Source organism: Eleutherodactylus coqui, chromosome 1, assembly GCF_035609145.1.
Source record: "Eleutherodactylus coqui strain aEleCoq1 chromosome 1, aEleCoq1.hap1, whole genome shotgun sequence".
Taxonomy (NCBI): domain Eukaryota; kingdom Metazoa; phylum Chordata; class Amphibia; order Anura; family Eleutherodactylidae; genus Eleutherodactylus; species Eleutherodactylus coqui.
Window position 1 is genome coordinate 96,423,236 of NC_089837.1, and position 72,089 is coordinate 96,495,324.

A 72,089-nucleotide genomic window follows, 5' to 3' on the forward strand; every position below is an offset into this window, starting at 1 on the left:
AAGTGATGGTAGGCTGTTGTGGCATGAAAATGCCCCAGTTTCGGGGAATTCACACGGCGGAGGTATCCACGACCCCATATCACACTCCCCTGTGTGAAATTAGCCTTAAGGTCAGGACACCGACTTCGCCATTTTAAAACTCATTTTTTTAACCATTCTTTGGTGGATTTACTTGAGCATTTTGGTTGATTGTCTTGTTGCATCACTCAACATCTTTCTCACCTCTTTCAGGATTACCAGTTGTACTCAGAGTGAGTTTAACAGGATGTCCACTCCTAGGAAGCATAGTGATAGTCCTGAATTTCTCCATTTGTAGATAATTTATCTGTCCATGGATTGATAAACACCCAGGTCTTTAGCAGTGTTTTTGTAGCCTTTTCTAGCTTCATGCATCTCTATGGGTTAATGCACACAGGGGGAAATTCCACCGCAAGATTTTCCATCCATGCACGCTGCCATAGGATTGCATTGGTTTATGCAATCCTATGCAGACAGCCGTAATTTGACTGCATGAAAACTCGTGCGGTGAACAAATAGCGGCCTGTCCTCCGCTGACGTGCCGGCTCTGCTCCGCCCATGTACGGCTATGCGCCAACCAGCACATTGCAGAGCACAGAGAAGACGCCGAAGGAGGCGAGCAGTGGGTTACGGGTCACATCTCGCTGTGAGAATTCGAATCGCAGTGGGATCCGACCTGGCTGTCTGCATTCACCCTATATAACATGGCCTTCTGAAAGTAGTTTGCATCTAGGACTGGTTCACATTAACCAATCTTTATTATGAGGAACATTGTCTATAACCAATCTTTGTGCACCTTTATTGAATGGGCAAAGCACCTGTCACATTGATATTTCCAATCTCATCTACTTAAGTGAAACTTCATTTGAATATTAGAGTTCATCCCCATAAAGCCAATCATCGGCCATATGTAAAGGGCAATGAACAAGCACCAAATTGACATGCTTTGTCAATCGTTGCTCATTACAGCACACCGATTTTTGACCTGTTTAAATGCTTATTTTTGCTTTCTACACTGAGGAGGATTGCTCAACGTGCTCTACAGAAGACATGAACAATACAACAGAGAATGTGTTATTAGATGGTTATCCATGTTTTTCTACAGCATACACACTGCAACAAAAATGACCTGATAACTTTATTCAGTATGATTACTGTGATACCAAATTTATATAGTTTTTCTTTGCTGTACTACTCTTAGGTTTTTCCGAAAATATTTACTTTTTTTTTCCAATTATTTTCCGCTGCTACCTTCTTAAAGCCATAACTTTTTTATTTTTCCGTTGCCATAGTTGTGTGAGGGCTCATTTTTTGCAGGATGTCCTGTAGTTTCTATTGGTACCATTTTGGAGTACGTACGACTTTTTAAATTGCTATTTCTTGGAGACAAGTTGACCAAAACAAGCCCAATTCTGGCGTTGTTTTAATTTTTCCTGACGACGTTCACAGTGTGGGTTAACTAACGCTTTACTTTGATAGATCGGGCTTTTATGGATGCAGCAATAGCAAGTGTGTTTGGGGGTTTTATGTAGATTTTATTATAAATATGGCAAATTGTTTTTTTTAAACTTATTACATTTTTTAATAAAACTTTCTCAAATTAATTTTTCCTTTTTTTTTTTTAAATACTTACAATGGTTTCATCGCTCCTGCAGTATGATGTAATGCCATAGCATTACATTATAGCACGATCTATTAATCTATCAAGCCACACCACAGGCATGGCCTAATAAGCAATCTGCAATGGCAGCCCTGGGGCCTTTCAGAAGGTCCCCGGCTGCCATGGTAACCCGTGATTTCATCGCAGGGGAACTGTGCAGGACTCCTGAACATCGATCAGAGCTTTTAACATTTTAAATGCCCCGATCAGCGATGCTGCTTATCGGAGCTGTCGTGGGCAGGTGTTGGCTGAAAGAAAAAGCCGGCAACCGCATTGTATGGAGTGGGATCGACCCCACACCCCTACATATAAACTCCTAACCTCCTAACGTAACTGTACATTCTGTAGCATTAAGGGGTTAAAAAGGCCTTGTGCTATTACTATAGAGATAGTCTCGGGAAGAGATAACTTCTTTCAAAATTCGGCCACCAGAACAATCACCTGATCGCACTGGATCCTGTGATGGGCACACCGATGATTTTCACAACCGAAGCAATGGCCAGGTCGGAATTGTTCCCTGCAGTAGTAGGGGGATTACCGTATATACTCGAGTATACGCAGAGTCAATAAGTTTCACCACAAAAAAAAAAAAATGGTAAAACTTTTTGACTCGAGTATAAGCCTAGCTAGACAAGTATATACTAGTTTAAAAAAAACAAAAAAAAACGCAATACTCACCTCCCAGCCGGCGTCTGTGTCCCTGGCGCGATGGACTCCCGGGTGTTGTGGCAAGCTGCTTGAGACTTCTCCCTGCTGTTAGCTCCCTGCTCGGCTTTGAATTCTCCTGCCGTCAGCGCTGTGTAAGTAAGCGCTCTGATTGCATCAAGCGCCAGCCAATAACAGTCGATGCTTGATAAACCAATCACAGCCATTCAATGATGTCATTCACTGAATGGTTATGAATGATCGGGCACCAGCTGTGATTGGCCGGCTCTCGATCCAATCACAGCGCTTACTTACACAGTGAGCGCTTACTTACACAGTGCTAACGGTGGGGGAATTCAAAGCCGAGCAGGGAGAAGTCTCAAGCAGCTTGATGTACCGCCGGGGACACAGACGCCGGCTGGGAGGTGAGTATTGCGGGTTTTTTTTTTTTTACTTCACTCGAGTATAAGCCGCAGGGGGGCTTTTTCAGCACAAAAAAAAGGGGGTGCAAAACTCGGCTTATACAGTAATGGTCATCCATGAGCACAAGAACGCCTCAAGTCTGCCAAAATGGAAGTGGCTCTCCATTCTAGCTTACCCAGGGGGCTCCAAGCAGAAAGCCCTCTCTTTGATTTCCTTATGCTCCAAAAGGATATATAGACAGGCACCATCTACATGAGACAATCACGTTAACAAATCTCAAGTGGACTTCAAAATTCAGTGAGCAGAGGATGCTGAGATCCATGTAAGCAGGTCCAGAATTGATCCTCTCGGATCACTATCTGATCCACCTCAAGCCCCCCATCCTGCCACTGACCTGCACATCTAATATGTTAGCCTGATGCCATACCTCTGTTATCCAACAACTCTGCCTCATGTGGATGCATTATGTAACTACACGCTATGCCTCACACTCATCATCACCATAGCATCTACAGGGTGGGCCACCGAAAAATAGCTGGCAGCACACTTCTAAAAGCGGTCTTAAAAAAAGAGAAAAAAAAATCTGTCTGTTGCTCGTAATAACCAATCAGATCATAGCTCTCATTTCTTATACTGCTGTGGTAAAACGAAAGCTGCACTGTGATTGGTTGCTATGGGTAAAGATTTTCTTTTAGACAGCTTTCATAATAGTAATCCTTATTTATATAGCGCTAACATATTCCGCAGCGCTAAGAGTGGGGTGCTGGCCTACGTTTCTGTAGCCCACCCTGTAGAAGAAACCTCAGTGGAATGTTGTTCACCGGCAAATATTCTAATTAATTAGATGAGCTAAAAATAAAAGAAAAGCCCGTGGAGGCTTCTGAAGAACTCCACCATTGGCTACAAAAGTAGGCCAGTGGGGGGACACGCAAAGGGGACTCCATGCTGGTTTGCCTGAGTATCTCATGCACGCAACGCCTTTGCATTATAACTATTATTCCTAATTCCACGGAATGATTTCCTGGGAGAGGCTTTCTACTAGTGCCGACACAAGGCTGGTGGTATATATACACATTATTACCACAGCCAGTATCTGGTGCGCTGCGGGCACTATAAACTATAACCCGAATTCTATTGATTGCCTTGCAGAGCATCAACACAGACCTGCCATGGCCAAGTGTGTTGTCGGATCCCTCTTGCTCATAAAAGACGTGAACCTGATAATAAATGTATACTGGAGAGCAAATATATTACTCCCCAGTATACTTTTATTATGAGATTCATGTCTTTTAGGAGCAAGAGGGATCCGACAACACACTTGGCCATGGCAGGTCTGTGTTGATGCTCTGCTTCCCCTATAGACACTAACTGTGATTTTGGCATGCTAGAGTCGGCAGGTGTATGATCAGTGTGACATACCTACACAATCCTCCTGCTTGTTCTCAGCTTGGCACCGCAGGCAGGCATCTAGAAAGGACACAAACATACACCACTTAATATAAGACCAGACAGGTTTGTAAACTCCGAGCCCTTTCGCACAGAAGTATGAGTAGCGCCCAAGACTCTCAGGCACAACTCGGACAGCACACGGTCACCCCATCCACGTGCTGTTTGATACACGCAGGAAGTGGACATTGCATGTCCCACTGTAGTCCACGATATGGACCAGGACACCACGGGCTGGGATTTTTTTTTTCCACACAAACCAACCATCTATGTGAAAAACCACCCATGAGTAGCCTAATTGGCTATAATGGGGCCGAGAGCCGTCCATAAAATATACAGATGAATGGCCCTGAAGGACCAAGCATGAATGCTGACGCCCAGGCTGGGGAGGAGATCTTGTTAGGAAGCAATGCTTCTTGCTCTGTTCACACTAGCGGCATGGCTTATGTTTAAGATGGAGCTACGACAACCGCGACAGATCAGCGAACCCTGAAAGAATCCATTGGATTAGTCAATTCCCAGTATTTTTGGCAGGAAGAATAGTGCTAGCCCACATGTGATGCCCAACACAGAGCCTACAGTATGAGTAAGGGTGCTGTCACATCTGCACTGGGGTTCTGCTTTACTGCTCCACGGGGAATCCCAGTGGCTAAATGGTTCTGTCTCAGGACTAAACCGAATAGCACCGGACGGACCCCATTGACTATATTGGGTTCCGTTTGGTTTCCTCTCAGCTACCCGGCTTTTGGATAGAAAAAAAGCGTTGCATGTAATGCTTTTTCTTGCATTATTGGAGCCAGATCTGCACTGGAGCCTTCCACCAGAGGTTCTAGCACAGATGTGAAGCCGGCCTTAGCTGGGCCCCTCATGCCAACCAAGTCATAGAACTTTCTTCAGATCCCCCATAGAAGTCAATGAAGCTGCAGTAGAGGGGCAACAGTCTGGAGGGGTTTCCATAGTTCTGACAGAAGACTGAAAATCTGCAGATTGCAGCAACTCTGAAGGCCAACAGTGCAGACTCAGCCAATCGGAATGCTCTGCTGCACACCGGATCACACTGACGGACCAAATCCATCCCCTATCTGGCAAATTCTTGAGCAGGTGAGGATGGGTTTTTTCCCTGTATTTTACACATTCCTGAGCCCCCTGCTCCTTCTGCCGGACCCAGCGGTATCAGATGCCGCACAGCAGTCATTGGGCATATGCCGCTGACTTTCCTGCATGCAGCACAGACATTGTGTTGCCAACAGAGTCCACTGCGTGCAGGCGAGTAGCAGGCCGGGCCACCATGGTGATGGTGGGGCACACAGAGGGCTGGGGGAGCAACATCTAGTTGGTTTTTTACCGTATACTTTTGTTCTCGTTTCCCCCATAATACAGTATTTAGGTGTTGCAATGGATTAACCCCTTGAGTGGCACGCCCGGAAATTTTCCGGGACGAGCTCCACTGCCCATAGCAATATAGCCCAGAAGATTTCCGGGCTATGTATCACTATGGGAGCTGCAGAGCACAATGCCACAAGCTGTGACAGTGTACTCTGCCTGCACAGACCCACATAGAGCAGTGCAGGACTTTGGGGTTAAAGGGGTTGTACCAGAGCTTCCCGTTATCTCCCATCCACTGCCCCCCCCCCCCCCCCCCCCCCCACAGTGAGGAGGAAATCAACGGAGTGTTGGTCTCACTTCTAATAGGACCGCTGAGATAACCGGCTCGGGGATCTCCATCAGCTACATTGTGAACCGAGCGCTGATCGTGCGTGTGCCCAGCGCTGCGTTCACAGCGACGTCACTGCGAGGGGGAAAAGCGACAGCAGCGGTATCAGGAGAGCCGGACGCGGGAGTCTTGTTGTGGAGATCGGTGAGCCCCCCACTGACCAGCGAGTTATCCCCTATCCTATGGGAGGCACTACACCCGTCCACATGATCAGTGCTGGCCAATCAGAGCAGCAGGTCGTGTCTTAGACTACTGAGGTATATTAATACACAGTGCGCAGCAGGCAGGCAAAGAAGGTGGGCGGCCATCTTGGTCTCTCCGGGGCGGAGGGTCACTTTAAAAGAGACTGTCACCCATTTGTAGCCCTACAAGCTGGGTGAGCCGCTGAGTCCGGGATGTAAGAGAAGGGGGGCGTCCGAACAGGATGGAATGTCTACGTGGACCGTCCACACGGAAACTCTGCGCATTTACAGCAAAGTGGACGTGATTTCATAAATCTCACGGAAATAACCGCACAAAACACGTGCGGAATTCAGTTCTGCAGTTCATCAATTTTATCAATGTTAACATTGTGGAATTCACCCCTTCTCAATGAGGCTGCCTACCCGCGGGCGAGTGCGATACCAGGCCAAGGAATGCCGCCGATGCCGCGCTCACCAATGTGCGTTTTCACATTGATGCAAAGCGTTTTTTTCTGGCAGATAGCCTCCCATCGCTTCCGTGAAGTAGCGATCCTCCGGCGCGGCTCTCCGCCATGTTGGGGGAACAGCAAGCGCTTCCCATTGTCTTCAGGGAATACGAAGAGATAGGACATGCCGCGGGAAAACGGCGTCACGTACAGGATGCCATCCAGAAGAACACATATCACTGGCCGGAGGGGTGAATTCTATCGAGAATACGCAATAAAAACCGCACCAAACAGCGCAAGACTGGAGGCAGACCGCCCGCTGCGAGCCATCCTCCGTGTGGACCCAGCCTTATACTTACCTCCCCCGCTGTCAGCGCGAGGAGCAGTGCATTGGATGGCGCACTAAATGGTTCACCCATTATAACATCAGACCAGGCGGACTACTTAGTGTGCGGCTCGATGCACTGAACCAGGGGAGGTAAGTACAACACTTGCATCCCCGGACTCTGCGGGTCACCTATAAAGTAAGCCTATAGGCTGACAATAGGGATGAGCAGCTGACGGTCTCCCAGCACCGCCCCCGCGGCCAGCTGATCAAGGAGGGGGGGGGGGGGGGGAATCATCTCCCCCTCCCCCCACACCCGCGGCCGTCCCGTTGTTGTGCTCCCCAATGCAGTGCAGCGCACAGGGCATGTGGCGCCTCCTGCTGCAGCCACTAGTAGCACCGGGCACATCAGTACCAGCAGCAGACCTGTAGCCGCAGGCCGGACGCAGCTCACCCCCGGCGGCTCTGCTCACCCATGACCTGCACCCGGCAGATGGCGCACGTGTCGCACTCCACGTCCCAGCTCCACATCGCCACCGCGTTCCATTTCTTCAGAGAAAACATCTTGACACACGGACGGGTGAGCTCCGCCCGCCGATCGGCCATACCGGTAAGAGGAGGGATGGGATCCGCCCTCTCCAACGGCGTGGGCAGAGGCGGCAACCAATCAGCGATGCGGAACGGAAGAGCCGGAAGTCTGGATGGTGAAGGCGACCAATCAGAAGGCAGAAGCGTGCGGCATTGCCTTAAAGGTCCAATGACATTGAGAGCTGCTGACGTCAGTGATCTGGGAAGAGAGTAATTACAGGTGATGACCAGCAGGGGGAGCGCGTCTGAAGATACAAGAGAAGTCTCCAAGCTGTGATTCTTTGTAAAGTCCTGTGTTTAGGGCTTATTCACACGGGCGTATTTGCAAGCGCAATACACAGAGAATAGAACCCATTGATTTCAGTGGGTTCGTTCACATTTCTATATTTAATTGTCACATTTCGGTAGTGCATTAAAAAAATAGAACCTGCGCTACTTTTCAGCACATTAGCGCACTAAAGGTCCCCATAGAAGTCAATGGGGGTAACGTAAATGCACATGCAGTATGCAGGGAAATGTGTAATACGCTGCATAATCGCACTGGAACTTATTAGATATATTAGCCATTTCAAGCCGTGCAACTTTGTTTGCTGCGCGAAAATGAACATGCTCTGTGGGCGCAAAAAAGTACGGTGAAATACGCCAATATGCGCAAAAAAAGCCTCAGAGTGCGCAAAAAAATTGCACTGAGGTGGGCACAAATGTGCATGACACCAGACTTATTCACATGGACGTATTTGCGTGAAGAAATTGCGCACGCAATACACAGGGTATAGAACCCATTTATTCGTTAGTTTACAAGCGCGCACTTTGCATGCGCAATTTCATCACGCAAAGCAATATACCGAGAAATTGAACATACGATACTACTTAGCCATTTCCATGTTAGGTACTGTGGCTGCGGGTGTATTTTTCACACGCAAAAAGTATAATAAAAACACATTTGTGCTCAGAAATACGCAAAGCCCATTCAGAAAAAACAGCGCAAATGTATACACTTGTGTGAATCCATCCTAAACAGACAAGCGTGTGACATAATACGCTCGCTCCTGTGCGATAAACAAATGTATATACTCCTTATGCCTGCGTATATACGGAACATAATCACCCTGCCTTGATTTAAAGGGTTAATTTGAGTAACGAGGTGCCGGTGATGGCGGGTATGCGCTGCGTTTAGTGCACACCCGTGCGGGCAGATGTGCGTGTTTGTGCATCTCCCAATAGACCTCTATGGAGATCTTTGTGCGGAAAACGCAGAAAGATAGATCAGGTCCTATTTTTTTGCGCATGCGAAAACATGTCCGTGTGCTGAACACGGCACATTGACACGCGCCATTCTCATCCAAGAATCGGACAAGATTGGGACCGGCGCGGTAGCAGGGTGTACGGGTCTGAGCGCTGAAACACATTGGTAGGTTTTTCTTTCCCTGTAGAGCCATGATAATCGCGGCCGTATAACGGATCTCTATAGGAGTTCAGGGGTTTTGTTTTCACTGCGAGAATTTGGCCATGAATACTACGGCCTAGAAAAAAGGAGCTGCCGTATGTCCCCCGCACGTAGTGAACACATCGTGTAGGGAAGAGCAGGCAGCCGCTATCTTCCCGCCTCTTTTTTCAAACTCCTGCACTCTGGTGCAAAGTTTAAACTGCCAGCGAGGGAGAGAAAATCTCCCTCATTTTGGAGCAACTACGCTTCCCCCCCCCCCCCCTCCTACCCACCCATCTGTACCTGTACCCATACCTAAACCATGCTGCATACAGCTGCAAAACAAATTTACATACATGATCTAGCCCCTTGGTGTAATCTTTCCAAACATGACTCCTTTTCTGGACTACATGAAAATTAGTTTGTAGTCCCCAAGGGCTCTTTCCCACGAGCGTATATTGGCGGCCCTTTTTAACAGCAGGCCGATATACGCTGTGATCTGATGCATTGGATTCCAATGCATCAGATCACATGGCCGTATTCCCGGCACATAAAAGCGCCCGACCTGGCCAATATAGCGCCTGGCGCTTTCACGTCGGGCCGAAAAGATCGTCCTGGAACGATCTTTCCGGCCAGAATACGTCGGCCGCTGCATGGGCTCTTATGGGAGCCACTGACAGCGGCTGATGAAGAGAGGTGGTAGGGAGTTTAACAGCGTGACTGCTAAACTCCCTCCCTCTTCTGTCCTCCTCTCCCCTCTGGCTGTTTGCAGTGGGAGGGTGTGGGTCAGGGGCTGGCTGCGGACAATGGGTGGGGAGGGCTGGGTATAAGCTGGTATAACCTCCGTCCCACCCACTCCCATTGCAAACAGCCAGAGGGAAGGAGAGAGCAGCTGAGCTGGCAAGGGGGAGGCAACGGCATTGCGGCCTTGGCGTATATGCGCCGGGCCCATGCCGTCTGAACGGGCGCACAAATGTTAGAGTTGTGCACCCGGTCATGCATTTTTACGGCACCGCCGGGCACACAGAAAAACACCTATGGCCATGTGAAAAAGACCTAAGGTTGTGTTTGTTTTTTGTTGCATTTTTAAACCACAATCAAAAACACTGCCTGCTCTATTCAAAGACTACGTGAATTTGTAAGAAACTACATACTTCAAAAACTGCATGTGGATTTAAACAATACAGGGGGTCTTTTTAAAACCACATGCAGGTTTTTGATGCGTTTTTTTAATTGTGTGTAAAGTGTGCATTTATATACAGGAGATACCCAGGTTATACCAGCATGCTCCATATCACTATATACAGGAGATGTATAACTTATACCAGCTGTACATATATAATTATATATAGGAGATACCCAGGTTATACCAGCATGCTCCATATCACTATATACAGGAGATACCCAGTTATACCAGCATGCTCCATATCACTATATACAGGATGTATAACTCATATCAGCTGTACATATATAATTATATACAGGAGATACCCAGGTTAAACTAGCATGCTTCATATCACTATATACAGGAGATGTATTCCTTATACCAGCTGTACATATATAATTATATATAGGAGATACCCAGGTTATACCAGCATGTTCCATATCACCATATACAGGGAGATGTATAACTTATACTAGCTGTACATATATAATTATATGCAGGAGATACCCAGGTTAAAGCAACATGGTCCATATCACTATATACAGGAAGATTTATAACGTATACTAGCTGTACATATATAATTATATACAGGAGATACCCAGGTTATACCAGCATGCTCCATATCACTATATACAGGGAGATGTATAACTTATACCAGCTGTACATATATCATTATATACAGGAGATGCCCAGGTTGTACCAGCATGCTCCATATCACTATATAAAGGAGATGTCTAGCTTATACCAGCAGTACATATATAATTACTGTATATACTCAAGATACTCAGGTTATACCATCATGCTCCATATCACTATATACAGGGAGATGTATAATTCATACGGCTGTACATATATAATTCTATACAGGAGATCCCTAGGTTATACCATCATGCTCCATATCACTATATACAGGGAGATGTATAATTCATACCGGCTGTACATATATAATTATATACAGGAGATCCCTAGGTTATGCCAGCATGCTACATACATGAAGATGTAACCCTGGATATCTCCTGTATATAATTATATATGTACAGCTGGTATAACTTATGCCAGCTATACATATATGAATACATACAGCACTTACTTCGGATAACACCACATGGTCGCCATTCCCCTCTTCCGCTATCAGAAACCGCCGGCCTTACTAATCACGCGCTCGGCAGTGCCGTGACAGATTGCAGTTGTGACGAATCACAACTGCAGTCTCTCAGTGGAAGGGAGAACTGCGCGTCGGTGGAGTCTGCAGCGGAATTGGCTGTCCCGGGTAATGGTCCTCCCCTTTCTGAGCGTCACCCACAGCCGACCTGCGGGCCAAGTCGCAATTACAGGACCTATCATCTTGGGTTTTTTTTTCTACCAGCGCCGTAGTGCAAAATTTAAACGGTTAAAGGAAAAATTCTACCTTGTTCATGCGTAAATGCGCACCGTAGCGGCGAGCATATTTTGCGCATGCGCTCATCTGGGAGGTGAAACTTTAACTTTTTTTTACTTTTACTATTGGAAAACAGTAATCACGTGACCAGGACCCGCGTACCGCGGCCTCCCGTGTAATCTCCAGGCTCTTGGCTATGTTTGGTAGCCAGGAGCAGGGAGATTTTAAATTACCCTGGCAATGCGCGGCTTTTGCACATGCATCCGAGATTTTGGCTGCGGGCAAATGCGCAGAAGCCGGGAGCAAGTCTGCGGATAAATCCAGGGGCCTTAGACATGTAATGTCATCTCCCCTCACGGATATGATCTTGAACTTAAACTTTTTTTTTCTTTTTTTTTACTTTACATGATCGCTGTTATCCATTGGATCGGGAACCGCATAAAGCAGCTCCCGGTAGCATCTTTCTGCTCTCGGCTATACATGTTAGCCGGGATCCAGGGAGATTTTTGAATTTCTCAGGGCACACGCTTGACACATGATGTCTGGCGCGCATGCACATGCGCAGAAGGCGCCGTCGGGACCAGAGGCCAGAACGCGTGTGACATTGTGGAGAACAGCGGTTATTACTTCCAGCTGCCCTGATGGATGCGTATCATCAAGGCAGCTGAATCTTTAAAGGGGTTGTCCCGCGGCAGCAAGTGGGTCTGTACACTTCTGCATGGCCATAATAATGCACTTTGTAATGTACATTGTGCATTAATTATGAGCCATGCAGAAGTTATAAAAAGTTTTATACTTACCTGTTCCGTTGCTGGCGTCCTCGTCTCCATGGTGCCGACTAATTTTCGCCCTCCGATGGCCAAATTAGCCGCGCTTGCGCAGTCCGGGTCTTCTGCAGTCTTCTATGGGGCTCCGTGTAGCTCCGTGTAGCTCCGCCCCGTCACGTGCCGATTCCAGCCAATCAGGAGGCTGGAATCGGCAGTGGACCGCACAGAAGAGCTGCGGTCCACGGAGGAAGAGGCCATCTTCAGCGGTGAGTAGAGAAGTCACCGGAGCGCGGGGATTCAGGTAAGCGCTCCGGTGAGCTTTCTTTACCTCCCTGCATCGGGGTTGTCTCGCGCCGAACGGGGGGGGGGTTGAAAAAAAAAAAAACCCGTTTCGGCGCGGGACAACCCCTTTAACTTTTTTTTACTTTTAATTGACTTTTACACTACCGTTCAAAAGTTTGGGGTCACATTGAAATGTCCTTATTTTTGAAGGAAAAGCACTGTACTTTTCAATGAAGATAACTTTAAACTAGTCCTAACTTTAAACAAATGCACTCTATACATTGCTAATGTGGTAAATGACTATTCTAGCTGCAAATGCCTGGTTTTTTGTGCAATATCTACAAAGGTGAATAGAGGCCCATTTCCAGCAACTATCACTCCAGTGTTCTAATGGTACAATGTGTTTGCTCATTGGCTCAGAAGGCTAATTGATGATTAGAAACCCCTTGTGCAATCATGTTCACACATCTGAAAACAGTCTAGCTCGTTACAGAAGCTACAAAACTGACATTCCTGTGAGCAGATTGAGTTTCTGGAGCATCACATTTGTGGGGTCAATTAAACGCTCAAAATGGCCAGAAAAAGAGAACTTTCATCTGAAACTCGACAGTCTATTCTTGTTCTTAGAAATGAAGGCTTTTCCATGCGAGAAATTGCTAAGAAATTGAAGATTTCCTACAACGGTGTGTACTACTCCCTTCAGAGGACAGCACAAACAGGCTCTAACCAGAGTAGAAAAAGAAGTGGGAGGCCGCGTTGCACAACTAAGCAAGAAGATAAGCACATTAGAGTCTCTAGTTTGAGAAACAGACGCCTCACAGGTACCCAACTGGCATCTTCATTAAATAGTACCCGCAAAACACCAGTGCCAACATCTACAGTGAAGAGGTGGCTGCGGGATTTTGGGCTTCAGGGCAGAGTGGCAAAGAAAAAGCCATATCTGAGACTGGCCAATAAAAGAAAAAGATTAAGATGGGCAAAAGAACACAGACATTGGACAGAGGAAGACTGGAGAAAAGTGTTGTGGACGGATGAATCCAAGTTTGAGGTGTTTGGATCACAAAGAAGAACGTTTGTGAGACGCAGAACAAATGAAAAGATGCTGGAAGAATGCCTGACGCCATCTGTTAAGCATGGTGGAGGTAATGTGATGGTCTGGGGTTGCTTTGGTGCTGGTAAGGTGGGAGATTTGTACAGGGTAAAAGGGATTCTGAATAAGGAAGGCTATCACTCCATTTTGCAACGCCATGCCATACCCAGTGGACAGCGCTTGATTGGAACCAATTTCATCCTACAACAGGACAATGACCCTAAACACACCTCCAAATTGTGCAAGAACTATTTACAGCAGAAGCAGGCAGCTGGTATTCTATCGGTAATGGAGTGGCCAGCGCAGTCACCAGATCTGAACCCCATTGAGCTGTTGTGGGAGTAGCTTGACCGTATGGTACGCCAGAAGTGCCCATCCAACCAATCCAACTTGTGGGAGATGCTTCTAGAAGCGTGGGGTGCAATTTCACAAGCTTACCTCAACAAATTAACAGCTAGAATGTCAAAGGTGTGCAATGCTGTAATTTCTGCAAAAGGAGGATTCTTTGACGAAAGCAAAGTTTGATGTAAAAACAATGTTATTTCAAATACAAATCATTATTTCTAACCTTGTCAATGTCTTGACTCTATTTTCTATTCATTTCACAACGCATGGTGGTGAATAAGTGTGACTTTTCATGGAAAACACAAAATTGTTTGGGTGACCCCAAACTTTTGAACGGTAGTGTATATGATCACGATATTCAGTAAATGCTGGCAATCATGTGACTGGTGGGTGGTCCCGGGATGACAGCTCCAGGTTGCTGGCTACCTCCGGTAACCGACAGCTGTCATGTCCTCAGCTTGCAGGGCTTTAATCCCCGCAGGGAGCATGTTTTTACTTTCCTGGGGATTAAAGCCCAGCAAGCTGGGATGTAAAAAGGCAATGGGCTGGTCACTAAGAGGTTAATATAAAAAGTCTCAGATGTTGTAGAAGAAGAAAATGTTTTGGTTTCTTTTATTAAAGAGCACAGACCACATCCTGGTTGGGCGCATCTGAAGCAACCTTTAAAGGCTGGCTTCACACCATTTTTGCATTATGAACGAAGGTTTTTTGCGTATGTCAGCATATTCTACTGCACTCTTTCTAGCGGAATTCTGCAGTGATTCATGAATATCCTTGAGCATTGCACGTGGATTTGCGCACCCCTCATTGACTTCTATGGGCATCTTTCATGCGCAAATGTGCGAAAAAATAGAGCATACCATGTTTTTTTGTGTAACCGAAATGGGCAAGCAAAATACGATAATTTGAATGAACCCATTGAAATGAATGGGTTCTATTCTCTCTGTATTGGCCACATAAACTTTATGTGCACAAAAACGCTCATGTGAGGTAGCCCTAAAAGTTGTTTCAGATGCCCCCAACCAGGATGTGATCCGTGCTCTTTAGGACTCTTTTACATGGGCGACATCAATATCGCCGCGAGAAAATTGCAGTGATGTCGCATCTGTGTCCTGTGCAATATTGCTGCATTTTCTCATGGCGATATCGTGATTTTGTGTCGCTACAAAGTCACGCGACTTTGTAATGCTCTTTTGCCGGGATTTTCGGGGGGGGGGGGGGTTGAAATATAAGCCCTATTCTGAAAATAAGCCCTGGCTGCATTAAGAAAATATGTAAAAACACAATACATCACCTAACAGGCACTGTCTGCTCAGCCACACTTCTTCTCGCGGGTCCCTGGCACATGTTTGAAGTCTTCAGGCAGCGCTGCCTGGATTGGAGGTTCCAAACCCCACCTCCAGGAAGCGCTGGCTCTGATTGGTTCTCGAGCGTCGCGGCTCAGCCAATCACTGCAGCACTTGATTAACTAATCACAGCCATCACATAGAAATGGCTGTTTTTTTTTGTATTTTTGGACTTTTTTATTTTGCTTTTGTATGCTCACCATTCTCATGGAGGATTCAGGGTGCACAAATCTGCTTTTCAACCATTCTTTAATTGATTAAGGCCGCCTGCACACGGGCATATTTGCACTGCGGGATCTGGAGCGGATGTCGGTCTCCGGATCCTGAAGCAAATACTGCCCATAACATGCTATGTAAAACCGCTTTTTCCTGCCCACGAGCGGAAATGAACTGCGATTTTCCGCTTGTGGGGGAAAATCGCAGCATGTTCTATTTTGGTGCCGGCCTCGCACGGACGGCTTCCATTGATGTGAATGGAAGCTGTCCGTCCCGCGGTCCTTCCGCAGTGAGCAGTGCAGACGGGCCGCTGGATCCGCTTCATCACCTAGCGACGGGGCATCACACTCTGTGCTGCGCCTATGCGCCAGTCAGCACATCCACAGTAAGAAGCTGCCTGCACGCTAAGCCATCAAACAGGTACGTGGGGGTCACCACCGGGGGACAGGGTTGGATTCCGCTGTGAGATCTCGCACCTGGGATCTGACCCGCTCTTGTGCGGGAGGTTTTATATGTGCACTTTTAGTTATTGAACATGTGCATTAAAGGGGTTGTCCCGAGGCAGCAAGTGGGTCTATACACTTCTGTATGGCCATATTAATGCACTTTGTAATGTACATTGTGCATTAATTATGAGCCATACAGAAGTTATAAAAAGTTTTATACTTACCTGCTCCGTTGCTAGCGTCCTCGTCTCCATGGTGCCGACTAATTTTCGCCCTCCGATGGCCAAATTAGCCGCGCTTGCGCAGTCCGGGTCTTCTCCTCTTCTCTATGGGGCTCCGTGTAGCTCCGTGTAGCTCCGCCCCGTCACGTGCCGATTCCAGCCAATCAGGAGGCTGGAATCGGCAATGGACCGCACAGAAGCCCTGCGGTCCATGGAGACAGAGGATCCCGGCGGCCATCTTCAGCAGGTGAGTATGAAGACGCCGGACCGCCGGGATTCAGGTAAGCGCTGTGGGGGTTGTTTTTTTAACCCCTGCATCGGGGTTGTCTCGCGCCGAACGGGGGGGGGGGTTTAAAAAAAAAAAAACCCCGTTTCGGCGCGGGACAACCCCTTTAACCTTCACACCGGAGTGTGCTTCTTAGTTTGGCTGCGTATGCTGCCTCTTCCCCGTAATACCAAACACAAAAAAAACATCCAGAAATGCAACACACCCCCCAAAATATCAAATATAAAGATCTTTATTAGAATAACAAAAACACAGAGCAAAGACAAACTCATTAAAAGCCACAAGAACAGACCAAAAGTCAAGATAAGAAAATCCGGCTCTGCAGGAAAAACTGACATGGTCACTAAATAATATTACCAGCAACAGCAGGGCAGAAGATGATGATATGAAGAAAAGGCTATAAAATCAGAGATTTGATCAAAACTCCATGCACAATAAGTACACGATCCTACCTAAAGTAATTGGACAACTGAGCAAGAATCAAAAGTATTATTTACATATGGTAATGCTTAGTGGGGCCTCCTTTCGCCCTAATGACATCTCTAGGGCATACTTTTTATTATCGTCTGATACAATTCAGCTGGTATTTCCCTCCATTCATCCTGCAAACATCTAATGTGTTTTCTCAAAGACGATGGATGCTGTTTGTATTTCTTGAACTGATGTTCCATTTTATCCCAAAGATGTTCAGTAGGTATTGTCTAGAACGTCAAGGTACACCTCCATGTTCATGGTTCTTGTCACTACAACCAGCAGACTGAGACCATGTAACGTAAAACATACCAAAACCATAACAGAACCTCTGTCATACTTAAATGTTCGTACAACACACTTGGGCAAAAGGCGTTCCTCAGGAATCTCCACACCCAGGTACAGCCATCCGATTTGAAGATGGAGTAGTGCAATTTGTCGCTCCATAGAACATTCTTCTATTGCTCAACTGTCCAATGATGATGTTCCTTGCGCATTAGTAGATGGGCTGATACATTGCACTTTGTGATGGACTGCTAGTGTACAGCGGCATAACCTGTATACCCAATAGCGTACAGTTCTCGTCATAAACTATGGCTGACCCCTCCAAGGGTCTGGTCTTATGTAGCATGGTTTACGACGAATAATAAGGTGTGAACCTTTCTACTAATAGGGGTGTCCAAATACCTTTGGTAGGATAGTATTGAACAAGCAGATGAAATCCCAGCCTACATGATGTGGTATTGAAAATTTTAAAAAATAGCTAAAGAGACCCAAATGGAACTCTAAGTGGTATTTGCAAGTCAATACTGCAATAGGTCAGAAGCGGTGTCGTTTATCCTTAAGGAGAGCACCCAAAAAGTATGTGGAAACACCTAGGAGGTGAGTGGATCAGGGGATGGTATAGTCTCTCCAAGGAGAGCACCCAGAAGGGGTGTGGGGACACCTAAAAACTAAGTAAGGAGACTTATAAGGCAATGCTCCTCTGGGAAATTTATGCAAATAAGAAAGATGGAAAAATACCTCTACAGCGCCATCTATTGGATGGCAGCATTCTTTCAATTCAAAGTGACCTTATAAAAAGTCTGTCTGTGCATGGTTTCTAGCTTGGTTTAGTATTCCCAATCATTGCAGACTTGTCATAAAGTCACTTTGAATTGAAGGAATGCTGCCATCCAATAGATGGCGCTGTAGAGGTATTTTTCCATCTTTCTTATTTGCAATACTGCAATAGCAGCAGCAATCAAACAATCAATCCGGCAGAAAAAAGGCCCACACATATTGTTGCAAAGCAGCTTCGTCAAGGGAGCTGCCTCTCACCCCCACTTATTTACAGAGCAGATGGGGTAATTCATGGCATTATTCCATGTGCTCCGATACTTGAGCCATTATCGTGAAGTAGGCCGATGGTTCTTCCACAGTATAGGGCATTGCTGCAATGTAATGAGCTCACACTAGTATGTTAATCAAAAAGTTACATATCTCTGTCATTAACACATGTAGCCATAATAGCAAACCACTTACTGATCTGTAAATTATAAAGCTGTGGTACAGTAGATGGATTAGAAGGGGTGGCTGGGAACATTTCTGGGTTGGCTACCAGTCAGTACAGCCAGGGTTCAGGTTTCTGAACTTGGTCCTATTGCTTGTCTGGGGTAGAGAAGTTGATCGTATTATCACAAATCTTCCTGTACCCGTCATTTAGCTCAATGCTTGTTTGTTCACACTCTGCTTGGTGATGTTTGCTTCACTTAGTTTTTCTGTGGATCACATAAAATGTCATAATAAATAAGATAAATTATTGCTGGCCGTTTACCAATTCGGCAGAAGCCAAATAGTTCTATTTATAAGCATGTACAATGCGAGTATTTGGATTGGCGCTTCCGAGTCTCCACCTCATATTTGCCCCCAGTTGGGTCATCCAGATGTGTAGCTTGTCCCTGCGTTATTCTTGCTCACACATTCTAAGTCCCTCGTCGGGCACAAACTGTTCTTCACTTTATTACTCAGTGGAGATTAAACAAAGACACGAGAGCTCTACGTTACCTTCGAAAAATGCAATCAGCCACTTTGGGAGACATAATTCTTTTTGTTTTTCTTTGGAAAAACAGAATTCTTAGACATTTGTTTGTGTACGGCTAAAGTTAACTCCATACAACTTCCAGCCCATAGCAACCTGCGCTGAGGGAAGATAGTGAAGAAGAGGGTGGACCGTAGTTTAATCCCAATGTAGGTTTAACATTGAGAGGAAAGCGAAGGCAAAATATAACTTCAAAGTTTCACATAATCTCTCTAATACCGGCATTAGTTTATTTTTGCATATGCTACATTGTACCTATTTTAGAAGCAGCACCACTACAGGAGTTTGTCTTGGCAGAAGGTGCCGCTGTATATTAACAATTATAGAGTTACTGCACCAAAAAATATTCCTCTTCTGAATATCTGATCGAAGAAGTAGAATTAAAGTGTCATTGTCATGAACTTGTATCAGCATCTCCTGACGAAATTTGCACTTTTTTTCCCCAAGAAATGTGGCTACTAGTTGTTACATTGATGCTTTAAATAATGTTTTATGATTTTATTAATTTGTTTACCTAGTTTTATACAATAAGATGTTTGTTTCACTGGAGCAAGACATTAAAAAGACACCTATTTTTTTAATTCACTGTGTCAATTCCTCACAATTTCACGATCTCTGTCTGCAGTTATTCAATGGGAAAAACATAGCAGGCGATCATCCTTACTGATAATATGGTATATATATATATATACATACACACACACGGGCAAGTGAGTGCACCACTTTTCCCAGCAGCATGCTGAACAGGCAAAATATACATGAAGGAGCTTGCCAAGGTGCAAAATACTGATGACCAACCACTTATAAGCCTACCACACATTGAAGGGGATGGCTACTTAGTATTATTTGCGCATAAATAAGGCATGTAGAGGGTGTCAATAACACAGATATAAGTAGTGCACTATGCAGGCTTATAGCCTATTAGTGACACCACTTTTCAGTCCAGCAGGCTGCCTTATACTCTAGAAGTGGACAACTATCTTGGAGATATCCTGGTCTCTCTCAGCATTTTAAAGTCAGACCGCTTACTGCAAAAATAACAGATGGTACAAGGTATTAGTTATTAACACTTTAGCCAAAATATGCAAGCTCACAACCCACGTCAAGGGTCCTCATTATCTTGCAAGTCACCACAATAACACTACTTTCTACGTCAACATAAAAAACAAAGTACAGCAAAATACTGTTCCGCATGCTGCTGGGAAGTGGTGCCATACATACATGTTTACATACAATGATGGTGTAGAACGTTGTAGTGACCAAAACTCCAAAAATAGGGTTACACACACTTCTTGAATTTACAGGAGTTAGTAAATGCTTTTGTTACAGATGTTCAAAATAAAATAAAAGGAGAATTCCTGGAAGAGTGGGTGGCTGAATCTACTGGATGATACTGGATGGTAGTGAAGAGGGATCTAAAGTCACTGCTGGAATTTACTATCCTTTTATTCTTCACCAGATCCTGATGGTTTCACTCCTGGCTTGATAAAAGGGCTATATTGCCAGAAACATTGCTTGGATATACCATGAACATCTGTAATAAAAGCATTCACAAATTCTTGCAAATTCAAGCAGTGGGTGGAATCTTATTTTTTGAGGTTTGGTCGATATTGGAGGTTGTGATGGTGCTACATAAGAATTCTGCACCACGGGGATAACTACTGGGGTAGTGCTGCCAATCTGGTCTTTAAGTAATGTTGAAAGTAGTGTTAGAGCAGGAACTTGCAAGATAATAAAGACCCTTTATATGGATTGCAAGTTTACATTTTTTGGCCAAAGTATTACCTAATACCTCATATTTATTGTTACTTTTACAGTAAGTGGTCTAGCTTTAAAATGCTGAGACAGACTAGGCAGTCTCCACTATTGTAGTCCACTACAATACAGTACTGCTAGATTAAATAGTGGCGTCAATAATAGGCTATAAGCCTGCATGGTGTACTACATGTATCTGTGTGGCTGAGCCTCTTTCCAGAACTTATTTATGTGTGAATAAAACTAAGCGGTCCCCCCCACCACCACCACCACCACCCCATTGTGTAGTAGGTGTGAATAGTTGTTCATCAGTATTGTGCACCTAGGCAGGCTCCTCCATATGTATCTTGCCTGTTCCGCATGCCATTGGAAAGTGGTGCCTTAACTTGTTTTGTATTTAAATGCCATCTTATGAGTAAGTATGGCCATCTGCTATGTAGAATTCTCCCCTTTGCTATAATTTGTTTTAACTCTATGGGAACCGTCATTGATAACTTACAAGAGAGCGCTTTGATAGCTGAACTGTATAGAGATGCACAGCTCTGTGATCATTATGTGACTTGGACAGATTTCCATCAGTTTCACGTATTCACATATGTTTTCAGAAGAATAGGACAATCAGAAGATTACAAGGCCTGAAGAAGAAGGCTCCAATTAACCTTCATGCACACAAGTGTGCGGTCAAGGGAAGACAGCTGACTAAAGATGAACTATGTATTAGAAATGTACTCGGGGCGTGGCCAAGCTATGGGAGAGTGAGGACGCATGGCTCTCAGTTCCGCGGCCGCCAACGAACAGATTGCCGACAACCAGACACCACTCACCGGCAGGATGATGAAGAAAGGAGGAAAGCGGAGGGGAGACCCCCCTCCACCCAGCGGGACCCCGCTGCGCCGCTATCTTCACGGCGTGGGCGCCGCAACAGCTACTGCAGGAAGGAGTCCCCTGGCCGGCATGGCGCCGGGAAGCCACATGGAGCCGACACTGCAGAGCGGAGGAGAAGCAGGAAGCCCGCGCTCACATGGAACCCCGCGCTCATCTGGTAGGGGTAGTGCAGGAGAAAAGGCACTGGCTCCGGAGGCTGCAGCAGGATCCAACACTGCACCAGCTCCCAGCACAGCCAGACAGAGCCCCGATACCACCCCAGTCCTGATTAACAGCAAAGGGGAAGGAGAGAGCAGACTGAAAGGTATGATGCAGCAGCCCACATGGGCCCCCACAGACACTCCAGATACACCTAAGGGAGACACAGAGACCCATGCACATTACAGGACAGCTCTCCCGGGGGATAACCTCGCCGACGAATCCACTCTCACATGTACAGGGGCCCCATTACCACCTAAAAATGGCCCAATACAGAGACCCCCAGAGCCGCCATCAGACGACTCCAAAACCGTGCAAGCCCTGTGGACCATGGTCTGTGCCCTACCGACAAAGACAGACCTAGAACTGCAACTTCAACGCATTGAAGACAAACATGAGAGAGCCATATCTGCAGTTAACCACTGCATACATACCACACTAGAACAGACCCCGATGGTGTCATCTATGGACTTTCAACAACTATCCCTCACAATAGAAAAGCAACAGAAGCAGCTTAGAGATCTTACTTTTCACTTAGATGACATAGAGAACAGGGGCCACCGCAACAACCTAAAATTAAGAGGTATCCCTGAGGACGTACCCCCAGATGCGCTATACGAATGTGTAACGTCCATCTTTAACAAACTGCTGCAACGCCTGGAAAACAGAGTAATAGAAATGGACAGAGTACACCGTCTGATGGGCGGGAAGCCGCGGAACCCCAATGTCCCCAGAGACGTCATCTGTCGCATACACTTCTACAGACAGAAAGAGGAGATCCAGCGACTTGCATGGGAACAGGGAACAGTCAGATTCAACGGGGCAGAGATCACAATCCTACCGGACGTCTCAAGATTAACACTTAACAGTCGGAGAATAATCCGCCCATTACTAGATGCGGCTCGTAGAACAGATGCGACATACAGATGGGGACACCCGTTCCACCTGATTTTACACAAGCGTGGCCGTACCTTTACGGTCAGATCTCCCTCAGACCTTGAAGGGGCATTCAACTTCCTGGAGGTACCGGCGGTCCCGATCCCGGACTGGACTGCCCCAATGGACCCAATCCCCCCCAATGCGTAGGGGACCTGAACATTGGGGGTCTCAAACACCTGGTCTTCAATGCCAGACTAGGCCACGATCTTCCTGATACCGCTCAAGGACACAGGACACCACCTAACAACACTACTGGACCTGACAAGCCTATACCTTCGAACTCTCAAGAAAGTTAACGGAGCGGCCGGCTCTCCACTATAACCACAATCATTTATTTCTCCTTTCTTCTCTTCTGTCTTAATATTCTTTGTTCCCTTTCAGAACAGACATTGCAATATGCGGCTAAGCGGACAAGCCGAATGTTTATGCAGTTCGCGGTTGAACAACTAATAGAATAGGAACAGTTATTCTGTTAACCGTTTAAACACGCTTTGAGTCCAAGAGCGCCCTTGCAGACCCTACGCAGTCTCATGTTCCCCAAGTAGGGCTTCAGAGGCTCTGATTAAACCCCCAAGTTTGGGGGAACAGACCCTCTGACTAGTTTATAGATACTAGCGTATAGCTAGCACGGACCCCAAGGGTATTTAAACAGCTACTTTCGGTGTCTGTCTACACCCCTGTGAGTCCATCCCTCCCCTCCTGTGTCCCCGCACTTTCCTCCCTACCTACTCCCCCTTTCCAACACGCACTCTTACGCTCCAGGAGTACCACAACTCTATTCCATCCGAGCAAACATGGTCTCCCGCCCCGCTAACTTTACGGTTGTTTCTCTTAATGTACAGAGACTGAACACCCCGGAGAAAAGGTCCTCCATCCTCCATCTTCTGTGGAAAAGAAGAGCACAGGTGGCCTTCGTCCAGGAGACGCACTTCCGGACAGACGCACTCCCGAAGTTCTCAGATGCCAGGTTCCCGAACACTTACCATGGCACGAATCACGAGTCCAAATCAAAGGGAGTCTCTATCCTCATCGTCAACTCGGTGCCATGGGAGCATGTGGAGATGCGCTGTGATCCAGGAGGCAGATACCCCTTTCTTAAGGGTAAGCTAGCCAATGCACAGGTCACACTAGCAACAGTGTATCTCCCTAACTCCAACCAGGTGACCTTTTTGGAAAGGACCCTGAAGGACTTAGAGGAATTCAAGAAGGGCACCCTGATACTAGGGGGAGATTTCAATATCACCTTAGACCCACACATAGACACATCTAGAAGCAGTAGCAGTCTACCATTAGCGACACACCGCAGGATCCGGAAAACACTCCATAAACACCAACTAGTTGATGCATGGAGGATCGTACACCCCACTACCAGAGACTACATGTGCTTCTCAGCACCACATAACTCTTACTCCAGAATAGATTATTTTCTCATACACCATTCGACCTTGTCCACCCTGGTCTCGGCAGACAGATAATATAACAGTCTCGGACCACGCCATGATTACCTTATCCCTAGCACTCCCATCCATACACAACAGAATATGGCACTGGAGATTAAATAAATCCCTAATCAGTGATCCAACCACCTCTGAAGAAATCAGCAAGGCACTACAAGAGTACTTTGACCATAACAATACCTCAGATGTAGACCCGTTAACAACATGGGAGGCACACAAATGTGTCATCCGAGGTGTATGCGTTAGCCTTGGCTCTCGTCTCAAAAAGGAGCGGAGTGCTCAGCTCAGGGGATTGCTCTCCCAAATCAGAACCCTAGAACTTATCCATAAAACCCCTCAGGGAGACGATAGGGGAGCAGAACTGACGCAACTCAGGGAGAAGGTACGCTCACTCTGCCTAAGTCATGCAAAGGCGAACTTAGTAAAATGTAGACGTCACTTTTTTGAGTTCGGAGACAAACCCAGTCGTACACTCGCCCGCGCTCTCCGTGACACCAGATCCAAGACATATGTACCGCACATTACAAATACTAATGGTCAAGTACGAAACACCCCCCAACAGATAGCAGAAGCATTCAGAGACTACTACCACGCCTTATACAATCTGGCCCCCTCAATGCCAGACCAAGAAAAGATAGCTAGAAAGGCGAAGATGGTAGACTACCTCCAACGCTCAAACCTAGCCAAATTCTCACAGGAGGCCATTAGCGCAATGGAATCTCCAATCATGCCAGAAGAATTAACAGGGGCCCTGTCAGACTCCAAAACAGGGAAGGCGCCGGGACCCGACGGGCTCACTCTCACCTACTATAAAAAATATGCGTCAATTCTATCTCCCCACTTCATCCAGGCCTTCAATGCCATTACAACAGGAAATAAACTGCAGAGAGACACCCTAAAAGCCCACATAACTGTAATCCCAAAAGAAGGGAAGGATCCATCGCAATGCCAGAGCTACCGCCCTATCTCATTACTAAACGCGGATTTGAAATTGTTCTCTAAAATATTAGCCAGCAGAATCTCCCCATTCTTACAAGCCCTGATTCACAAAGATCAGGTAGGCTTTGTCCCACTAAGAGAGGCTAGGGACAATACAACGAAAACAATAAACTTGATCAACATAACAAAAAAAAGCTCACTCCCCATCTGTCTGTTATCTACAGATGTGGACAAAGCCTTTGACAGAGTAGACTGGGACTTCATATTTGCTACGATGTCCCACACGGGAGTCGGGCCAAACATGATCTCATGGCTGAAGAGCCTATATTCCAACCCAACGGCCTCTGTCAGAGTGAATGGTCAGCTCTCCTCGCCATTTACGATTGGCAACAGTACTAGACAGGGTTGCCCACTGTCAACCCTGATTTTTGTCCTCTGTCTGGAACCGCTGCTGGGACATATCCGCGCTAACCCCGACGTAAAGGGAATCAAGCTGTCTAACACAGAGCACAAGATTGCAGCATATGCGGACGATCTCCTATTTTTTGTCGCAAACCCAAGAATATCCCTACCTAACTTGCTAGCAGAAATTAACCAATACTCTGCTATATCGAACTTTAAAATCAACTATAACAAGTCAGCAGCGCTCAACATATACCTACCACAGACCTTAGTATCTGAGCTCCGAGATTCTTTCCCTTTCATATGGGCGCGAGACCATATACAATATCTTGGCATCAAATTGACGCCCGAAACTGAGGGATTATACGCGGCGAACTTTCCAACACTTCTAAGTAGAATAAGGCAAGACCTCAGCTCCTGGTCAAAGGGCCTTTTTTGGTAGAGGGGCAATAATTAAAATTAATATCCTCCCAAGGGTGCTATACCTGCTTCAGGCCCTCCCCATACGAATCCCAAAACAGTTTGTCCAAAACCTGGACTCTCTGATGACCAAGTTTGTCTGGGCAGATAAACCTACCCGGATAGCAAGGAACACGCTCTCCAGACCAAAGAATGAGGGGGGTATAGGCCTCCCCAACTTTAAAAGATACTACCAAGCAGCACACTTAACACATATTATTGACTGGCACAGACACTCAACAATTAAACAATGGGTAAACATAGAGCAACATCACACCCCCACACCACTTGTAGTGCTACCTTGGACGCAAGAGAAGACCCCCCCGGAAATAACCCAACACCCCACAATCGGCCCCACACTATCAATAGCGGCGCAAATGTACCCCAGGGCGAACATATCACCTAAGCCATTCCTAATGTTCCCAATCCTGGGTAATCCCTCCTTCTCCCCAGGCGTAGAAGAGCGGGCTTTCAAAAGTTGGTTTTCGGAGGGCGTGTACCGAGCAGAACATTTCTTACAAGATGGCCAATGGCTATCGACGGGTGCCTTACTAGAAATGGCAGACAAAGCACAATTGACACTGTGGCAAACTCTCCAATTAAGGCACTTCCTTTTATCTCTCCCCCGACCCAACACATTCACGCGCCCGAAAACACAATACGAATTCATCTGTAACGAAGAAGGTCCCTCCAGACATACGCTATCAAGGATATACAACATACGCAACACACAGTCGGAAGCGCCACCACCAGGATACATACAGAAGTGGGAGACGGAACTCGGGATTACATTCTCCCCTGAAGAAAGGGAGAGAATATTCACAATCGCACACTCCTCATCAATCTCTAGCAACATACAAGAATCAGGATTTAAGATTCTCTCGCGATGGTATAGGGTACCCTCCTTCCTAAACGCATTATTCCCCTTGGTCTCACATCTATGTTGGAGATGTGGCACTGGACAAGGTACACTGCTGCACGTGTTCTGGGACCTGGCAGGCTTCTGGTCGGAGGTTTGGCGGATTACGTCAAAGTTTACAGACCGGTTGCTTCCAAGGGTCCCCACATTCTTTCTCCTGCATCACAGCGATATACCACTAGCAATGTACAAAAACTCATTGACGTGCTACTTGGTGAGTGCAGCGAGATCTTGCATCCCCAGACTTTGGAGGCAGACAGCCCCGCCCACACTGGGCCTATGGCTTAGCACAGTGAACCGGATTATGGAGATGGAGGACCTTACAGCGTCCCTCAAAGGGCGACAGGAGAAATTTAGGAAGACTTGGTCCCACTGGATAATGTTTCAGAGCTCAGAGGAATACCGGCAATTGCTACGCACGTAACATACCGCACTTTCCCCCACCACCACCACCACTCTCCCTCCCCTTCATTCCTACCCCCCTTCCTTAAATGTCAGGTTGTTTTCCTACTACGTTCAAGCTTAAATGACAGTTCTTGGACCATATGATACTCTACACATAACAGTGAAGTGGGAAGTATTAATGGTTCAAGCACACAACGTAGAAAATGTTCATTCTAGTTAATAGACCACAGATAAAGTAACAAGAGGCGGATGAGGTGTCCCCAGGTTACCAGAACTTGGTTAGTTTAAAGGTTGTAAAATGTTTAAAGAAAACGCTTTTCGTTGAATGACACTGTGATAAACATGGAAATGGAAATTGAAAATGACAAAATAAAGAATTAAAAAAGAAATGTACTCTGCTTAGCAAAGTACAACAGATGATGAAGAGTTCTCAGTTTGATCTTCTATACATATATTTAACTATGTAAATATTAACTAAACTCAGGGATGCTTATAGATTACCAATTAACAATTTCAGGCAGGTAGCAAACAGCACGTGACCAGAAAGGATCTCTTATCGGAAACCGACGCCACTGCACGTGCTGAGTATTAGTAACCAATAATAGAGAATTGTAATAAGTTATGCATATGTATAACCTAACTGTCCTTTAGCCTTGTTTTCAATGTATTTATCTAAAAGAACAATAAATACTTCGGCTTGTTAACAAATAAACTGAATAATTCATGATTTACACAAATGCTGTGTGACCTGTGATTCTCTGAGCAGCTCATACTTCACCCTGATATGGAACAGAAGAATATACCTGTAGCGCTCTATTGCACTAACACATGTAAGCAGTTAGATGAGGGTTCCCATTAAATGGCTACAGGAAGAAATTGAAGAACTAGTTAAATTATAATTGAACTATTGTTGTGAAACCAGACATCTGATCAGATACAAGAACAACTTAAGCACATTCGTAAGTGATATATAAAAATATGTTCTACTATTTGATAAGTAAACTTAAATTGAACTAAATTATTGGAAAATCATAATTCTACCTTTCTTCTTCTCTTCTTTTTTGAGGTCTTCAATTTCCCGCTCTGCTTTAAGATAGCTTTAAATGTAACTGGTGAAATCTGGGCTGTTACTTTAATTTTCAAGCGTGGTAATTTTCCTGGTAGGATAGTAAAACAGAAATCTTAACTTAGAGAGTGCCATATGCCATTGACAGTTTATGACACCATAAAAATGAATTTCATGGAATGCATGAATTATTTTGATCGCTGGACCAATAATGATTTGTAGGATGACACATAGTTGGTAAGGCAAAAAATACATATATACATCCTTCCATATTTCAACCTACTATCCTGTAATGTTGATTCAGAAGAAGGACAAGAACTTTCATGGGGCAAACACCAATTTTCCTCATCTTTGGGAAAAATTCCCTCATCAATCCAAATTTGGTGATCAGAATAAATCCTTAAGGCAATGGCCCTTCTCCATTAATCTAATGACTCTAACTTGTAACATTATTACACTCAAGAAAGGCATCCAGGCCCCTCTTGAACCTTTCTGGGAATTTTGCCATTCTCAGGCAGAGAGTTCCATAGTCTTACTGCTCTTACAGTAAAGAACCCTCCTAAAATGAGGAAAACTGAGGAATAGAAACCAAGATAACGGAAAGTTGATATTTCTCTTGTCTGTGGGTGCTTGTTTATTGCCTTCATGCCCCTGTATAATTCCCGCCTCTGTGGTTTGCATTGCCTTGTCCTGAGTCCTATCAGGGATAGTCAGACCCAAGAGGGAGACCGTGAGGCCGTCTGTGTTAGGGCGCCTACCCCGCCGAGGGTCAGCTGCCAAGCCTAAGCGGTAGGTTGGCACGGTGGGTCCACACTCACAGTCTGTAGCAGTAAGAACCCTTACTTACCTTGATTTCTCTCTGTTAGAGCCTCCAAGATGTCAGTGGCTGGTAGTTCTCCCAGGCAATTATCATCAAGGTCAAGTTCAGAAAGCTGCACAGAATAGCGGATAAGACTGGAAAACAAACAAAATATAGATTGACTCTGCATGAACCTACAAAATCTTGTTTACTCCAGCAAGCCCTGTGGGTCCTCTTCTTCGCTTTTCCCTATCTTTCATCCAAATCGTAAGTTAAAATGAATGACAATGGGAAAAGGGTTTATAAAGTGATATCTGGCTTTTCAGAAATTAAAATGTAATCAGAATGACTGTCTCTTTTCTTCCTTGACATAGCTAATAGTTCTCTAAGTCTTGGTTGAACATTCATGCAGCATCAGAGGTTTCATTTATGGTGACATACGACAAAGCATGCTTGTCCCAAATTCATGGACCAACCAAACCTATACATTGGTACTATTCATATGAATAGTACTTGGCTGGAAGTGTTCCTTCATAGGTTCCTCTTTGGGACAGTACTTACCTACTCAGTAACTGTGAAAACTCCAGCACCCCTGTCTCCCCCTCTTTCCCTCTTGCATCGATACCATTGTTGGCCATGTGCAGCTTGCTCACCCAGGGCCCAGGAGGAGGTGCAGATTTATCCTTTTTCTTTCTCCCTGACAAGGTAAACATTTGATATTACTGTAATATAAAGCTATATCAGTTTGGAAGAATAACATACAAAAACTTTTTCAGCCTTTCCGTGAAAGTATGGAGAAAGCATTTTGATAGATATTGTATTCATACCTGCATTAAAGTTGGATAAACTCCGCTGACATATATCAATGGAAGTAATCTCTTCTAGAACCCTATAAACCTGCAAACAGTAATTTGCAGCGTGTGCAAGCTTATTGCAATAATGCTCTGGACTTATTGTTCAAAGTCACATCTCTTGCCGCTCATCTCTAGGTGGAGCAATGATCTCCCGCCTTCCCTTATATACATTAAATCCAGGAACTGCCAACAATTATGTGTATGGGCCTACTGTGTCACAGCAAAAGAGTTGAGACTGCGCAATTCTGTAATGACGGTAATCAATATGGAAAGAGAAGGCTATGCTCAACAGTCATTTATTGGCTGTTTGCAAGTAATTACCTATCTGCTGACCTTGGATGAGGAAGATGCATGGAACAGGCAAATGTGTGGCACTTTAATGTGAGGCTGGTACAATGGACAGTACAGGCAGTCTAGCATGGTTTGCACTACTATGAGAATAGGACTATGAGCACTAGTACACGTATATAAGTACTGTTAATTTCCCCCTATAAGTATGATCAGAAGTGGTTTTAGGTGTAGTCAAAGGTGTAGCTTACTTAATATCAGACAATATTGAGTACAACACATATACCCAGCTCTCTTTCCCATCTCCATTGTGGAATGAGGTAAACATGCAGCACAAAAGCTGATGTCACCCCTGTGGTTTATAATAAAATTTCAGCCAAGTTATCTCCTCCTGTACCTCCATATACCTTAGACAGGAATAGCTGACCATCTGTACTTTAGATGCTCGGTAGACATCAGGATGGGGGACTGGAACGTTGAATTTAACGTGTCCGATCCTTTCGTTCCCAAGGGAGATAAGCCATAAGTGTCTAGCAATAACTTACTTCTCTCTTCCCATTGTGAGCACATGCAAACTGAGAGCCAAAGAAATAGCTGTTCAATCAACAGCTGCTGAAGTATTTTGGCCACCTTTTGGGTCCATGCCTATCTAGAGTAACATCTCCATGAGGTCTGTATGTTTTTTCCCATACTTGTGTGGGTTCCATTCAGTGCTCAAAATGTTGAGAAGGCTGTAAACATTTACCCCTTTTCTTGCGTTTCCGCTTGTTTGAACTTTTGTCAGGTGATATTGCAGATCTTTCCATTGCTGTTGGCTCTCCGGAGACCATTGTTTGAATACCAGATTGTTCTTGTGCTGCTCAAAAAACACAGAACACAGAGTTGCATTAAATTAGAGGGGTTTTCCGAGACCTTATTATATTTAATGAAAGCCATGGATTGTTATAAAACCAAAAACGAAGCATAACTCACTGACTACCCATGTGACCATCGCAGCCAACCACAGCCTGCCTCAGTGGTTACATAGATAGTTGATGTCATTGCTGCAGTGCTGTAAAACAAAGACCTGCAGAAGGTCCGGAGCTGCAGTGCTGCAACAGCAACAAATTTAACAGATGAGTTATGCTTCTTTTATGGTTTTATAACAATCTATGGCTTTCATAAAAGTTGTGGGGGTCTTGGAAGACTCCTTCAACCACACAGTATATTGTCCATTTAGTTTTTCAGCCTGCAAATCTCAACAAACATTTAACATCGACTACTAATGTGATTTAGATAGTATGCCTAAATCTGTCTTTCTGGGGCCATCAATAGGAAAACAAGGGTCCATGTGTTGACTTCTGCAAGGTGAGGTGGCTGCCGGCTCCGCTGTAGGGAGAATTTATGTGTTTATCAAAGAGAAGACATTCCCAGATTTCATGTAGAAGTCTGGGACCCAGGAGAAATACATATCACACCAGCCTTATTGCAGATGATTTCTAATTTATTCTAAGGTGTATGTGGTTTATATACCATAAATGACATCACAGGAAAAGTACATACCTCCAAGATTAATAATAATACATGATAGGGTACTACTAAATGATTAACATAAGTTACACTTTTTAAAGTGTAACTATAACATACAATGAAATGGTTATGAATTCAGTAAAAAGGAATGCAAGGGGAGGGGTCTGGGAGACTCTTATCTTCTCTCTGCCTCTCCAGTACCATGTACGGCTATAAAAAGGTTTCGTTTAACCCCTTCACTGCTTATACTAGTATCATGCTATATCCTTCTAGTCTACAATCCAATAAAAAAACAATTACCTGATACATTGATCTACAATTTTCTTAACATCCGCCATTTTGCTTACTACTATAGACTTGAAAGGAGTCATCCACCACACACGAAGGTACAAAGGCTAACAACTAGTCTTTTTAATGGAGTTGACAGGTAACACATTCACAGTACCCAGGCAGATCACTCACGTCTACAGCTCAATTCGTAATTGGCACAGAACTGAGGGCTGTGGGTGGGTGAAATGACTTGTCAAGACATATGCTTTCTATAGCTCGTACTCTCCTATTAATAATAGCCATATCCAATTATGGAATTACATTCAGAGTTATTAACAAGCTAACTCTGAACGTTATCAGAGGAACAATAACTTTATATCTACATCTAAATCTTTATGATGTCAAAACTCAGATATCATGACTTCTATTAGATGAAGACAACTTCCATTTTACCTTCCAGAATCTGATGGGCCAGACTAGTTGTCTCTTCAGGTGGCTTTTCTGTTGCTTGCTTCTGGGCGCATTCTGCTACTGCAGTAATTAGGTCTAATGCCCCAGAGCACTGCAAGTAGTTTCCAGTGAGATACAGTTCACTGCATTGCAAAACAAGATAGTTAGCAAGACATTGAACTTACCTGGGACTGTACATTTGTGTGGAACACCCACCACTATAAATGCTCATAGCTGACTCAACTGCCTATAGCATTCTGCAGTGACCAATCAGAAGCTATTATTTCACCCTTCCTTCATATAAAGTGCTACATAAATAAGTGGCTGTAAGGCCTCGTTCACACGGGTGATAAAGTAGCGCGATTTTGTAGCGTTGCTACAATGCTACAAATCGCATGTATGAGAAGCCCATGCTTTCCTATGGGCTACTTCACACGTGCAATGTTTTGTAGCATGCTACAAAATGACACAAAAACCTCACGGGTCCTGCTATATGCACGCGAATCGTGAGGTTTTGTAGCCTATGTTTCTCTATGGAGCCTTCCTCCCTGTTGCATTGCATCGCACAAAAACGCGATTTTCGTGTGATGCGATGCAACTTTAAAAGTAGGGAATCCTACTGTCAAAGATAAAATTTAAGCCCTAGCTGCAAAAAACCCCCCCAAAAACACACATACATCACCTGTCCCGTGCTGTCAGCCCGGCCGCATCTTCTCCCCGGGTCCCCGGCAGTGATCTTCTCCTCTTCTGGCCAGGGATTCAAAAATCCCCGCCTTCTGGAAGCGCCTTCTTGAACCAATCACAGCCATTCTTCGAGCACTAGCGCTGATTGGCTAAGCGGCAGCCAATCACAGCCAGCGCTTCCAGCAGCCGGGGATTTTTCAATCCCTGGCCAGAAGATGAAGAAGAAGATCAGGGCTGGGACCTGGGGAGAAGCTGCGGCGGTGCCCCGAACAGCGCGGGAGACGTAATGTATACTTTTTTTTTTTTTCCTTTAGTTGCAGCTTATTTTTGGGGAAGGGCTTTAATTTCAAGCCCCCCCCCCCCCACAAAGTCGCACGACTTTGTAGCGTCACATGCGACTTGTGGTATTGCCACGGGAAGATGCAGCGATATCACATGGTGCAGCGATGCAATATCGCTGCGATTTTCTCACGCCAATGCCGTGCCACCCGTGTGAAGGAGACCTAAAACTGAAAGTGAAAAAATTGGCTTCTACCTGAATTTAAAGAAGACAAAAATGATGACAACTGCAAAAAATGGGCAAATTCAAATCAAAATTGACAACGAGGCTGTAGAATGCGTGCAAGACTTCATCTTCCTTGGTTCGAAAATTGACCAAGATAGAGAATCTATGCCAAAGATAAAACGTAGGATGGCATTGGGGCAAAGCATGATGCTAAACATGCTCAAAATCTGGAAAAGTAGGGCTATCGGCATGGTAACTAAATGCAAGATAATGCAAACCATGGTTTTCCCCATAGCCATGTATGGATGTGAAAGCTGGACCGCGAGGGAAGCTGATAGAAGGAGGAGTGATGCGTTGGAGCTGTGGTGCTGGTGAAAGCTGCTGCGGATGGCAAGAGTCACAAACAGAGAAGTCCTGAATCGTATCTGACCCGGTATATCACTGGAGGGGAAGATGGCCCGACTCAGACTCACGGATTTTGGCCATGTAATGCGAGCAGAGTCGCTAGAAATATCTATAATGCTTGGACAGATCAGTAGCAAAAGATGACCTGGCTGCCAAAGAACACGATGGCTGATACTGTCAGAGCTGATACTGGCATGGAGATCACACAGCTGAAGCAGTACAAAACCAAAAAACATGGAGGGAGCTTGCCTTTAGGGTCGCCGGGGGTCGTGAATGACTAAACGGCTAACACCAACAACAAAAAATTTAAATTAATAAAATTCTGTGGCATTACATTAACAAATCTTCCATAAAGATTACCTGACAGCGGATTGTACCAAAAGTTTACCAAGTATTGCTCCACTGGGAGGACCCAGGTTACAGTAACATAGGCTGAGAGACACCAGTTTCAGGTTTCCTTCAAGACCTTGAATAAGAGCCTGGATTCCTTCATCTCGGAATCTAATAAAAAAAACAACAGCGTGCTGTCCTGACCACTGCAATATATTCATGGATTCTGTATGTACAGCAGGGCATTGTCTTACCGATTGTGATCCAGTGTTATGGATGTTAATTGGCTGTACTGAATAGCTTTCCCCAGCCTCTCTACTGACCACACATCAATCCCACAATCTATAGCTTCCAGTTTTATAAACGGGTATGTAGTTCTCCCTCTCAACTCTAGTAGTAACGCCTGCATGAAAAAGAGAAAGGATATGTAACAAGTGGTTAACGGACAGCCGCTGGATCTAAGTGACCTACAATTTAGACAAAAAATTAAAGGGCCACTCCGGCTAAAACATTTTTACACCCCTGCTCCCCTAACCGGATTGCCTGTCACACTCTGGAAGTCTCCTTTATGTATTCCAGCCACTTCCTTGCAGTGTAGCCTCCTGTCTGATGATTATCAAGCACCATCTTGAGGCTGAGAGTTTTTAGTTTCACATCTATCTCACAATGCGTCAGGCTATACCATTTTTGCCTGCTGAGGGATAGTTAAATTATCATTACTTTCTATATTCACCTAAATAAACTACAGACAATAAATAAACAGTCAGGAGGATGAGCTGTGATCTCCTCTACTGTAGCTGTGTGACCTAAAGGAGAACATGTGACTCCTGTATAGAGATAAGTTTGGAAATCAATGGAGCAGGCATCAACATCTCAGATGATGAACGAAACATGCTTACATCTTATGTTTGACAAAGACCCACAGGTCGAAACATTCCTGCTGGTGATGGATCAATAAATCCAACTTTTGCTATTTTTTGCACCGTTATGCTATTATATGTCCTTTTTTAATGAGCTATGTGATCATCATCAGTAATTGTGACAGGAGTGTCTGTGTACCCCTCTAGGCAGTTACTTTGGGACACTCCATGTAACAGTATCACACAAGCTGAGAAATAGACGATGAATTGAACATATAACCCCAAGTAAGGCCACTCTCACACATGCCGTCGGCAAAATATTGCGGTTTCGATCGTGGCGTCTTGCCGCGATTTTACCGCTGTTTTCGGACACTGTTACTGCCTTCAATAACGGGTTTTAACGCACCCCATCATTGTGATGGGTGATGAGGTGCGTTAACAGCGGCAAAATAGTGCAGACAGCGCTCGAAAATCATGGCGTTAGAAAGTGCTTGATTGAGAGCATGTCTGCAAGGCCCCATTGAAATCAATAGAGCGTTATACCGCGATTACCATGATGTTCATAGTTTTAGATCATAAAAATATAAGTATACCGAACGTGTTTTTTCCTTTTCCCCAATTCATGTAACCTACAAACGCACAAGACTGGCAACATCCTGGTTACTGAGAGGAACTCCCCATAAACACAAGTCTGTCGCATGCATATATCGCTCATCCCGTATAGTCATCAGTAATGGTCTTAATAAGACTGGAGAAGAACCTTCAGAAGAGCCCTCAGGACCGGACAGGATGATCTGCAGAAATAAAGAGTAAAATATTCAAAGTCTACATATCATGTATAAGAATAGTGCAACTAAAAAAGTAACAATATCAGTCATTCAAGTCATCACAATTCATGAGTAATTTGGTCAGAATCTAAAAAAGGTCATGTAAATGATTGACTATTTGCTCAGTGCCCTAATTCATTTCAAGTGGTTGTCCAAAAAAGCCGAAGGGGCTGAGTTACATTCTTGATTTTGATTATCGTAAATCCCAGGCTTACCCTGAGGTATTTGGACCCATCTTGGATACATTTCTTGAGACCACGGGTGATAGTGGGGCTGACAAACGATTGACATTGGGCACAATGATTCTCATATCTTTTCAGGAGTTTCTTCAAAGACGATGTATCTACTGCTTTAACTCTTGCCCCTTTCTCTTTCTTCTTGGTTTTCTGAGGCATTGTGACTTTACCTTGCTCTGCAACAGATCAAAATATGTTATTTGAGAGGTAATACACAGACTACATGATTAGTGTCAGGAGGCATGACAGCAGTTCTAGGCGTAAAAGATTGCAGTTGGCCTAGAGAAGTACAGGTTCTTATTATGGAGAACTCCTAGCAGGGGGGGAAGAGACTCAAAAGGCCATGCAATGCTCCACTGGGAAATTTGGTATGCAAATGCTGATGCAATGCCTCTGCAGCGCCACTTATTAGAAGACCGCTTTCCTACTAGTCAATATATATAAGCCAAAGCCAGAGTCTTCTCCAGTGGTAAAATATGACCAAGTTCTTTCGAGGCTTTTGCCCCTCATCAGTCTACAGTAGGTTACTGGCTGGTTGGATTAGACGCCTATGCTGTGGTTGAGATATCACTAGAGGAGACTGGCAGAACATATGGCCTAGATGCTAAGTGAAAGGGAAAGTGCAAATGAGCCATTTTGTGTTAACTAGGATATTTAGATACAAAGCTAAGTCACTGAACTGAATCTTTGCCCCAGGTTAAGTAGTGCAGCATCCAAGGAGCGGGCCCACAGCCGAGGAGATGGCGGGGTAGATAAAGGATTTGTGTCACGGTGGCTCTACCATCTCCTTCCCTGAGGATAGTTTGGGAGCCGTCCAAGTTACTGCTGGGGGAGGTCACAGAGAAAGAGTAACTAGCAGTTACCTTACAGTTCTTTGTCACTCGTGACGCCACTGTTCCATCCTCTGCGGTGAATCTTGAGATGAAAATAAAGTAGTCCACGCACAGGGAGCTTTCTGAGCAAACGGGAACGATCGGTAATGCCTGTTTACTTAATTCCAACAAATAACAGTAATAGTTCAGAAAAAAAAACACTTTACACTCTCAGAAGGTGGTGTGACAGGGAGGACTCTCGGGATAATTCAGACAATCCATAGTCCCATTTATCTGTGATATCCTGCTCCTAGCAAACTCTCTTTTCCTTTTTTACTCTCTACCAGTAATGGCACACTCCTCTGGTGTCCTGCTCCTCCTTTACTCAGTGCGGATAGTGGCACTGGCACATCCTGGGTAGTGTAGGCCCAGGCTAAGCTGATGGATATCTTTCAGCTTCTTCTATTCTGGACCACATGGACCAGACTGTGTCTGTGTGGCACCCTTGCAAACCTCACTCCAATAACTTCTTTAATGAATCCATTCTCTCCCTGACTTCCTTACCAACATATGAATAAAACAGTTACATGACATACAACATGATACATTTCTCAGACATAACCCAGACATTAACCCATTCATTGCTGCAGAGGTGCAATACACATCAAATGCATATAACACAGAAGACACTAACAATACGATTGCATAGGACAAACACTTAACATTATGGGTCCCCCTTAACTCTGAGTCACTACAGTAGGGCCACTTCCACATCGAACAGAGGTTCCTGTGCAGGAGTTTTCGTCACAGATCTGGCACAAAATACCAGAAGAAAAAGCTTCTTGCAGCACTTCTTCACCCGATAATATGCCAGACAGCTGAGTGAAAGACAAACGGATCCCATTGTAGTCAATGGGGTCCATTCGATGCTGTTCAGTTCTGTCATAAGACGGATCCCATTCAACCAGGGGATTCCCCTTTCCTGCTCCCTAAACAGAACAGGAAAACAGAACCAATGCCGCATTTCTCATATGTGAAAGCAGCCTAAAGCTTAGTAACATTCTCTACCTATGCCAGAATAATATACAGTGGTGCCTTGCGGTAAGAGTTTAATTCCTTCCATGATAAAGCTCTTAACCCAAGACATTCATTTGTCAAAACCAGTTTCCCCATTGAAATGAATGGAAACAGCATTAATCTGTTCTGCCATTCCTTTAAATGGGACTGCTGCTGCCTGTGAATTCAATGAATGGCAGAGCACTGCCTGTGATTGGCTGAGCGCTGTGACCAATCACAGGCAGCGCTCAGCTGTCGTTCATTGAACGGCTGAGTGCTGCCTGTGATTGGCTAAACGCTCAGCCAATCAGATACAGCTTTTTCAGCAGGCAGGGATTTTAAATCCCTGCCTGATGAAAGATCTTCAGAGCAGTGCAGTAAAAAGACGCGGCTACACGAGTCCTAACAGCAGCGGAGAGGGGAGTATATATATTTTTTTTATTTTTTACTACAGCTAGGGATGATTTTCAGGGGAGGGCTTATATTTAAAGCCCTTCCCCGAAATTCACTGCGGGGGTGCCGGCATCCTATTGCTTTCAATCGGGCGGCCGGCTGCGGCAGCCCTATTGAAACCAATAGGAGAGCTTTGCGATCCTCTGCCACAGCTGTCACAGCTGTGACAGTGGATTCTTGACTCCCCGCAGGGAGTTCCCTTGTCACTGAACACTGTGACAGTGCTGTCAGTGTTCAGTGATGAAGGGACTCCCCGCGTGGAATGCGAAGCTGGCTAGAAACTCGAGTTTTTGCTCTTAAATCAGAGCAAAAATTCGGGGAAGAGGCTACACCCAAGTCAAGAAGCACGCAAGCTGAGGCACTCGCAAGCCAAGGTTTCACTGTACTAGAATAGACGGACCTATCCATTTATACTGAACTGGACACTGTAAATAAAACTACCGTATGTACTCTAGTATTAGCCCACCCGAGTATAAGCTGAGTTAATATGTTTTACCACAAAAAAATGGTAAAATTTATTGACTCGAGTATAAGCCTAGCTATACTCGAGTATACACTGGGTAACAAAAAAAACCTCCATACTCCCCTCCCAGCCGGCATCTGTGTCTGTGAGGCAACCTGCGTGATTTCTCCCTGCTGTCATTCCTGCCGGCCTCTCTGCTCTCTGTGTAAGTAAGCGCTGTGATTGGATTGAGTGCCACCCAATCACAGCTAGCACCCGATCCAATGACAGAGCTTACTTACACAGCGCTGCCGGCGGGGGATTTGAAAGCCGGGCAGGGAGATGACAGAGGGGAAAATTCTAAAGCAGCTTGCGATTGGCTGTGAATGATAGAGCACTGGCTGTGATTGGCTGTCGCTCGATCCAATCACAGCGTTGACGGCGGGGGATGACAGAGCCGAGCAGAAAGGACGGCAGGGGATGACAACGGGGAGATTTCCAGCAGCTTGCCACATCGCCGCCAGGAACACAGGAATTCAAGAAGCTTGCCGCACTACCGCCAGGGACACAGACGCCGGCTGGGAGGTGAGTATAGAGGGGTTTTTTTTTAACCCTTCCCTGACTCGAGTATAAGCCAAGGGGGGCTTTTTCCGCACAAAAAAAGTGCTGAAAAACTAGGCTTATACTCAAGTATATATGGTAATTACCAGCAGTGTAGTTACATGCTTGTGCCACATTTGAAAGTTGTTTCCTATCCAAGGTGAGGGCAGTACTTCATTCATTTCAATGGAACTGCCAGAGGTTGCCGAGTTCACTACCCTGTGGATAGGACATAACTTTCAGACATATCATACACAACCCCTTTTAATCTATAGAAAGAGAGGCTTATAGTATTTTAGTAAGATTATGTTAGGATAAAAAAAGTACCTGATATAGAAGGGAAGTCCAGCGTAGGCAAAGTCTGGCAGTGAGTTGCAGTTTCTATGGTTCCTATAAACTTCCCTGTCCAGCTTGAATGTGTTCCCAGCCCCACCTCGACACTGTAGACAGGCACCAAGTCTTGTCATTGGAGCAGCATAGAGAATGCCTGATGCACGGACGAGTACTGAAGTGAAGCTCAATGAACTGAACTCCAGTTTCCTAATACATTAAAACCTTTTCCTAAATAACAGCACCTGATATTACAGACTATCGGACAGTCATGGAAAACTGTATAAACTTGTAAGAACAGAGAACCTTCAGGAAGAAAGTCAAGTAAAATGTCATCCTATCTCAATCCTGTGAAGTTCTGCAATATATTACAGTTCTATGGCATTATCAGACTTTCTGGACTATCATATGCCTGATTAAAGGAATTTGACAGTATATTGTCGGTTGTATTGTGATTGCTGTACACTGATCTTAAAGGGGCTGTCCAACCTCTATTGATGACCTATCCTCAGGATAGGTGACGGGATGTTATCTCTGTACTTGCCGGTAGGGTGGCAATGGAGCCTCTGTGTTTGTAGAACCAGCATGCATTATGTTGAGCGGGAAGAGGTAGGGGACAGCATCGGTCTCTAAGCTCAGGAAGAAGAGAGCATTAAAGGTGATTAGAGATGAGCGAACGTACTCGTTAAGGGTGATTTCGCAATCGAGCAGCGCTTTTTTCGAGTAACTAACTACGCGGGCGAAAAGATTCGGGGGGCGCCGGGGGTGAGCGGGGGGTTGCAGAGGGGAGTGGGAGGGGGGAGAGAGAGAGAGTTCCCCCCCTGTTCCCCACTGCTACCCCCCGCTCCACCACGCCGCCCCCCGGCGCCCCCCAAATCTTTTCACCCGAGTAGTCAGTTACTCGAAAAAAGCGGTGCTCAATTGCGAAATCGCCCTAAACGAGTACGTTCGCTCATCTCTAAAGGTGATCTCAGGAGACGGTGCCAGCCAGGCAACTGCAACCTGAGGTGCAGGTCTGTTGGCTTGGCTAAAATACAGCAATAGTTTATTACTTGGTGTACAATTAACCTTGTGCATTCATTTATTACAGGAGTGCCCCATGTAACGTATACGCTGCTGAGTTATCCACTTCTGTCAAGTCAATAAAATCTAACCCTTTTTTTCCCCCGTTATAATGAACATGGCTGATTGTGTCACTCCAACACGTCTTTCTTACAACTTTCCTGAATGTCAGTTCTGCTCAATTACAAAAAGCCAGTATGGAGAAGTTTGCATCACAATCTGCATGTTTTACAAGCAGATTTTGCCACAGAATTCCTGTGTATTTGCTTACGGCCTCATGCCCACGGGAAAATTCGGGCCCGCACGGATTCCCCGTGCAGAATCTCGCAGCGGGTGCCTCCTGGCCAAGAAATAGATTATACTTACTTATCTGGACGCTGTGGGTCACCCCTCCGTTGTGGCCGGAACTTGTTTCTTCTGCCCGGCTGACGTACTCAGCATGCTGGCAGCGTGCAACGTACATACCTTTTTTTAAACTTCTGCTTTCCTGCGGTCTTGCAGCACGGCACATTAACAGCTGCGGGTATGCCGCAGGACCGGACGGCTTTCATTGGCTTCAATGGAAGCTGCAGGAGCCGTCTGTGCAGGAAAACCTCACAAACAGGGGCATACTGCGGGTGGTTTCCCACGCGTGCGATCTGCGCGCCAGGTAAAAATTACATCTGTGGGTATTTAATGACCTGCGGGTGTCCAATGATTCCCTATGCGGGCAGATCACGTGTTCAGGAGACCCATGCAGATTTACTAATTCTATTTTCCCCGTGAACATTGGGCTTAAGACAAAGTCCACAGCAATTCTATGAGCATGCGGATTTTGGTGCAGGTTTTTTTTGTCTCCTGTAAAAGCATCCTCACATTAACCCCTTCCCACCCAATGACGTAAGGGTACGTCATGGCACGCTGGTACTTCGCGCAAAATGACGTACCCTTACGTCATCGGGATAGCGCGAGACCATGACTGACCTCGCGCTATCCCGTACTGGGAGCCGGCTGTCAGTCACAGCCGGCGTCTCGCTGCAACAGCAGGGGGGCATCGGAGATGCACCCCCCCCCCACCCCCTCGCGCTGTTAACCCGTTCCCTGCTGTGATCTAAGTAGATCGCGGCAGGGAAAGAGTTCACAGAGGGAGCGCGCTCCCTCTGTGTATCCGGCCGGCAACATCGCGAGAGCCCGGCCTGTTGTCATGGCAACAGGACACCAGACACTGTATAAGTGATAAGGCATGGCAGAGCAGTAGCTCTGCCATGCCTTATCACAGCGATCATAGGCATAGTGCACTCAAATTGTGTAAAAAAAAAAAGTGCTTTTTTTAATATTACCATAAAAAAAGGTAAAATTAAAACCCCACATATTTGGTATTGACACATACGTAACGACGTGTACAAAACGTTGAACACGCTTTTTGTTTTGTGCAGCAAAAAGCGTTAAAAAACCGCTAAAAAACAGATGCAAAATGCTAATTTTTAGCATTTTGCCTCCCAAAAAATTCAATAAAAGTGATCAAGAAAGCCGTACATTCCCCAAAATGGTACCAATAAAAATGACAGCTTGTCTCGCAAAAAATAAGCCCTTATAGAGCTCCGTACATAGAAAAATAAAAAAGTTACAGGACTTTGAATGCAGCTATAGAGAAAAAAAAGGATTTCCAAAAAAAAGGGTTTTTATTGCAAAAAAGTGTAAAAAGTGTAAGAATTTTGGTATCGTTGTAACCGTACCGACCCGCAGAAAAAAATTTGTGTGTCATTTATGCTGCATGATTAACGTTGTAAAAAAAATCTATGGCAGAATTGATGCGTTTTTTCTCCCTGTTATCATTAAAAAAAATAATAGACGTTTTACGATATTGTCTATGTACCCAAAAGTGGCACCGATAAAAACTACAGCTCGCCACGCAAAAGACAAGCCCTTATACGGCCGTGTCGACGGAAAAATAAAAAAGTTATGGCTTTTGAAAAATGGAGATGGAAAAATACCAAAAATCACTTGATCCTCAACGCCAAAATAGGCCATGTCATTAAGGGGTTAAACAATGGAAAATACTGTGTAATAATAAGTGTATCGTAGCCTTATCAATCAGATATGCCTAATTATCAGAACAGTGCACTGGTGAAGAACTTGGACACAACGCAGAAGTGGATGAGTTGGAGCTCGAAGCTCTTCTAAAAAGAACCTCCCTTTTTATTATTTACAGATAAATAAGAAACGACAATAACCAATCAGCTTCTGACAACGCCCGATAACTATCCTACCACTGATGGACAACATGTAGAAGCAACAATAACCAATCAGCTTCTGACAACGCCCGATAACTATCCTACCACTGATGGACAACATGTAGAAACAACAATAACCAATCAGCTTCTGACAACGCCCGATAATTCTCCTATCACTGATGGACAACATGTAGAAACAAGAATAACCAATCAGCTTCTGACAACGCCCGATAACTATCCTATCACTGATGGACAACATTGTAGAAACAACAATAACCAATCAGCTTCTGACAACGCCCGATAACTATCCTATCACTGATTGACAACATGTAGAAACAACAATAACCAATCAGCTTCTGACAACGCCCGATAACTATCCTATCACTGATGGACAACATGTAGAAACAACAATAACCAATCAGCTTCTGACAACGCCCGATAACTATCCTATCACTGATTGACAACATGTAGAAACAACAATAACCAATCAGCTACTGACAACGCCCGATAACTATCCTATCACTGATTGACAACATGTAGAAACAACAATAACCAATCAGCTTCTGACAACGCCCGATACCTATCCTATCACTGATGGACAACATGTAGAAACAACAATAACCAATCAGATTCTGACAACGCCCGATAACTATCCTATCACTGATGGACAACATGTAGAAACAACAATAACCAATCAGCTTCTGACAACGCCCGATAACTATCCTATCACTGATGGACAACATGTAGAAACAACAATAACCAATCAGCTTCTGCCAACGCCCGATAACTATACTATCACTGATGGACAACATGTAGAAACAACAATAACCAATCAGCTTCTGGCAACGCCCGATAACTACCCTATCACTGATGGACAACATGTAGAAACAACAATAACCAATCAGCTTCTGGCAACGCCCGCTAACTATCCTATCACTGATTGACAACATGTAGAAACAACAATAACCAATCAGCTTCTGGCAACGCCCGATAACTATACTATCACTGATGGACAGCATGTAGAAACAACAATAACCAATCAGCTTCTGACAACGCCCGATAACTATCCTATCACTGATGGACAACATGTAGAAACAACAATAACCAATCAGCTTCTGACAACGCCCGATAATTCTCCTATCACTGATTGACAACATGTAGAAACAACAATAACCAATCAGCTTCTGACAACGCCCGATAACTATCCTATCACTGATGGACAACATTGTAGAAACAACAATAACCAATCAGCTTCTGACAACGCCCGATAACTATCCTATCACTGATGGACAACATGTAGAAACAACAATAACCAATCAGCTTCTGACAACGCCTGATAATTCTCCTATCACTGATTGACAACATGTAGAAACAACAATAACCAATCAGCTTCTGACAACGCCCGATAACTATCCTATCACTGATGGACAACATGTAGAAACAACAATAACCAATCAGCTTCTGACAACGCCCGATAACTATCCTATCACTGATTGACAACATGTAGAAACAACAATAACCAATCAGATTCTGACAACGCCCGATAACTATCCTATCACTGATGGACAACATGTAGAAACAACAATAACCAATCAGCTTCTGACAACGCCCGATAACTATCCTATCACTGATTGACAACATGTAGAAACAACAATAACCAATCAGCTTCTGACAACGCCCGATAACTATCCTATCACTGATTGACAACATGTAGAAACAACAATAACCAATCAGCTTCTGACAACGCCCGATAACTATCCTATCACTGATGGACAACATGTAGAAACAACAATAACCAATCAGCTTCTGACAACGCCCGATAACTATGCTACCACTGATGGACAACATGTAGAAGCAACAATAACCAATCAGCTTCTGACAACGCCCGATAACTATCCTACCACTGATGGACAACATGTAGAAGCAACAATAACCAATCAGCTTCTGACAACGCCCGATAACTATCCTATCACTGATGGACAGCATGTAGAAACAACAATAACCAATCAGCTTCTGACAACGCCCGATAACTATCCTATCACTGATTGACAACATGTAGAAACAACAATAACCAATCAGCTTCTGACAACACCCGATAACTATCCTATCACTGATGGACAACATGTAGAAACAACAATAACCAATCAGCTTCTGACAACGCCCGATAACTATCCTATCACTGATTGACAACATGTAGATACAACAATAACCAATCAGCTTCTGACAACGCCCGATAACGATCCTATCACTGATGGACAACATGTAGAAACAACAATAACCAATCAGCTTCTGGCAACGCCCGATAACTATCCTATCACTGATGGACAACATGTAGAAACAACAATAACCAATCAGCTTCTGACAACGCCCGATAATTCTCCTATCACTGATTGACAACATGTAGAAACAACAATAACCAATCAGCTTCTGACAACGCCCGATAACTATCCTATCACTGATGGACAACATGTAGAAACAACAATAACCAATCAGCTTCTGGCAACGCCCGATAACTCTCCTATCACTGATTGACAACATGTAGAAACAACAATAACCAATCAGCTTCTGACAACGCCCGATAACTATCCTATCACTGATGGACAACATGTAGAAACAACAACAACCAATCAGCTTCTGACAACGCCCGATAACTCTCCTATCACTGATGGACAACATTGTAGAAACAACAATAACCAATCAGCTTCTGACAACGCCCGATAACTCTCCTATCACTGATGGACAACATGTAGAAACAACAATTACCAATCAGCTTCTGACAACGCCCGATAACTCTCCTATCACTGATGGACAACATGTAGAAACAACAATAACCAATCAGCTTCTGACAACGCCCGATAACTCTCCTATCACTGATGGACAACATGTAGAAACAACAACAACCAATCAGCTTCTGACAACGCCCGATAACTCTCCTATCACTGATGGACAACATGTAGAAACAACAATAACCAATCAGCTTCTGACAACGCCCGATAACTCTCCTATCACTGATGGACAACATGTAGAAACAACAATAACCAATCAGCTTCTGACAACACCCGATAACTATCCTATCACTGATTGACAACATGTAGAAACAACAATAACCAATCAGCTTCTGACAACGCCCGATAACTATCCTACCACTGATGGACAACATGTAGAAACAACAATAACCAATCAGCTTCTGACAACGCCCGATAACTATCCTATCACTGATGGACAACATGTAGAAACAACAATAACCAATCAGCTTCTGACAACACCCGATAACTATCCTATCACTGATTGACAACATGTAGAAACAACAATAACCAATCAGCTTCTGACAACGCCCGATAACTATCCTACCACTGATGGACAACATGTAGAAACAACAATAACCAATCAGCTTCTGACAACGCCCGATAACTCTCCTATCACTGATGGACAACATGTAGAAACAACAATAACCAATCAGCTTCTGACAACACCCGATAACTATCCTATCACTGATGGACAACATGTAGAAACAACAATAACCAATCAGCTTCTGGCAACGCCCGATAACTCTCCTATCACTGATTGACAACATGTAGAAACAACAATAACCAATCAGCTTCTGACAACGCCCGATAACTCTCCTATCACTGATGGACAACATGTAGAAACAACAACAACCAATCAGCTTCTGACAACGCCCGATAACTCTCCTATCACTGATGGACAACATGTAGAAACAACAATAACCAATCAGCTTCTGACAACGCCCGATAACTCTCCTATCACTGATGGACAACATGTAGAAACAACAATAACCAATCAGCTTCTGACAACACCCGATAACTATCCTATCACTGATTGACAACATGTAGAAACAACAATAACCAATCAGCTTCTGACAACGCCCGATAACTATCCTACCACTGATGGACAACATGTAGAAACAACAATAACCAATCAGCTTCTGACAACGCCCGATAACTATCCTATCACTGATGGACAACATGTAGAAACAACAATAACCAATCAGCTTCTGACAACACCCGATAACTATCCTATCACTGATTGACAACATGTAGAAACAACAATAACCAATCAGCTTCTGACAACGCCCGATAACTATCCTACCACTGATGGACAACATGTAGAAACAACAATAACCAATCAGCTTCTGACAACGCCCGATAACTCTCCTATCACTGATGGACAACATGTAGAAACAACAATAACCAATCAGCTTCTGACAACGCCCAATAACTATCCTATCACTGATGGACAACATGTAGAAACAACAATAACCAATCAGCTTCTGACAACGCCCGATAACTATCCTATCACTGATTGACAACATGTAGAACATTTTTGTGTCAGCGAATCATTTTAGAGGTTAATATATGATGTATGAGTTTATTAATCTTACAAGTGAGAAAATATCTACAATCATACATAGTTATGCCTTAACCCCTAGATTTTCTTTTTGTTCAGCAACTAGGCTCAGACCGGTCAAATTTAGTTCAGTCCAGAGGTTGTTCCTATTTTCGACTGATTTCACAAGTCTAGGCAAAATTGTAATAATCCTAAGGAATAATGTGCTTACAACAATTTAGATTGGTTAATCTTACAAAATCATGCACAGGAGTTTATGTCTTGGGCTGGAGACTAGCTAAGGGGTGGGGCTTAGTAAAGGGGCGAGGTTTAGTCCTCTGTTTGTCCTACTGCAGAGGGGGAGGCTCCTGCTGCAGCCAGTTGGCTTACAGCCAGAGACAGGACAGTGAGGAGGAGAATGGAAATGGCTGAGCTCCTGGAAAACACAATAAGATGGCTTTATAGATTTCTCTGTTTTCACTGTAAAATGAGACAATATGATCAAAGGAAAGGAATAGATGTGGGAAGAAATTGCTGGGAGATGTATTAGTTTCCGTGCATTGGCTGTTTCATCTTCCTTTAGGGTGATCTTCCTTTTGCGCGATCGCGATTTTAACATTACAAGTCCCATAGACCCCTGCAGAAAAAAAAAACACTGCGAATTTCGCAGTAAAAAAACACTGTAGTGGGTAGTCACCCTAAAGGAAGATGAAACAGTGAAAAACAGTGAAAAAACAAAATAGCTGCATTACTCAATTCATAACGCAGTGTGTTTGCAGAAAACCAAGATGTTCATGCTGCAGAAGTTGTAGTTATGAATTTATTAATTGTTGAAATGTTTTTATTGTTATGGTGCCTTTAAGTGTCCCTTATCCCCTTAGTGACCTAATTGCGCCTTAATGACCAGGCCGAATTTTGGAAATCTGACATGTGTCACTTTACCATAGAAATAATTAATTCTGACATTGTTTTTTCGCCACACATTGTACTTCATTTAGGTGGTAAAAATAGACTGGTAAAATGTGTATATTTATTAAAAGCGCTAAAATTGAGAACATTTATGGAAAAATTGTTTTTTTCTCATATTTACAACTGCAATATGTCAAACATGTGCAAACATACTGTACACATTTTTCGATGAGATAAATATCCCCATCTGTTTACTTTATTCTGGAAGCACATTTCAAACCTTTTTTTTTTTTTTTTTTAACCATTTAGGAGACGTCCAAATTTAACATTAATTGTTAAAATTTTGGTGAAAATTTTGTTTTTCTACACCAAGCCAAGGTTCCAAAGGCTCATAGGTGTCAGAATGATAGATACCCCCACAAGTGACCCCATTAAAAAATATACCCCTTAATGTATTCACTGAGGGGGGTCAGGAGTATTTTGACTCCACAGTTTGTCTTTTTTTAGTAGTCAATGCAGTTTAGAGGAGAGAAAATAAAATTTCATATATTTGCAAATATGTCATTTTAAAGACAGTTTTTTTTCTATAGTGTATATGAAAATGAAGACTTGAACCCCAAAAATGGATACCTGTGTTTGTCCTTTCTTCAGAAACATTGTGGCCCTAGTATTATGTACGTATGCACAATAGGGCCCAAAACTATAAGAGCAGCCAGTGGCTTTCAGAACAGAAATCTTGCTTGAAGGTGTTTAAGCCCCTTTGCCCACTTGTAGAGCCCTTGAGCGCCCAAAACAATAGAGAACCCCCACAAATGACCCCATTTTGAAAACTAGACCCCTTAACAAATTCATCTAGGGGTGTACTGCAATATTTTGACCCCACAGTTTTTGAATGAATCCAAGCGAAGCACAAAGAAAATAATTATGATTTTCATTTTTTTGACAATTGTGTCATTTTAAAAACAGTCTTTTTTGTACAGCACACAATGGATGAAGACGTTTGTCCCGTGTTCAGAAACATACCCATTGTAGCCCCAATCTGCTTACTGGACACATGGCTAGGCCTGTAATGGAGGGAACACCCTTTGGCTTGCAGGGCACGACTGAATAAATTCCCAGCCCCATTGCACAGTTGAGCAGAAAATAAATTGATTCCCTAAAAAGAACCCCCCTCCCCCGCCCCTTTTGGCATTCCCTAAATCTTAGATAAAAGTAATAATGTAAAACTGTGTGGTATGTCTGAAAACAGGGGTAATTACAGAGGTGTGGTTGGGATGGGCACATGGGGCAATAAAACCGGGTATCCCTCCTCCTCCCATGCTTACTGCAACCCTGACACTTTTTTGGGGGGTATTTCTTGACCTCAGTGGAAGAATGGGGTGTAAAAAGTGGAGCTCTGTGAGGCTTCATAATCTTGCTGAGGTGCGGGGATCTCACACAAAAGGCGCTCAACAAGATGCTCCTGGAACTGCAGGAAGGTGAGTGTAACTGGGACTTCTTGTAAATTATGTAGGCATTACAGGCAGTGATCTGAATAAGGTAGATTGCTACCTTTTCATATCATTGGATAACAGCGATCACGTGACCGGGGCCTCTGGTCACTGCTCCAGACTCTCAGCTACCTTTTGGTAGCCATGAGATTTTGAATTTACCAGATCCTTCCACACTTCTGCGCATGCTTCCGCCATTTTGCTGGAATTAATATTCAAGCACCAAGCTCCAATATGTGGGAGGGGCTACATTAAAGCAAATTTCTTTTGCAGCCTTATCAAACCTCATAAATCGGATAGTCTTGTGATGTGATTGTGCGATGTCTGCGGTTTGTAACGTGCCAGTTATCGCCGTTTACTGCAGACTGAGAGACATTTTCCTAGGTGGATCTGACCGCAATAAGCCCCTGTGAACAAGCCCTTAGGGCCAGTTTTCTCCACATATGACAGCTGATGGCTGGGGATTCCAGCAGAAATAACACTGTTGGCTTATTAGCAAGGGATCCTTCTAACAAGGGTTGTCCGAAGAAGAAATCCACTTCAGGGCCGCATGTCCACAAGTGGATTGGAATCTGCATGAAAATTTCCGCAGCGGGACACCTGCAGTAACTATTTGCAGTAGATCGTGGATGTAATAGTTTTCCGCATGGATCATCCGAATGGAAATAAATCCACAACCCCCACCTCCCAGCCTTTTCCCCACCTCCCTAATTGATTTTAACCTTCAAATTCGTAGTGCATCCACAATTCTATTTGCAGATGCACTGCAGATTGTCCGCACCCACTGACATCTGCACGGAATCCACACTGAAATGGAGCATGCTGCAATTTGTTTTCCGCACCAAACGATCCGCAGATCAAATCCACATGGATAACTTCAGTTGCAGATGCCAATGCTTCCCCATGGTAACTGTGAATTGTGCAGGTTTGCTTTGTATTGTGCCTTGAGAAGCATTCCACCAGAATATTCTAACCACATTTAGTTTGTCAGCCGGGGCTCCCAGAGGGTTTCTTCACCGGACTAACATTTCACTATTTGGAGTGATGCATGCAGAATAAATATGGAGGAAGACTGCAGGAAATTAGACATTCTGGTGTAGAAATTTGCAGTAAATCCACAAAGTGCATCTGGACTAAAAGAGGAAAACTAGCTGCTTCTCGTAGGTGACAATCCCATCAGGAACTGGGCTGGCAGCCTACTGATCTTATCCTGAAACATCTTCTTGTTCTACTTGGATGACAACAGCCCATATTCCATGAATTGGAGAAAAGCGTATAAATAAACCCCACACACGTCCCAATCAGACTCCGGCTTTTTTCAACTGTTTTAGGAACAAACAGTTTGGAAGCAGAGAGCCATTAATGGTGAGAACACTGAACGGTTTCATAAGAATAAGCTGTAGACACGTCTGGTTTTAGAAAAAATGATTTTTTATTAAAGTAAATGTTTAATGATTTTAATAGGTATTTTAGCTAAAAGCATTAAAGGGTTTGAACAAGTTATCCCCTATCTATGGGATAGGGGATAACCAGCTGATCGGTGGTGGTCCGACCACTGGGGCCCCCATGGATCACAAGAACGGGCGCCTGGTCGGTACCCGTATGAAGGAAGCACAGGTTGGGCAGTGCGGGAAGCGCAGGTGGGGCAGGCAGACTGCACTCCATTCATTTCAGTGAGAGCACTTGACTCAGGAATCTTTGGCACTTTCATTAAAATAATTGGACCACATTGCGCTTGCCCAACCTGGGCTTCCTTCATTTAAGGCCCCCGTTCTTTTTAATCAGTTGGTGTCCCAGCGGTTGGACATCCACTGTTCAACTAGTTATCCCCTATCCCATAGATGGGAGCTAACCGGTCGGAACCGGAATACCCCTTTTAAAACATTACCTATTCTAAGGGAAGCCATCAAGTAACTTTCACGGAATCCTCATACAAGAGATTTCATAGGGCATATTATGTTCCCACGACCATTAACCCTTTGCAATCCAATTTTGGATTCAGGGTTTCCTAGGGGGCTTTTTTCTTTCTGCCATTATACAATGGCGCGATCTGCTGGCTAGAGCCAGTACTGTGGTATGGGACATGCTGGAGAGGCCCCCAACTACAGAGCGGCAAGTAATATACAGTAAGAATACCCTGTCGGACGTCTTCCAACATCGGAGCTGTACAGCCTTCAATCTGAATGTCTTTAGACGTCAGACAGTGGATTGGAAAGGGTTAACCAGTTTTCCCCAACTTCCTCCCCCTATTGCTTTAGGGAGTGTGGAGCTCTGGGGACCGTATGACATATATGGTGGACATGTCCGCTAGTGAGATCTCTGTGGGGTCAAGTAACCAATCTAATAACAAGAGTAGTGGGTAGAACTTTCCCAATGCTCCCAACGGCTTGCCTCCTGGCGGAGAAACCTGGGGGACTTACAAATCAACAGCACAAGCTTTCCCAATACATCTGCATGGCGGTTAGAACTTATATTGCCTTCAAGTGGCTTTCACCTGTTCTACACCAGGAACCAGTTTTAACGAGAATATCTAGAATGATGCTATATGAAAAGCTGTCTGCCATGAGGTAAGATCGTTTGGAAGGATTCCTTAAGACTTGGCAGCCATGGTCTGAGTACCTAAATATGCCAGGATTTCACCGGCTATTCAAATTGTGAGGGGATTACCTAAATATGCCAGGTTTTCACCGGCTATTCAAATTGTGAGGGGATGACTTTGGACCTTGAAAAAGGGGGGGAGAGGAGAGAGGAAGGGAGGGAACATGACTATATTATGAAACAGGGGAAGAAGAGGTAGGGGGGTCAGGAAGTAGAACACATAGTACTATTAAACTAATCCTGTTTGTACCAGAACACCAATGTCAACAAGTCATTAACGCAATGTTTGTTTGTAAGTCTGTTTATTTGCTTGTTATGATGTTTATGAGGTGGAACATATAAGATCCCCCTGCGAGGGGTAATAAGTAGCACAAAAGTTTGAGAGAAAAATAATTTTGCAAAATCATTAATAAAATCCTTTTGAAACTAAAACACTACCAAATTTAAAATATAAATGCTCCATACACACCCTCCTTCCCTACCCACAAACCCCCACCACCTCCCTCCCTATCCCACAAACCCCCACCACCTCCCTCCATATCCCACAAACCCCTCCCCCCATATAACTTCTTGAACTTACCTTCTAATTTCTTACTACCACATTTCCTATAATGCTAAATTCCTGTAACATTGTTGTGTTTAAAATTGCCTGTTCAGCAACTGCACTACCACAGCCAGACTTGGCGCTGGCTACTCTGGGTAGCAGAGGCTAGGTACCGCAGGTTTTCACCCTTTAACCCCTGTACAGGGATCTGGACTTCGCTGCTACGAATCCCTAGGTTGCATCTCCAGAGTAGTCGCTGACTGGTGGAGCAAACAGGCAACAAAGAAAACAACAAGCCCTAGAGTCAGTTCTGGGTAATCAGTATAGATAGGCATTGCTTTAGGCCCATTAAGGAGGAGCACTATTGCTATTGGGCTATTAAGGAGGTGCACTATTACTATTGAGGCCATTAAGGGGCTGCACAATTCCTATTGGGGCCATTAATGAGGCGCACTATTGCTATTGGGGCCATTAAGGGAGCGCTCTATTGCTATTGGGGCCATTAAGGGGGCACACTATTGGTATTCAGGGCTAGTAAGCGTGTGCACTTTTGCTATTGGGGCCATTAAGGAGGCGCACTATTGCTATTGGGACCATTAAGGGGACGCACTATTGCTATTGGGGCCATTAATGGGGCATACTATTGCTTTAGGCCCATTAAGGAGGCGCACTATTGCCATTGGGCCATTAAGGAGGTGCATTAATGCTATTGGGGCCATTAAGGGGGTTCACTATTGCTATTTGGGCCATTAAGAGGGCGCACTATTACTATTGGGGCTATTAAGGTAGCGCGCTATTGCTATTGGGGCCATTAAGGGTGCACACTAATACTATTGGGGCCATTAAGGGGGCACACTATTACTATTGGGACCATTAAGGGGAGGCACTATTGCTGTTGGGGCCATTTATGGGGCATGCTATTGCTATTGGGGCCATTAAGAGGGTGCACTATTGCTATTGGGCCATTAAGGGGGCGCCCTATTGCTATTGGGGCCATTAAGGGGGCACATTAATGCTATTGGGGCCATTAAGGGGGTTCACTATTGCTATTGGGGCCAATAAAGAGGCACAATCTTGCTATGGGGGCCATTAAGGGGGCACACTATTGGTATTCAGGGCTATTAAGGGTGTGCACTTTTGCTATTGGGGCCATTAAGGGGGCGCACTATTGCTATTGGGACCATTAAGGGGACGCACTATTGCTATTGGGGCCATTAATGGGGCATACTATTGCTATTGGGCCATTAAGGAGCTGCACTATTGCTATTAGGGTGCATAAAGGGGGTGCACAATTGCTATTGGGGACAATAAGGAGGAACACTATTGCTATTGGGCCATTAATGGGGTGCACTATTAGTATTGGGGGCATTAAGGGGGCTCACTATTGCTAAAGGGGCCATCAAGGGGGCGCACTATTGCAATTGGGGCTCTTAAGGGGGCACACTATTGCTATTGGGGCCATTAAGGGGGCATACTATTGCTATTGGGGCAATTAAGGGGGCACACTATTGCTATTGGGGCTATTAAGGAGGCGCAGTATTGCTATAAGGGCTATTAATGAGGCACACTATTGCTATTGGGGCCATTAAAGGGGTGCACTATTGCTATTTGGGCCATTAAGAGGGCGCACTATTACTATTGGGGCCATTAAGGGGGCGCACTATTGCTATTGGGACCATTAAGGGGATGCACTACTGCTATTGGGGTCATTTATGGGGCACACTATTGCTATTGGAGCCATTAAGGGGGCACACTATTGCTATTGGGGCCATTAAGGGGGCATACTATTGCTATTGGGGCCATTAATGGGGCATACTATTGCTATTATGGCCATTAAGGAGGCGCACTATTGCTATTGGGCCATTAAAGAGCTGTACTATTGCTATTAGGGCCATAAAGGGGGTGCACAATTGCTATTAGGGCCATTAAGGAGGCGCACTATTACTATTGGGCCATTAATGGGGTGCACTATTAGCATTAGGGGCATTAAGAGGGCTCACTATTGCTATGGGGGCCATTAAGGGGCACACTATTGCTATTTGGGCGATTAAGGGGGAACACTATTGCTATTAGGGCCATTAAGGGGGTGCACTATTACTATTGGGGCCATTAAAGAGGGACAATCTTACTATTGGGGCCATTAAGACGGCACACTATTGCTATTGGGGCAATTAAGGGGGTGCACTTTTGCTATTGGGCCCATTAAGGGGGCGTAATATTACTGTTGAGGACGTTAAAGGGGTGCACTATTGCTATTGGGGCAATTAAGGGGGCACACTATTGGTGTTGAAACCATTAAGGGGGCGCACTATTGCTATTGGGGCTATTAAGGAGGCACACTATTGCTATTGGGGCTATTAAAAGGCTAACTTGTTGGCACCGGAATACCTCTTTAAAACATTACCAAATTTAAAATATAAATATCTCTCACACACCCTCTTGTCGTATCCCACAAACCACCACCATCCCCCTCTCTATCCCACAAACCCACACCACCTCCGTCCCAATCCCATAAACCCCCAGCACCTCCCTCCCTACCCACCTCCCTCCCTACCCCACAACCCCCCACCACCTCCCTCCATATCCCACAAACCCCTCGCCCCATATAACTTCTCGAACTTAACTTCTAATTTCTTACTACCACATTTCCTATAATGCTAAATTCCTGTAACATTGTTGTGTTTGGAATTGCTTGTTCAGCAACTGCACTACCACAGCCAGACTTGGCGCTGGCTACTCTGGGTAGCAGTGGCTAGGGACCGCAGGTTTTCACCCTTTAACCCCTGTACAGGGATCTGGACTTCGCTGCTACGAATCCCTAGGTTGCATCTCCAGAGTAGTCGCTGACTGGTGGAGCAAACAGGCAACAAAGAAAACAACAAGCCCTGGAATCAGTATTGGGTAATCAGTATAAATAAGCATCAGGCCATATCAGATTTAGCTAACAGAATCTGGATTAGTGAGTAAAACTACTTGCCATGCTTGTTGCTCAAGGGCACAAAGGGGAAGCACTATTACTAATGGGGACGCACTATTATTGAGGCCACTAAGGAAGTGCACCATTTCTATTGGGGCCACTATCATTACTGCATTATTATTTTTGGAGACATTATTACCATTGGGGCCATTAGGAAGCTGCACTATTGCTATTGGGGCTATTAAGGTAGCGCGCTATTGCTATTGGGGCCATTAAGGGTGCACACTAATACTATTGGGGCCATTAAGGGGGCACACTATTACTATTGGGACCATTAAGGGGAGGCACTATTGCTGTTGGGGCCATTTATGGGGCATGCTATTGCTATTGGGGCCATTAAGAGGGTGCACTATTGCTATTGGGCCATTAAGGGGGCGCCCTATTGCTATTGGGGCCGTTTATGGGGCACACTATTGTTATTTGGGCCATTAGGGGGTGCACTATTGCTATTGGGGCCAATAAGGGGGCGTAGTATTGCTATTGGGGTCATTAAAGGGGTGCACTATTGCTATTGTGGCCTTTAAGGGGGGGACACTATTGCTATTGGGGCCATTAAGGGAGCGCACTATTGCATTTGGGGCCATTAAGGGGACGAACTATTGCTATTAGGGCCATTAAGGAGGCGCAATATTGCTATTGGGCGATTAACGGGGTGCACTATTGGAATTGGGGGCATTAAGGGGGCACACTATTACTATTGGGGCCATTAAGGGGGCATACTATTGCTATTGGGGCAATTAAGGGGGCACACTATTGCTATTGGGGCTATTAAGGAGGCGCAGTATTGCTATAAGGGCTATTAATGAGGCACACTATTGCTATTGGGGCCATTAAAGGGGTGCACTATTATTATTGGGGCCATTAAGGGGGCGCACTATTGCTATTGGGACCATTAAGGGGATGCACTACTGCTATTGGGGTCATTTATGGGGCACACTATTGCTATTGGAGCCATTAAGGGGGCACACTATTGCTATTGGGGCCATTAAGGGGGCATACTATTGCTATTGGGGCCATTAAGGGGGTGCCTTACTGCAATTAGGGCCATTAATGGGGCATACAATTGCTATTATGGCCATTAAGGAGGCGCACTATTGCTATTGGGCCATTAAGGAGCTGTACTATTGCTATTAGGGCCATAAAGGGGGTGCACAATTGCTATTAGGGCCATTAAGGAGGCGCACTATTACTATTGGGCCATTAATGGGGTGCACTATTAGCATTAGGGGCATTAAGGGGGCTCACTATTGCTATAGGGGCCATTAAGGGGGCACACTATTGCTATTTGGGCGATTAAGGGGGAACACTATTGCTATTAGGGCCAATAAGGGGGCGTAGTATTGCTATTGGGGTCATTAAAGGGGTGCACTATTGCTATTGTGGCCTTTAAGGGGGCACACTATTGCTATTGGGGCCATTAAGGGAGCGCACTATTGCATTTGGAGCCATTAAGGGGACGAACTATTGCTATTAGGGCCATTAAGGAGGCGCAATATTGCTATTGGGCGATTAACGGGGTGCACTATTGGAATTGGGGGCATTAAGGGGGCACACTATTACTATTGGAGCCATTAAGGGGGCATACTATTGCTATTGGGGCAATTATGGGGGCACACTATTGCTATTGGGGCTATTAAGGAGGCGCAGTATTGCTATAAGGGCTATTAATGAGGCACACTATTGCTATTGGAGCCATTAAAGGGGTGCACTATTACTATTGGGGCCATTAAGGGGGCGCACTATTGCTATTGGGACCATTAAGGGGATGCACTACTGCTATTGGGGTCATTTATGGGGCACACTATTGCTATTGGAGCCATTAAGGGGGCACACTATTGCTATTGGGGCCATTAAGGGGGCATACTATTGCTATTGGGGCCATTAAGGGGGTGCCTTACTGCAATTAGGGCCATTAATGGGGCATACTATTGCTATTATGGCCATTAAGGAGGCGCACTATTGCTATTGGGCCATTAAGGAGCTGTACTATTGCTATTAGGGCCATAAAGGGGGTGCACAATTGCTATTAGGGCCATTAAGGAGGCGCACTATTACTATTGGGCCATTAATGGGGTGCACTATTAGCATTAGGGGCATTAAGGGGGCTCACTATTGCTATAGGGGCCATTAAGGGGGCACACTATTGCTATTTGGGCGATTAAGGGGGAACACTATTGCTATTAGGGCCATTAAGGGGGTGCACTATTACTATTGGGGCCATTAAAGAGGGACAATCTTACTATTGGGGCCATTAAGGCGGCACACTATTGCTATTGGGGCAATTAAGGGGGTGCACTTTTGCTATTGGGCCCATTAAGGGGGCGTAATATTACTGTTGAGGACGTTAAAGGGGCGCACTATTGCTATTGGGGCAATTAAGGGGGCACACTATTGGTATTGAAACCATTAAGGGGGCGCACTATTGCTATTGGGGCTATTAAGGAGGCACACTATTGCTATTGGGGCTATTAAAAGGCTAACTTGTTGGCACCGGAATACCTCTTTAAAACATTACCAAATTTAAAATATAAATATCTCTCACACACCCTCTTGTCGTATCCCACAAACCACCACCATCCCCCTCTCTATCCCACAAACCCACACCACCTCCGTCCCAATCCCATAAACCCCCAGCACCTCCCTCCCTACCCACCTCCCTCCCTACCCCACAACCCCCCACCACCTCCCTCCATATCCCACAAACCCCTCGCCCCATATAACTTCTCGAACTTAACTTCTATTTTCTTACTACCACATTTCCTATAATGCTAAATTCCTGTAACATTGTTGTGTTTGGAATTGCTTGTTCAGCAACTGCACTACCACAGCCAGACTTGGCGCTGGCTACTCTGGGTAGCAGTGGCTAGGGACCGCAGGTTTTCACCCTTTAACCCCTGTACAGGGATCTGGACTTCGCTGCTACGAATCCCTAGGTTGCATCTCCAGAGTAGTCGCTGACTGGTGGATCAAACAGGCAACAAAGAAAACAACAAGCCCTGGAATCAGTATTGGGTAATCAGTATAAATAAGCATCAGGCCATATCAGATTTAGCTAACAGAATCTGGATTAGTGAGTAAAACTACTTGCCATGCTTGTTGCTCAAGGGCACAAAGGGGAAGCACTATTACTAATGGGGACGCACTATTATTGAGGCCACTAAGGAAGTGCACCATTTCTATTGGGGCCACTATCATTACTGCATTATTATTTTTGGAGACATTATTACCATTGGGGCCATTAGGAAGCTGCACTATTGCTATTGGGGCTATTAAGGTAGCGCGCTATTGCTATTGGGGCCATTAAGGGTGCACACTAATACTATTGGGGCCATTAAGGGGGCACACTATTACTATTGGGACCATTAAGGGGAGGCACTATTGCTATTGGGGCCATTTATGGGGCACACTATTGCTATTGGAGCCATTAAGGGGGCACACTATTGCTATTGGGGCCATTAAGGGGGCATACTATTGCTATTGGGGCCATTAAGGGGGTGCCTTACTGCAATTAGGGCCATTAATGGGGCATACTATTGCTATTATGGCCATTAAGGAGCTGTACTATTGCTATTAGGGCCATAAAGGGGGTGCACAATTGCTATTAGGGCCATTAAGGAGGCGCACTATTACTATTGGGCCATTAATGGGGTGCACTATTAGCATTAGGGGCATTAAGGGGGCTCACTATTGCTATAGGGGCCATTAAGGGGGCACACTATTGCTATTTGGGCGATTAAGGGGGAACACTATTGCTATTAGGGCCATTAAGGGGGTGCACTATTACTATTGGGGCCATTAAAGAGGGACAATCTTACTATTGGGGCCATTAAGGCGGCACACTATTGCTATTGGGGCAATTAAGGGGGTGCACTTTTGCTATTGGGCCCATTAAGGGGGCGTAATATTACTGTTGAGGACGTTAAAGGGGCGCACTATTGCTATTGGGGCAATTAAGGGGGCACACTATTGGTATTGAAACCATTAAGGGGGCGCACTATTGCTATTGGGGCTATTAAGGAGGCACACTATTGCTATTGGGGCTATTAAAAGGCTAACTTGTTGGCACCGGAATACCTCTTTAAAACATTACCAAATTTAAAATATAAATCTCTCTCACACACCCTCTTGTCGTATCCCACAAACCACCACCATCCCCCTCTCTATCCCACAAACCCACACCACCTCCGTCCCAATCCCATAAACCCCCAGCACCTCCCTCCCTACCCCACAACCCCCCACCACCTCCCTCCATATCCCACAAACCCCTCGCCCCATATAACTTCTCGAACTTAACTTCTAATTTCTTACTACCACATTTCCTATAATGCTAAATTCCTGTAACATTGTTGTGTTTGGAATTGCTTGTTCAGCAACTGCACTACCACAGCCAGACTTGGCGCTGGCTACTCTGGGTAGCAGTGGCTAGGGACCGCAGGTTTTCACCCTTTAACCCCTGTACAGGGATCTGGACTTCGCTGCTACGAATCCCTAGGTTGCATCTCCAGAGTAGTCGCTGACTGGTGGAGCAAACAGGCAACAAAGAAAACAACAAGCCCTGGAATCAGTATTGGGTAATCAGTATAAATAAGCATCAGGCCATATCAGATTTAGCTAACAGAATCTGGATTAGTGAGTAAAACTACTTGCCATGCTTGTTGCTCAAGGGCACAAAGGGGAAGCACTATTACTAATGGGGACGCACTATTATTGAGGCCACTAAGGAAGTGCACCATTTCTATTGGGGCCACTATCATTACTGCATTATTATTTTTGGAGACATTATTACCATTGGGGCCATTAGGAAGCTGCACTATTGCTATTGGGGCTATTAAGGTAGCGCGCTATTGCTATTGGGGCCATTAAGGGTGCACACTAATACTATTGGGGCCATTAAGGGGGCACACTATTACTATTGGGACCATTAAGGGGAGGCACTATTGCTATTGGGGCCATTTATGGGGCATGCTATTGCTATTGGGGCCATTAAGAGGGTGCACTATTGCTATTGGGCCATTAAGGGGGCGCCCTATTGCTATTGGGGCCGTTTATGGGGCACACTATTGTTATTTGGGCCATTAGGGGGTGCACTATTGCTATTGGGGCCAATAAGGGGGCGTAGTATTGCTATTGGGGTCATTAAAGGGGTGCACTATTGCTATTGTGGCCTTTAAGGGGGGGACACTATTGCTATTGGGGCCATTAAGGGAGCGCACTATTGCATTTGGGGCCATTAAGGGGACGAACTATTGCTATTAGGGCCATTAAGGAGGCGCACTATTGCTATTGGGCGATTAACGGGGTGCACTATTGGAATTGGGGGCATTAAGGGGGCACACTATTACTATTGGGGCCATTAAGGGGGCATACTATTGCTATTGGGGCAATTAAGGGGGCACACTATTGCTATTGGGGCTATTAAGGAGGCGCAGTATTGCTATAAGGGCTATTAATGAGGCACACTATTGCTATTGGGGCCATTAAAAGGGTGCACTATTACTATTGGGGCCATTTACGGGGCGCACTATTGCTATTGGGACCATTAAGGGGATGCACTACTGCTATTGGGGTCATTTATGGGGCACACTATTGCTATTGGAGCCATTACGGGGGCACACTATTGCTATTGGGGCCATTAAGGGGGCATACTATTGCTATTGGGGCCATTAAGGGGGTGCCTTACTGCAATTAGGGCCATTAATGGGGCATACTATTGCTATTATGGCCATTAAGGAGGCGCACTATTGCTATTGGGCTATTAAGGAGCTGTACTATTGCTATTAGGGCCATAAAGGGGGTGCACAATTGCTATTAGGGCCATTAAGGAGGCGCACTATTACTATTGGGCCATTAATGGGGTGCACTATTAGCATTAGGGGCATTAAGGGGGCTCACTATTGCTATAGGGGCCATTAAGGGGGCACACTATTGCTATTTGGGCGATTAAGGGGGAACACTATTGCTATTAGGGCCATTAAGGGGGTGCACTATTACTATTGGGGCCATTAAAGAGGGACAATCTTACTATTGGGGCCATTAAGGCGGCACACTATTGCTATTGGGGCAATTAAGGGGGTGCACTTTTGCTATTGGGCCCATTAAGGGGGCGTAATATTACTGTTGAGGACGTTAAAGGGGCGCACTATTGCTATTGGGGCAATTAAGGGGGCACACTATTGGTATTGAAACCATTAAGGGGGCGCACTATTGCTATTGGGGCTATTAAGGAGGCACACTATTGCTATTGGGGCTATTAAAAGGCTAACTTGTTGGCACCGGAATACCTCTTTAAAACATTACCAAATTTAAAATATAAATATCTCTCACACACCCTCTTGTCGTATCCCACAAACCACCACCATCCCCCTCTCTATCCCACAAACCCACACCACCTCCGTCCCAATCCCATAAACCCCCAGCACCTCCCTCCCTACCCCACAACCCCCCACCACCTCCCTCTATATCCCACAAACCCCTCGCCCCATATAACTTCTCGAACTTAACTTCTAATTTCTTACTACCACATTTCCTATAATGCTAAATTCCTGTAACATTGTTGTGTTTGGAATTGCTTGTTCAGCAACTGCACTACCACAGCCAGACTTGGCGCTGGCTACTCTGGGTAGCAGTGGCTAGGGACCGCAGGTTTTCACCCTTTAACCCCTGTACAGGGATCTGGACTTCGCTGCTACGAATCCCTAGGTTGCATCTCCAGAGTAGTCGCTGACTGGTGGAGCAAACAGGCAACAAAGAAAACAACAAGCCCTGGAATCAGTATTGGGTAATCAGTATAAATAAGCATCAGGCCATATCAGATTTAGCTAACAGAATCTGGATTAGTGAGTAAAACTACTTGCCATGCTTGTTGCTCAAGGGCACAAAGGGGAAGCACTATTACTAATGGGGATGCACTATTATTGAGGCCACTAAGGAAGTGCACCATTTCTATTGGGGCCACTATCATTACTGCATTATTATTTCTGGAGACATTATTACCATTGGGGCCATTAGGAAGCTGCACTATTGCTATTGGGGCTATTAAGGTAGCGCGCTATTGCTATTGGGGCCATTAAGGGTGCACACTAATACTATTGGGGCCATTAAGGGGGCACACTATTACTATTGGGACCATTAAGGGGAGGCACTATTGCTATTGGGGCCATTTATGGGGCACACTATTGCTATTGGAGCCATTAAGGGGGCACACTATTGCTATTGGGGCCATTAAGGGGGCATACTATTGCTATTGGGGCCATTAAGGGGGTGCCTTACTGCAATTAGGGCCATTAATGGGGCATACTATTGCTATTATGGCCATTAAGGAGGCGCACTATTGCTATTGGGCCATTAAGGAGCTGTACTATTGCTATTAGGGCCATAAAGGGGGTGCACAATTGCTATTAGGGCCATTAAGGAGGCGCACTATTACTATTGGGCCATTAATGGGGTGCACTATTAGCATTAGGGGCATTAAGGGGGCTCACTATTGCTATAGGGGCCATTAAGGGGGCACACTATTGCTATTTGGGCGATTAAGGGGGAACACTATTGCTATTAGGGCCATTAAGGGGGTGCACTATTACTATTGGGGCCATTAAAGAGGGACAATCTTACTATTGTGGCCATTAAGGCGGCACACTATTGCTATTGGGGCAATTAAGGGGGTGCACTTTTGCTATTGGGCCCATTAAGGGGGCGTAATATTACTGTTGAGGACGTTAAAGGGGCGCACTATTGCTATTGGGGCAATTAAGGGGGCACACTATTGGTATTGAAACCATTAAGGGGGCGCACTATTGCTATTGGGGCTATTAAGGAGGCACACTATTGCTATTGGGGCTATTAAAAGGCTAACTTGTTGGCACCGGAATACCTCTTTAAAACATTACCAAATTTAAAATATAAATCTCTCTCACACACCCTCTTGTCGTATCCCACAAACCACCACCATCCCCCTCTCTATCCCACAAACCCACACCACCTCCGTCCCAATCCCATAAACCCCCAGCACCTCCCTCCCTACCCCACAACCCCCCACCACCTCCCTCCATATCCCACAAACCCCTCGCCCCATATAACTTCTCGAACTTAACTTCTAATTTCTTACTACCACATTTCCTATAATGCTAAATTCCTGTAACATTGTTGTGTTTGGAATTGCTTGTTCAGCAACTGCACTACCACAGCCAGACTTGGCGCTGGCTACTCTGGGTAGCAGTGGCTAGGGACCGCAGGTTTTCACCCTTTAACCCCTGTACAGGGATCTGGACTTCGCTGCTACGAATCCCTAGGTTGCATCTCCAGAGTAGTCGCTGACTGGTGGAGCAAACAGGCAACAAAGCAAACAACAAGCCCTGGAATCAGTATTGGGTAATCAGTATAAATAAGCATCAGGCCATATCAGATTTAGCTAACAGAATCTGGATTAGTGAGTAAAACTACTTGCCATGCTTGTTGCTCAAGGGCACAAAGGGGAAGCACTATTACTAATGGGGACGCACTATTATTGAGGCCACTAAGGAAGTGCACCATTTCTATTGGGGCCACTATCATTACTGCATTATTATTTTTGGAGACATTATTACCATTGGGGCCATTAGGAAGCTGCACTATTGCTATTGGGGCTATTAAGGTAGCGCGCTATTGCTATTGGGGCCATTAAGGGTGCACACTAATACTATTGGGGCCATTAAGGGGGCACACTATTACTATTGGGACCATTAAGGGGAGGCACTATTGCTATTGGGGCCATTTATGGGGCATGCTATTGCTATTGGGGCCATTAAGAGGGTGCACTATTGCTATTGGGCCATTAAGGGGGCGCCCTATTGCTATTGGGGCCGTTTATGGGGCACACTATTGTTATTTGGGCCATTAGGGGGTGCACTATTGCTATTGGGGCCAATAAGGGGGCGTAGTATTGCTATTGGGGTCATTAAAGGGGTGCACTATTGCTATTGTGGTCTTTAAGGGGGGGACACTATTGCTATTGGGGCCATTAAGGGAGCGCACTATTGCATTTGGGACCATTAAGGGGACGAACTATTGCTATTAGGGCCATTAAGGAGGCGCACTATTGCTATTGGGCGATTAACGGTGTGCACTATTGGAATTGGGGGCATTAAGGGGGCACACTATTACTATTGGGGCCATTAAGGGGGCATACTATTGCTATTGGGGCAATTAAGGGGGCACACTATTGCTATTGGGGCTATTAAGGAGGCGCAGTATTGCTATAAGGGCTATTAATGAGGCACACTATTGCTATTGGGGCCATTAAAGGGGTGCACTATTACTATTGGGGCCATTAAGGGGGCGCACTGTTGCTATTGGGACCATTAAGGGGATGCACTACTGCTATTGGGGTCATTTATGGGGCACACTATTGCTATTGGAGCCATTAAGGGGGCACACTATTGCTATTGGGGCCATTAAGGGGGCATACTATTGCTATTGGGGCCATTAAGGGGGTGCCTTACTGCAATTAGGGCCATTAATGGGGCATACTATTGCTATTATGGCCATTAAGGAGGCGCACTATTGCTATTGGGCCATTAAGGAGCTGTACTATTGCTATTAGGGCCATAAAGGGGGTGCACAATTGCTATTAGGGCCATTAAGGAGGCGCACTATTACTATTGGGCCATTAATGGGGTGCACTATTAGCATTAGGGGCATTAAGGGGGCTCACTATTGCTATAGGGGCCATTAAGGGGGCACACTATTGCTATTTGGGCGATTAAGGGGGAACACTATTGCTATTAGGGCCATTAAGGGGGTGCACTATTACTATTGGGGCCATTAAAGAGGGACAATCTTACTATTGGGGCCATTAAGGCGGCACACTATTGCTATTGGGGCAATTAAGGGGGTGCACTTTTGCTATTGGGCCCATTAAGGGGGCGTAATATTACTGTTGAGGACGTTAAAGGGGCGCACTATTGCTATTGGGGCAATTAAGGGGGCACACTATTGGTATTGAAACCATTAAGGGGGCGCACTATTGCTATTGGGGCTATTAAGGAGGCACACTATTGCTATTGGGGCTATTAAAAGGCTAACTTGTTGGCACCGGAATACCTCTTTAAAACATTACCAAATTTAAAATATAAATCTCTCTCACACACCCTCTTGTCGTATCCCACAAACCACCACCATCCCCCTCTCTATCCCACAAACCCACACCACCTCCGTCCCAATCCCATAAACCCCCAGCACCTCCCTCCCTACCCCACAACCCCCCACCACCTCCCTCCATATCCCACAAACCCCTCGCCCCATATAACTTCTCGAACTTAACTTCTAATTTCTTACTACCACATTTCCTATAATGCTAAATTCCTGTAACATTGTTGTGTTTGGAATTGCTTGTTCAGCAACTGCACTACCACAGCCAGACTTGGCGCTGGCTACTCTGGGTAGCAGTGGCTAGGGACCGCAGGTTTTCACCCTTTAACCCCTGTACAGGGATCTGGACTTCGCTGCTACGAATCCCTAGGTTGCATCTCCAGAGTAGTCGCTGACTGGTGGAGCAAACAGGCAACAAAGAAAACAACAAGCCCTGGAATCAGTATTGGGTAATCAGTATAAATAAGCATCAGGCCATATCAGATTTAGCTAACAGAATCTGGATTAGTGAGTAAAACTACTTGCCATGCTTGTTGCTCAAGGGCACAAAGGGGAAGCACTATTACTAATGGGGACGCACTATTATTGAGGCCACTAAGGAAGTGCACCATTTCTATTGGGGCCACTATCATTACTGCATTATTATTTTTGGAGACATTATTACCATTGGGGCCATTAGGAAGCTGCACTATTGCTATTGGGGCTATTAAGGTAGCGCGCTATTGCTATTGGGGCCATTAAGGGTGCACACTAATACTATTGGGGCCATTAAGGGGGCACACTATTACTATTGGGACCATTAAGGGGAGGCACTATTGCTATTGGGGCCATTTATGGGGCATGCTATTGCTATTGGGGCCATTAAGAGGGTGCACTATTGCTATTGGGCCATTAAGGGGGCGCCCTATTGCTATTGGGGCCGTTTATGGGGCACACTATTGTTATTTGGGCCATTAGGGGGTGCACTATTGCTATTGGGGCCAATAAGGGGGCGTAGTATTGCTATTGGGGTCATTAAAGGGGTGCACTATTGCTATTGTGGTCTTTAAGGGGGGGACACTATTGCTATTGGGGCCATTAAGGGAGCGCACTATTGCATTTGGGACCATTAAGGGGACGAACTATTGCTATTAGGGCCATTAAGGAGGCGCACTATTGCTATTGGGCGATTAACGGGGTGCACTATTGGAATTGGGGGCATTAAGGGGGCACACTATTACTATTGGGGCCATTAAGGGGGCATACTATTGCTATTGGGGCAATTAAGGGGGCACACTATTGCTATTGGGGCTATTAAGGAGGCGCAGTATTGCTATAAGGGCTATTAATGAGGCACACTATTGCTATTGGGGCCATTAAAGGGGTGCACTATTACTATTGGGGCCATTAAGGGGGCGCACTGTTGCTATTGGGACCATTAAGGGGATGCACTACTGCTATTGGGGTCATTTATGGGGCACACTATTGCTATTGGAGCCATTAAGGGGGCACACTATTGCTATTGGGGCCATTAAGGGGGCATACTATTGCTATTGGGGCCATTAAGGGGGTGCCTTACTGCAATTAGGGCCATTAATGGGGCATACTATTGCTATTATGGCCATTAAGGAGGCGCACTATTGCTATTGGGCCATTAAGGAGCTGTACTATTGCTATTAGGGCCATAAAGGGGGTGCACAATTGCTATTAGGGCCATTAAGGAGGCGCACTATTACTATTGGGCCATTAATGGGGTGCACTATTAGCATTAGGGGCATTAAGGGGGCTCACTATTGCTATAGGGGCCATTAAGGGGGCACACTATTGCTATTTGGGCGATTAAGGGGGAACACTATTGCTATTAGGGCCATTAAGGGGGTGCACTATTACTATTGGGGCCATTAAAGAGGGACAATCTTACTATTGGGGCCATTAAGGCGGCACACTATTGCTATTGGGGCAATTAAGGGGGTGCACTTTTGCTATTGGGCCCATTAAGGGGGCGTAATATTACTGTTGAGGACGTTAAAGGGGCGCACTATTGCTATTGGGGCAATTAAGGGGGCACACTATTGGTATTGAAACCATTAAGGGGGCGCACTATTGCTATTGGGGCTATTAAGGAGGCACACTATTGCTATTGGGGCTATTAAAAGGCTAACTTGTTGGCACCGGAATACCTCTTTAAAACATTACCAAATTTAAAATATAAATCTCTCTCACACACCCTCTTGTCGTATCCCACAAACCACCACCATCCCCCTCTCTATCCCACAAACCCACACCACCTCCGTCCCAATCCCATAAACCCCCAGCACCTCCCTCCCTACCCACCTCCCTCCCTACCCCACAACCCCCCACCACCTCCCTCCATATCCCACAAACCCCTCGCCCCATATAACTTCTCGAACTTAACTTCTAATTTCTTACTACCACATTTCCTATAATGCTAAATTCCTGTAACATTGTTGTGTTTGGAATTGCTTGTTCAGCAACTGCACTACCACAGCCAGACTTGGCGCTGGCTACTCTGGGTAGCAGTGGCTAGGGACCGCAGGTTTTCACCCTTTAACCCCTGTACAGGGATCTGGACTTCGCTGCTACGAATCCCTAGGTTGCATCTCCAGAGTAGTCGCTGACTGGTGGAGCAAACAGGCAACAAAGAAAACAACAAGCCCTGGAATCAGTATTGGGTAATCAGTATAAATAAGCATCAGGCCATATCAGATTTAGCTAACAGAATCTGGATTAGTGAGTAAAACTACTTGCCATGCTTGTTGCTCAAGGGCACAAAGGGGAAGCACTATTACTAATGGGGACGCACTATTATTGAGGCCACTAAGGAAGTGCACCATTTCTATTGGGGCCACTATCATTACTGCATTATTATTTTTGGAGACATTATTACCATTGGGGCCATTAGGAAGCTGCACTATTGCTATTGGGGCTATTAAGGTAGCGCGCTATTGCTATTGGGGCCATTAAGGGTGCACACTAATACTATTGGGGCCATTAAGGGGGCACACTATTACTATTGGGACCATTAAGGGGAGGCACTATTGCTATTGGGGCCATTTATGGGGCATGCTATTGCTATTGGGGCCATTAAGAGGGTGCACTATTGCTATTGGGCCATTAAGGGGGCGCCCTATTGCTATTGGGGCCGTTTATGGGGCACACTATTGTTATTTGGGCCATTAGGGGGTGCACTATTGCTATTGGGGCCAATAAGGGGGCGTAGTATTGCTATTGGGGTCATTAAAGGGGTGCACTATTGCTATTGTGGCCTTTAAGGGGGGGACACTATTGCTATTGGGGCCATTAAGGGAGCGCACTATTGCATTTGGGGCCATTAAGGGGACGAACTATTGCTATTAGGGCCATTAAGGAGGCGCACTATTGCTATTGGGCGATTAACGGGGTGCACTATTGGAATTGGGGGCATTAAGGGGGCACACTATTACTATTGGGGCCATTAAGGGGGCATACTATTGCTATTGGGGCAATTAAGGGAGCGCACTATTGCATTTGGGGCCATTAAGGGGACGAACTATTGCTATTAGGGCCATTAAGGAGGCGCACTATTGCTATTGGGCGATTAACGGGGTGCACTATTGGAATTGGGTGCATTAAGGGGGCACACTATTACTATTGGGGCCATTAAGGGGGCATACTATTGCTATTGGGGCTATTAATGAGGCACACTATTGCTATTGGGGCCATTAAAGGGGTGCACTATTACTATTGGGGCCATTAAGGGGGCGCACTATTGCTATTGGGACCATTAAGGGGATGCACTACTGCTATTGGGGTCATTTATGGGGCACACTATTGCTATTGGAGCCATTAAGGGGGCACACTATTGCTTTTGGGGCCATTAAGGGGGCATACTATTGCTATTGGGGCCATTAAGGGGGTGCCTTACTGCAATTAGGGCCATTAATGGGGCATACTATTGCTATTATGGCCATTAAGGAGGCGCACTATTGCTATTGGGCCATTAAGGAGCTGTACTATTGCTATTAGGGCCATAAAGGGGGTGCACAATTGCTATTAGGGCCATTAAGGTGGCGCACTATTACTATTGGGCCATTAATGGGGTGCACTATTAGCATTAGGGGCATTAAGGGGGCTCACTATTGCTATAGGGGCCATTAAGGGGGCACACTATTGCTATTTGGGCGATTAAGGGGGAACACTATTGCTATTAGGGCCATTAAGGGGGTGCACTATTACTATTGGGGCCATTAAAGAGGGACAATCTTACTATTGGGGCCATTAAGGCGGCACACTATTGCTATTGGGGCAATTAAGGGGGTGCACTTTAGCTATTGGGCCCATTAAGGGGGCGTAATATTACTGTTGAGGACGTTAAAGGGGCGCACTGTTGCTATTGGGGCAATTAAGGGGGCACACTATTGGTATTGAAACCATTAAGGGGGCGCACTATTGCTATTGGGGCTATTAAGGAGGCACATTATTGCTATTGGGGCTATTAAAAGGCTAACTTGTTGGCACCGGAATACCTCTTTAAAACATTACCAAATTTAAAATATAAATATCTCTCACACACCCTCTTGTCGTATCCCACAAACCACCACCATCCCCCTCTCTATCCCACAAACCCACACCACCTCCTTCCCAATCCCATAAACCCCCAGCACCTCCCTCCCTACCCCACAACCCCCCACCACCTCCCTCCATATCCCACAAACCCCTCGCCCCATATAACTTCTCGAACTTAACTTCTAATTTCTTACTACCACATTTCCTATAATGCTAAATTCCTGTAACATTGTTGTGTTTGGAATTGCTTGTTCAGCAACTGCACTACCACAGCCAGACTTGGCGCTGGCTACTCTGGGTAGCAGTGGCTAGGGACCGCAGGTTTTCACCCTTTAACCCCTGTACAGGGATCTGGACTTCGCTGCTACGAATCCCTAGGTTGCATCTCCAGAGTAGTCGCTGACTGGTGGAGCAAACAGGCAACAAAGAAAACAACAAGCCCTGGAATCAGTATTGGGTAATCAGTATAAATAAGCATCAGGCCATATCAGATTTAGCTAACAGAATCTGGATTAGTGAGTAAAACTACTTGCCATGCTTGTTGCTCAAGGGCACAAAGGGGAAGCACTATTACTAATGGGGACGCACTATTATTGAGGCCACTAAGGAAGTGCACCATTTCTATTGGGGCCACTATCATTACTGCATTATTATTTTTGGAGACATTATTACCATTGGGGCCATTAGGAAGCTGCACTATTGCTATTGGGGCTATTAAGGTAACGCGCTATTGCTATTGGGGCCATTAAGGGTGCACACTAATACTATTGGGGCCATTAAGGGGGCACACTATTACTATTGGGACCATTAAGGGGAGGCACTATTGCTATTGGGGCCATTTATGGGGCATGCTATTGCTATTGGGGCCATTAAGAGGGTGCACTATTGCTATTGGGCCATTAAGGGGGCGCCCTATTGCTATTGGGGCCGTTTATGGGGCACACTATTGTTATTTGGGCCATTAGGGGGTGCACTATTGCTATTGGGGCCAATAAGGGGGCGTAGTATTGCTATTGGGGTCATTAAAGGGGTGCACTATTGCTATTGTGGCCTTTAAGGGGGGGACACTATTGCTATTGGGGCCATTAAGGGAGCGCACTATTGCATTTGGGGCCATTAAGGGGACGAACTATTGCTATTAGGGCCATTAAGGAGGCGCACTATTGCTATTGGGCGATT

The 72,089-nt window shown here is 45.2% G+C and overlaps 2 protein-coding genes across 2 annotated transcripts in view; both read right to left on the reverse strand.

The window, feature by feature from the left end:
• RNF7 (ring finger protein 7) overlaps positions 1-7,510 on the reverse strand; it is an 8,925-nt gene extending 1,415 nt beyond the window's left edge. The window contains exons 1-2 of the mRNA XM_066598146.1: positions 7,333-7,510; positions 4,166-4,213 (exon numbers count right to left, since the gene is read on the reverse strand). Of these exons, the coding sequence (XP_066454243.1) occupies positions 4,166-4,213; positions 7,333-7,465 (181 nt within the window). The 5' untranslated portion in view covers positions 7,466-7,510. The remainder of the gene's footprint in view (positions 1-4,165; positions 4,214-7,332) is intronic.
• Positions 7,511-18,208: 10,698 nt separating this feature from the next.
• Positions 18,209-40,126, reverse strand: LOC136610099 (uncharacterized). The gene is made up of 11 exons (XM_066589364.1): positions 40,098-40,126; positions 36,387-36,583; positions 35,986-36,138; positions 34,739-34,887; positions 34,515-34,655; positions 32,564-32,703; positions 31,077-31,187; positions 29,751-29,886; positions 29,238-29,344; positions 28,366-28,481; positions 18,209-18,646 (listed from the first exon to the last, which is right to left on the reverse strand). Exons 2-11 carry the CDS (start codon positions 36,564-36,566, stop codon positions 18,638-18,640), a joined length of 1,242 nt encoding a protein of 413 aa, XP_066445461.1. The 5' UTR covers positions 36,567-36,583; positions 40,098-40,126; the 3' UTR covers positions 18,209-18,637.
• Between the last annotated feature and the right edge of the window lie 31,963 nt (positions 40,127-72,089).

Coding starts and splice junctions, on each gene's coding strand:
- LOC136610099 (XM_066589364.1), bottom strand. CDS start 36,566: ATGCCTCAGAAAACCAAGAAGAAAGAGAAAGGGGCAAGAGTTAAAGCA. Junction 34,656..34,738: donor ATAACACTGGATCACAATCG/GTAAGACAATGC, acceptor TTTTTTTATTAG/ATTCCGAGATGAAGGAATCC. Junction 32,704..34,514: donor TTGGTACAATCCGCTGTCAG/GTAATCTTTATG, acceptor TTTGCAATGCAG/TGAACTGTATCTCACTGGAA.